The sequence below is a fragment of the Nelumbo nucifera genome, chromosome 1, assembly GCF_055504915.1.
Source record: "Nelumbo nucifera cultivar China Antique chromosome 1, China Antique-T2T, whole genome shotgun sequence".
NCBI lineage: Eukaryota > Viridiplantae > Streptophyta > Magnoliopsida > Proteales > Nelumbonaceae > Nelumbo > Nelumbo nucifera.
In genome coordinates, this window is record NC_142649.1 from 192,704,954 (window position 1) to 192,770,042 (window position 65,089).

The window sequence follows — 65,089 nt, forward strand, 5'->3', positions numbered from 1 at the left end:
CTTCTGTCAATCACTTGTGAAAAATGATGTTTCAAATTTTATGGTTCTAATGCTTTATCAGATCATCAGTAAGATATAATGTGGACCAGTCAAAATGCAATATCAATAAGATCATACGTCTAACTTAACGTTATTATTAATTACTAGGGTATTTACCCATACGAGGCATTCCTTGAAACAATGGAGAGTTGGTACTTTAATCTACATATGCTGGATATGGATGCTTGCGCCTGTTTAAAAGAGTTTGTGCCACATGTGACTGCCTAGATCTTCTTACTCTTTGGTGTTCTTATTACTAGGTGTTCACTCTGGCTTTTGATATTGCAGGACATCAGCAGAGGAGATAAAGTCGCTGAGATTAATAACTGCCATTAAAACCCCATATCTTCCTGATGGCAGATTTGACCTTGAAGCCTATGATAGATTGATGAACATTCAGATCATGAATGGTGCTGAAGGTGTGATTGTGGGTGGCACAACAGGTGAAGGTCACCTCATGAGCTGGGATGAACACATCATGCTTATTGGACACACAATTAACTGTTTTGGTGAATCGGTCAAGGTGATTGGGAACACTGGAAGTAACTCAACAAGAGAAGCAATTCATGCTACTGAACAGGGTTTTGCTGTTGGGATGCATGCAGCCCTTCACATCAATCCTTACTATGGCAAGACGTCCCTGGAGGGTTTGGTTTCTCATTTTGAGGCTGTTCTTTCCATGGGGCCTACCATTATTTACAATGTGCCATCCAGGACTGGCCAAGATATTCCTCCGGCTGTGATCCACACCATTGCACAGAGTGCTAACATGGCGGGTGTTAAGGAATGCATGGGAAACGGTAGGATAAAAGAGTACACAGATAAAGGGGTTGTGGTATGGAGTGGCAACGACGATCAGTGTCATGATGCGCGGTGGGGTTATGGTGCCACCGGGGTGATATCTGTTACTAGCAACTTGGCTCCAGGGTTGATGCGTGAGCTTATGCTTGGAGGGAAGAACACTTCATTGAATGCGAAGCTCTTGCCACTTATTGAGTGGTTATTTTGCGAGCCAAACCCCATCGCCTTGAATACAGCTCTAGCACAACTTGGGGTGGTAAGGCCAATTTTCCGGCTGCCTTATGTCCCACTCCCCCTGGCCAGGAGGGTGGAATTTGTGAATATAGTGAAGGAACTCGGACGAGAAAATATCGTGGGAGATGGTGATGTGCAGGTTCTCGATGATGATGACTTTATATTGGTAGGTCGATATTGACCGGTTGCCGAAGTTGGTTGCCTGAGTTTCCTTGTGGTGGTAATGTTAACTCTCGGGGTTAGCTTTCTTTGTGATGTACAAAAGTTAGATTAGAGGTAAAACCAGGTTTACATGGTTGGTATGATCATCGCCATAAGATGTTACCCAATGGACTGAGGACTGTTTTACAGTTTTGCCTTTTGCGTATCTAGTAGTTTGCTTGAACCATATCTATCTTCCACGCTTGAGCTTGAAGCTAATTCTGCGATTTGTAGATTGGTTTTCCACTTTTCCTGTCGATTTGGCAAGGTCTAATCAAGAGAGGAATGGAAGTGTGGACTTGAGATGAGAGGACATCCCATTAATCCACCTCATCAATTGCTATTTGCTGCATTCAGGGGAGGGGTGGGGGGTGGTCTGTAGCCGGTTATTAGCAACTTGCAACCGGTAGGCACCTCACCTCATTGCTGTGGATTCCACAATGAAACGCATGATGATTGATACCACCTCGTAGGGTGGTGGTGAACCTAGTGTGGTAAGTTGAATGTGAAGGCTTGCGTGGCCAATTTATATATATATATATATATATATATATATATATATATATAATCTGTTTATGGAATGGTTAAGGAGGGACTAGGGAGGGAAGAAATAGGTGGTTTTGTGGTTGGAGTGCCTTGAGCCCCACAATGGTGGACGTCAATATCATTCTAATTTCTGATCGAAAATGATCGTAAGAGTAGTAGTGCACATTCTCTCGTCACTAGGTGGGCATCAATTGAGCTGGAACTGATAGTGCCACTTCTCTCGGCCAATTGTGTGCAACAATGGTTTAGTCCCATTGGCCATTCCGCCGTATTTATCCTTGGTTCTGCTTTCATCTGAGAAGCTAACGAGTAATGACATTTGAAAAAAGTGGGAAACCTCCTGCAAAATCAGGTTTCTTTTCTTCTAATGTGTCCTTCAGACTTTTAAGAGAGTGATAGAGTGAGAGTATATATATATATATATATATCCCTGGGAGTGTGAATCTGAATGTCCAATAAATAATCTTCGTGAAGTAATAGGACTGGGATCTTAATTAAAGAACAAAGAGTGTGGTTCAGACATCAGACGACTTCCTTCTTCCTTGGCAGGGTATCTGATTCTGGGTTTCCAATAAATTACCTCTGAAGTGGCGACTCTGTCTCTCATAAATTATTGCACTTAATGAATGCGGAATAAGAAACACACCTTAAAAGTATTAAACTGGAGAAGCTAGAGTTTTTTAAACAAAATGTTTGCAAGGATTCAAACTGCTAATCGATCTTGTCAGTCAGTGGAAACAGTCCAAAAGATTTATTGCAAAGCACCATTCACGTCCTATCTATCAATCTATCTATCATCACGTTTAAATTTAATACAACCATTTTATCAGAAAATTTAAAAATCAGTCCCCACTTCACCCACACCAACAGCAGAGTAAATGTTTATTTTGCTTTCAGTAATTACTTAATTACGTTGTAATTGTAATACATCCTTGATTAAACCACCCCACGTTTCTCCATAGAAACAGAAAAAGCTTAATATGAGCACCACGCAAGTTTTTTATTTTTTTTTCCTTTCTCTTAAGATAATATTCACTCTTTAGTTCAAATTAATGCACAGATAGACGACTACATCTCATCCTATTCCAGAAAAAAAAAGAATGAAGTGTATTCCGAAGCCCGGAAATTTCATCTAAAGAAAATAGACATAAATAAAATTAACAAGTGAACGGATAAAAGGTTCATCCCTCCTTATTCTTTTCCACCATAAATATATCCAGGAACCGAGAAAAAAAGAGCTAGAAGGAAAAAACAGCAGCAAAGGAGAGATGAAAGGGAGAGGGAATTCTAATTTCTAACAAGTAGAGAAACAGGTGAAGCAAAAGAAAAGGGTTGTTTTTCATCTTGGTCTTCTTCACTATGATGCTTCAGAGCTGGTGCTGTAATTTGTAGTTGTGATGAAGATGGGTTGCAAGGTTATCCAGATGAGAGAATTTCTTCTGAAGCTCACACATCAACGCTCGGTTCTCTTGGTGGAGTAGGAGCGCTTTCTGTCTCAGTTTCTCGTTCTCCTCTATGATACTTCGGTTCTCCAAGTACAGCCTCAAGTTCTTTAATTCCATCTCTGTCCCCACAACTACTACTTCTTTCTTCAACCTTCTGTTCCTCCTGTTAATTATAATTCTTGATATTAACATTAACAACACTTGAGAGAGAGAGAGAGAGAGAGAGGCTAACAAACCTGGATAACCTGCGGACTCGAACCTTTGATTTTTTGGGTCGGTATCGGCGGGCTGGAGAACATGAAGGGGAAGATAGATACCATTCGGAGGCGTTGATACACATTTTTCTTTCCTTTCTTTAAAGTTCTACTTCAGAGATAAGGGTAGAAAGATAGAGGAGAGAGAGAAAGAGAGAGAAGTATGAGTGGAAATTGAGAGAAGGTAGAGAGGGAGACGTGTTTATATATACAAGAGCGAGAGAGGAGAGAGAGAGGTTGGAATGATGTTAATGTTGGTGTGTGTTTATATGGCGGAGAGAGGGGCAGAGGCTTTCCGAGTGTGAGAGAGGCAGACCAGCGTTGCGTCTCCTACGTCTCTGCAATGATGGCACGAGGGCTCATGATTACTTTCGACCAGCACCCACCTCGATTTTTGTCTCCTCTTGCCCATTTTTAACCCGACCCGTTAGGCTTTTCGGGTCTGTATTCTCACCTGCCGACTGCCGACTCAAGTGTGTCGATGGATAGGTTAAAATGGGTTCAATAATCTAACAATCAACATGACAGAGGGGTTTCATAAGTTTGCATTTCGTATTCATTGGCATTCTGCAATGAATCCATTTCGTTTCCGGGTGATGAAATTATTTGGTTCCACGTGATTGTCAAATGCCCCATTTTGTTTTGTTTCTCGTTAGTTTCTCAACGACTCCGACCAGAACCAGGCTCCCGATCCAATCTGGCATTTGATTTGATTTTGGCAAACAACAAGGCAGCTCAGCTTTGCAGAATATAATATGCTGAACTGATGAACTCACCTGGTTTTTTCGGCGTTTAGTGTACTTTTTTCCCCTGACTAAACCCGAAATTTCCTTCTTCAACGTCCAAACCCCACTCTATTCCCTCTCTCACTCACTGAATTATGGACAGGTTTTCATAGAGGTGATGCTGTATTGACACGTGTAAATAGGTTTGAAATACCCCCATTGACAGGGGAGCGCGCCTCACACCATCCTCAATTCATGCCTGGGATGCTCTGAGGTCGGTGTGAGTCGTGCTCTGTGAGGAGCAGATCCTATCGTTTCCCATGAATAATAATATCATGTACGGGAGATGTTTTCAATGCATACCGGAGCATATTTGTGCTCCATCTCCTACCCAATGGAAACCGACCCAAGTAAGAAACATCAACCACTTAAGAAAACCAAATGCAATAAGGAGAATTGGGATCACCTGCCAATAGAATATGTTCCAACACCCTTTCAACGTAATCTGACACTGCACATCTTACCATGAAACTGGGATCCATGTCAAAAGTGGGACCTCCCATATATGAGATGTGTGGTGTCAGATCATGCTGAAAGGGTGTTGCAATGTGTTTTGTTGGTAGGTGTCCCAACTCCAATAAGGACGCCGGGAGTCACTCAATCCAAGGTATAGCTCACGCTGCTCACCTTCCATCCTTCACTACTTCTCTAATGGAGATTGGCTTCTCCTTTTTCTCTCTTCTTTCTCATCTAACTTGATTGTTAAAGAATTCTTTCCAGGGACAAAACCTTGTGGATTCTGACATTACTCTATGCTTGTTGGTCGCCAGGGCCCTGACTCTAACATTCCTCCCCCTTGTTGCAGATCTTGATGGCAACAAATTGGTTTTGATTTTTAAAACAAAGAACAACTACATTACTAAATTAATTCCCCAAATGTGTTTATCCTCACCTCTTTTATAAATAGCATTTTCCCTCGAATTGGGATCTGCTACTCACAAAGGGTACTACACACCGACCTCACTGGCACTTGGAAACACCTCCCCATGAATAATAATGTATAAGCATGGAGATTGATGGGATGTCCCTGTGAGGTTGGTATGAGGCGCCGTGTGAGGAGCAGATCCCATCTCCCCCCTCCCCCACACTGATCCCAACGCACATGGTGGACTGAGCTCAAATTATCCCTGGAAACAATGCATTTTTCATGATGTGACAGTTGCTTTTGTTTCAAAAAAACAGAACTATTCACATTTACAATAAAAATTGTCAAACAACTAGGACTTGCAAAGGTTATAACCGGTTCAACTATCTAGTCTGGTCTAAAATTTTGCTTGTCAAAAGTTGAACGAGAGGGAGGGGCTGTTTGTATGGATGGTTAAAATACTTTAATCAAACTGCTTACATTTAGATCCGCATTGATTTTTTTTTTTTTTTTAAATTGGAATTTCAGTAACAATAATCCCAATAATAAATTAAAAATTTGACTTAAATAAAAGCTATCTTGTTCCAATCCAAAAAATTAAACAACTTGACTTTGACACTTGCTGTGAGTTTTAGAGTTAAATTTATTGTTGAATGAAGCCTGCAGGGCCCGGATAGTCCTTTCATAGACCCCATTGGACGCCATTATTTTTTTCGGGTTTTAACGATCCATCCCTAAAAATCTTAGTTCTACCTTAAGGGTAGAATGAATCTTGATACTGAATTTACAGGCAAAATGCGATTTATAAGGAAGCTAATAATAGACTAATTGGTGGGTCGTGGGATTAGGGAAGGAGCGTTTCCTCCGTTCTAGAAGGAAACAAAGGTGGCCTGATGGCCTGGCCAAATAATAGAGTAGTAATTGGGTGGTCAATAACATATAATGAATGCACTTTCTCCATTTTCATTTTTCCGGATGCAATTAAGGACGCCTCTCTCTCTCTCTCTCTCTCTCTCTATCTCATTACAAGTACGACGCAAAAATATGCCGGGACCCACTTGTCTATTTCTCATACGCCCAAACTATTCAACACTGGAATGATCAAAATCAAAAACCAACGCCCCAAAATTTCAAAAGTAATCATGAAGAAATTAGCCCTGTTTGTATTGCACGTGCATCTCACGTGATACCCACTTTGTCCACCCCAGACACAGACACAGAGGGGAGGGAGAGAGTCAATGTGGTTAGGTTTCTTCTTTTGTCCCTTTTCTTCATGTAATCGAGTACGAAAACCATACTCATTTATTTTGGAGAGTGAAACACCCATTTTGGCTTCATCTTCCTCTTCATCATCACTCCTCTCTCCTCCCCACAGTCTCTCTCTCTCTCTTTTCTATCAGATAGATAGGTAGAGGGAGGTATGGTGGCTGTAGTGATGATGGCATTCTGTCCATCTCCTTCATTTGAAGTTTTGAACCACCCCGGCTTGGCTGGTGGGCCACGTGGCTTGCTAGAGTGGTACCATGTGAGACCTACTGATCCTATTCCTATGCAGTGCCGATGTGTATACATTGAATTCAAATCAGCCCCTCTGTCCCTCACAACGTCCCACAACACATCCCTGCCGTCTATTGAAAACATCATTTCTGGTATAGGACGTTGTGGGGGCTGATTTGATCTCGTACATTTGCGGCATTCTTCATTATATCTACCGATCATGGTCATGGGTCAGATGACGGACGAGCGCCTACCTTGGAATGATTGTTGTTTGTATCCATTCCATCGTTCTAACTTCTAAAACTTAAAAGCAGCTCAGGTGCATATCGGACCGTCGGCTTGTCTTGTGGCCCATGCGTACGGCTTAGATCGAATGATCCCATTTGAATTGTACTGGATGATGACAGTCCATCTCGTGTTCAATGAAATTTTTGACTTGCATTGCATGGGAGGATGGATGACGCCTTCTTTTCAAATTTGACTTTTTTTCCCCTTTTCCTGTTTAATGAGATTCAACAGCAAAAGCTACTCCGACCCACAACAGTTAAATCCGGTGTTTGTTCATACTTGGATTGGATCAAACAGACGAGGACATTGATACTGCTGCAATTCATCTGTGTATGATCTCTAAGAACCGCAGGAGCAGAAGGTGATTGATTGATGGGGAGGGGGGGGGGGGTTCTGAATTTAGATTGGAGGTCTTGATTTGGGGGCCATTTTGCTATAACAGCCCCTGTCCTATCTTTCTATTCTAAACTTATCCATACCAAGAGAAGAGAATCTGAACTGGTGGACCCAAAGGGGAGAGTGGTCACAGTCCCACAGCAGCAGCAGCAGCTACTGAAAAAATGGTCCAATGCACTCAATTTCATTCTTTAATAAGAGAGGAAGTGGCTCTCTCTCTCTCTCTCTTTCTCTCAATCAACCTTCTTATTATACACTACAGTGAGGTGAGCTCCTTTTCATTTCTTTGTTTTTGTGGTCCATTAGGAGGAAGGAAGAATTGGTTGTTCGTTTTCAATCTTACCTCACATCCCAACTTTTTATTCATCTCTCATTATACTGAGTTTGAATACTGAAACCTGTGGTCAAAATGTTAATTTCTATGCTTTGGATGATGATGATGATGATGGCCATGTCTCATTGGGGGAATGGATGGAGTCCAGAGACAGTCCATCCATCCTCATCAGTCATCATACTCTTATTGAACATGGGAGCTAGGCTGAGCCATTTTTGAGCAGTGAAGAGGAAAGAGTTGGACTTGGGGAGGAGCACCACTCAATCTCAACTCAACCCTCATTTCTACTTCTCTACTATCACTCTACTATTGTCATTACTACAGATACTGTCTATCAACAGATGAATGATGAAAGTATGAAACCCACCCCATTCATGATTCACCACAGCTCTCCAAATTAAGCGTTTCTCAGCTTTCATTGGGCTTCTGTTCTTTCTATTGTTCTACCTTCTACCCATTTGAAGTAGTTCACAATTTCACATGGATCATTGATGATGATGTCTCGTGTGGTCCACGTTATCATCCATCCCCCTCTCTGCTGTGCTGTGCTGTGCTGCCACTCAACAGCACAGTGCTTTCCTGTTTACAATCGATTGCGCTTAAGATTCTTACACGTCCATCATGAGAAGTACATGCACGCATTAACAGATATGCTGCAATTAATGCACGCATGTACATGTCATGTATGATATCGTTATTCTGCCTACAATGCATTCAGCCATACGATAAGAGCTCGTCTCTGCTCTTAAGTCTTTACCCAGTCAAATTCAATCATGCTTCTTCAGCTCAAACTCAAATGGTTAACAACGCTTAAACAAGGCTAGCCTCTTCTCTTCAGTACTTCCGCATGCGCTGACTGACTTGCTCCAGCCAGCCACGCGCCCATTCCGCCCATTGGCATGAGCATGTCAGCTTGATGGGCTGGCCTGCAGGCAGGCATCAACCTTTGAACCAGACATCTATTTGTTTGATGGACGGTGCCCTTCCTCACCTACCAAATTGGCAAATTCTTCCAACCAGAATCCTGGAATTAGATTTAGATGGTTGGGTTGCGTCCATGTGAAAAATGGTGCCATCCATAAATACAGGCATTCAAACACATTGAGTGATAGTAGAAGCGTCAGCTGCCCTTATCTATCTCCTCTGCTTACCTAGTTATAACTTTTTAGAGAGCTATTAGATAAGTAAGCATGCCCAAAGGATCTCCATCTTTGTATTATACCTTCACCACCAGTTCTTCAGGGATTCATCACTTTGAGCAAGTTAGTCAGTTTGGCTATGGTTTTGAGTCTTTTCCTCCCTTCACCTCTTGAATCTCAATGGCAACATATGGAATACCCACATTCCATGAAGAACCAATTCTTTCTGTATATTTCCATTGATTTTGCAACTAGAATGACCATTTCAGGGAAATGGAAACATTATATACTTTGCCGATGGCTATCAAATACAGATAATTTACTGAAAGATGTACAAAACTAATGAAGAACCACAAAAACAAACTTGAGGCACTTCATATTTAACAACCCTTTAACAGGTCATATAGACTCTTTTAATCTAAAGACGCTACAGCTTATGATAATTAATACAGAAACTTGAAAATGTATAGTATTACAACTAGGAAGATGCCGTCGATTCCCTTGTTTGACAGACAAATTCACTGATGTTTTAGATATCTCAGATCTTCCAGCATTTACCAGCCAATACATCCAACTTTTAGTTGAAAAAATAATGTTCCTTTGTAATGTTGCCAGAAGCTGCACAGTGGTCTGTGCATACATATTTCACAACAATTATAACATGGGAAGGACATTTGTCTTCTGAATGTGCAGTGTCATTCTAAGGATTTGGGTTTCTTGTCGCGAAGAGATTCATTTCCCCTCATAGCTGAGAACACTTCTACTTTATTTCCTCTTCCTTTTTCTCTGTACTAGTACAACTTCCATAACCAATGATGTAGATTGGAATTTTCAGCCACTGACTAATAAACTTCCATTAAAACAAATGTGCCCTAATATAATGCAATCAAGAAGAGAAGATTTTACCTTGTAGACTGGCCATGGTTCTAGTAAAAAGTACTCTTACAGGTTCTCCGGCCCCTTCTGAAAAGATCTGTATATGCGAAATGCGGCAATGCACATAGTCAAGTTACCAATAACTGTCAATGCTGCTTGGATAGCCACCAGTACCTATGATTTGTTACAGTAGAACATATATGACAGAGAGAAAGAAGGTAAGAGAAAGCTGATGAAATGAACAAATGGTAACCAATTATCACACACACACACACACAAATTGTGTCTGACACCCCCTTCAACTTACAAGCACGCATTCATATATTTCTAACATATTTAAAGTCTTACAAATTGGGAATATTGTATTCAGGTTTTTCTGGATCTTCAGGAAAGGTAGGACCCATGAAAATAAAAGCCAAATTCTATACTCTGTTATTTCTTTTCATTGAATGTTTAACATATTAATCTTTTCCTTCAACATGGTCACTTGATAATTTGAGATTTCAACTAAAACAAATGGGTGTGCCAGTCAGGTCATTTAGTGAAAAAGTCTAAAACTGCCCAGGAATCTTCTACATGCTCCTATTGCCATCCTTTCTTCACAGGGACACTTTCAGCTTAAAGCTCATTGCCATGTGTTCAAATAGGTATACTTTGGATAGCTTGGATTACTTACGGGAAAAGACCAAGAAAAAGAACAGTGTAGAGGTAATGTGAACACATGGCTGATCCAGAGGATTTAGATCGGTCCCTGAATTTGTCCACATGGCTGTAATAGGTAAGGTGGTCTAGCAAGCTTGTACCATTGCATCCATGGGAAAAGGTACCCTAATTGGGTCAACTAAGGGCAGTCCCTAGCCAAATTACCTGTTTCTGCCATGAGAAGGAATCCTGTGGCAGATCAAACTGTTCATATGATAAGGTATCCTTCACCATATAGTTATACCCCAGTTCACATTAGCCTTATACAGGACCTGATATTGGATCCATCCCCAAGTAATATGAGCCATCCAAATTGTCAATATTTTAATTGTGGAAAGGAGGAGGGCTTATTCTGTGAACCTGAAAAGACCCATCTCATCCCATCCCATATACAACAAACTACAAAAACAGAGCAACAATTACTAATGTAGGTTGACTGTCAAGTTCTAAATGAGATCTTCACCCATATGATAAGAAAAATAAGTATGCTTGCCTCGAGAGATTCGGAGTTATAGAAGAAATGCCATGTACATGCACATAATGCCCCACCTAGCAGGGGTACCTAAATCAATTAAGATTTTCATTAGAAAGTTCATAAATAAAATATGAACCACATTTAGAAATATCACATTATCTTACAAGCAGAAATTCATGACTAATAATTGTAAAACCAAGAATGCTTGCAACTTGTGCTGCTACTTGCTTAAAGCATTACTGTTTCCCTACAGCAATGCCTTTAAGGAAATAGCAAACAAAAGTAGAAGAAGAGACATAAATAATTTGGACATTCAAATCGTTTGTTTTGTTCAATTCTCTGTACTAACAAGAATATTTGAAAACTAATTGATTTTCCTAATTTTGAATCATATCTCTTGACAAATGTTCTTAAGCAAATTACAACAAACCTTGATTAAGAAAGAGAAGAAAGAAAATAGTGCCTTGGACAATTTCTCTCCTTATTAAGGAAGAAAATGCAACAATTAATTGTATTTTCTTTCAAACTTTAAAGATTTTATTTTCCGGGAAAATGGTACACTCAAGGGACATGGTCATACATGCAATAATGCAAACATATATGAAACATGCATGTATTTATTATTTTCTTTGCCAGCAATCCTTTTTGTGCTGTTCAGGACAAATGAAAAGAAAAAGGAACAGCTGAACCCAAACACTTTGACATCATTGATGTTGCTAGAAAACTGAAAATGGTAGCTTCTCACAGTCCTTTTTCTTTTAAAGGATTTCAAAGGTGTTGGTTGTGTTAGGGCTGCAAATCAGGTTGCCTGAGTTGAAGAGCTTCAACTACATCAAGCTTGGATTAAGGTTTGGGTCCACACAAAATATAGCAAATGCTCAGCCCAACCGAACCCAAGTTGCACCCATAGTTGTTGTCGTCTCAAGATTGATTTGGAGGCACTTGTAGCCCTAATGTTGAGTGATGTTGAACAGAATGGAATGATTAAACTTACTTATCCTCTTCTTGGTAAGCATAAACAAGCTTATATCTGCCGGTTTCTTGCTTGGAAGTCCAGTCTCTTGAACATTTAGGCATTATTCTATGATGAAATAAGGAGAATAATTTGTGTTTACTTGGTTACATTGGCTGAAAACTTTAGCCTTGTTTGCAGACTTCTCAGTAGATGAGATGGTAAAGAACTGGAAGGAAATTGCAGAATTAGCCTCAGCTAAGAAGACATCACTCTCTTGCTGGAGTCCCCCATCTAATGGCTTTCTTAAACTAAATTTTGATGGCAGCAGTATGGGAAATCCGGGTCCATCTGGAATAGGGGGAGCAATAAGAGATGAACATGGAAATCTGTTAGCTATGTTTTTAGGACCAATTGGGGAAGGGGATCCCTTGAGGGCTGAGATTCTTGCAGCCATTGAAGGGGTTCGAAGAGCCAAGGAGATGCAATTTAGAAAGCTGATTATTGAAGGAGATTCTGAAGTGGTGGTGAACTGGTTAAAAGAAGATAACTCAAGGATATGGAAGTACAGCAATGAAAAATGAAAATTTAAGTGGCTGGTTAAGGATGCTGAATTCAGTACAAATGGGTTAAGAGAAGTGCAAACTCACTGGCAGATGATTTAGCCAGGCAAGGGGTTAATAGAAACTCTTTGTTTTGGGCTTTATTGTAATTGTATTTTCTGCTCATAGACTGTTTTAGAGAGCTAAGATTGTTCAGCCCCCTTGCTTTGTAATTCTTCAACTTAGGAAAGGCTGCAACGTAAGGTGGGGTATGTGGGTGATTTGGATTGCATGAGTGAATGTACATCCAAGCCAGAGGTTCCTCAATACGATGGACTGTCTAGATTTGCCACAAGATTCCTCTGGCAAAAATAGTTGGGCTCATCTTGGAAGCAAGTATGTCACTAACAACAATGGATGGTAATGCTGGCCCAGCATGGCAACTTTCCCCCTTCAAACGAAATTCATTGCGGAAATAGCCTCTTTTTCGCATTCACACTTTTCTTGGGATTTTGGTTTTAGAGGAGGGCTTAAAGGCTTTGGATGTCAGGACATCATTCTTCTCTTTGACTCCCTTAAACATGTTTTTCTTTTCTTTTCTTTTTAATTTTTGATAAATGGTAAAGATTTAAACATGTTTTTCTTGTGACATCCAGATCTGATTCCAGGGTCTAGGCTCTTGATTCCTTGGGTTACTTCTCTGGCTCTTTAAAGCTTAGGATGTCTCTTTTGTCTCTTCAAGGCTTCATTCTTTTCCTAGTTAAGGCTTTATGGGATGGTTCTGAACCATCAAACATTGAAGATTTTTGCTGAGAAGTCACTTTAAAGATAACCAATGAGATGGTGTTGCTCCCCTCATTTATGGGATGGTTATACACAATCAAAGATTGAAGCTTTTTGCTAATAAGTCACTTTAAAGTTAACAAATGAGAAGGTGTCTCTCTCCTCATTTATGGGAAGGTTTACATCATTGAAAAATAAATGTCTCTAGGAGAGGTGTCTTCAGGAATCATTTTGGATGCATATTTCTAAGCTATTTGGGCCTTATAGGAGAAGGAAACTTGTTGCTAGCTCAGCTGTTATTACTTTTACAGCTTCTGGAATTGGCCTACTGCCATGGTTGTTTTATAGACAGGTCATCAGGTAGAGGATGATTGTCAAATGGTGATAGGATAACTTAGATTCCATTCTCCTGTGGCACTTTACTAGAGAACTCAAGGCTCTGGAATCTAAGTTGAAAAAGCTCATTTAGATGAGTTCCTAGATCTGCCAATGACTTGGGAGATGCTCTAGCTGGGAATGGGGCTGTGTAAGCTTTTTCCCTTCTGGGGGTACTAGGCCAGGGGGGGAAGTAATAAATTTTCCCCTGTACTCTTCTTTTTTATGTTATTTGTCAGCTTTCTATTGTACACTCTTGTCTCCCTTGATCTATTTCTGGGAGATTTACCCTTGAATTTATGAACAAGATTCTTTTGATAGGTGTTAATAATGAAAACAAGAAATGCAGAATGGAAAATTGGAATTACAATTTTGGTGAAAAATGATGTTGCTGTGTAAATCCTTCCTTGTATTTTCGGGAAACCTGATCCTGTTTTAGTACATCCTTATTCATTTAAGTATCATTCCTTATGGATTAGGACAAAAAGAAATCTAAGGTATAACATTTCCTCAAGTTCAAGGGTAAAAGATAAAAGACATTAATTTGAGTAATCATCTTCCAGAAAGGTGCTCAGAACACATGCATATTTTTCATCAAATTGCTTTCTTCTCCACTTAATTATAAATTCTATAATACCGCAGACTCAACCAATACAAGCTCCCAGTCCTCACATGACCGTTTCCAATGAAAATCAGCATTTCATGTCAAGTCCAATTAAAAATTTATATTTTCCATAGGTGGAACTTCAAGCATGTACAAATTTATAAAAAAATACAGAAAATTATCATAATGGATGAAAGGAAATAGAAAAAGAAGAACGAGGAGTGATATGCTTACCATACCCCAAGAGAGCCCTTTCCAAGATTCATACCCAGATTTCTCCCCGTATTGCCAAACTAAAGCCATTGCCGTGACCCTTGAGAGAGAGAGAGAGAGAGAGAGAGCAATAACAAAGGAATATTAGCAAGGAAACAGAAAAGGAAAAGGAGGGAATCGGAAACCCCACAAAGACAAGATATCAAATTCAGATACTAATAATGCGATGCAAAAATAACGAGTGAGAAAACAATCGTTTCACCATTCGATGACGCTGGAGACATGAACAGCCCAGGTCGGCAGCGAGAGTGCGTTTGCGGGTTCATTGAGTTGCAGAGAAGAACCCAGTAAAGGGAATTCCGCAGCAGAGGCAGCTCCGCCAACTGTCAGGGCTAAACCTGTCCCGACAAGAGCTGCCACGGTGCCGTGGTTGTGAAGGATATCGTGGATAATGGGTTTCAAGGTTTGTCTACGACGAGAGATCGGCAATGGCGGAAGGTGAGTTGCAGTTGATGGGGTTGGAGCGCCAACCGTTTGTGTTGGTCTGTAAGAAGCGAAAGGCTTTGGAGAATACGAGGCTACTGTTGCCATGAGCTATAGTAGTAGACTAGCAGTACACTAGGCTTCAACTCCCCAGCTCTGAATCTGAATTTCGGTCTGCAAATCAGCAGCTTGGGATCTTGGGGACGTTTTTGATAATATAAAATTCAGATAATGTCGCATTTGTGAAAATATTCTGGCAAGAGTGTGCCACACCACATTACGTACGTTACACGTGGCAATTTCAGATAACATTTTTTTTTTCTAAAAACTTACATTACATTAAACAAACGGACGAAAACAATTCAGACGGCAAGACCAACAAATTAAACAAACACAAAGACTTAATACCAAAGGTAAAAAAACAAATACAAAGACGCAACGCAACAAAAGAAAAAAAAATAAAAGAAAGCAAAACAACAGAGAAGACTACAAAGACTAAGGGGCACCAATCCACTCACCCACTAACATCTGAGAAAATCAACAAGTTCAGAAAATAATTTTCATTAAAACCACCAGAGGCCAGCTTGTGAGCAGCTGAATTTGCTTCATGGAGAGCCCATCTGAAACGAACATATCTGCTTTCACAAAGAGTTCGAATGTCTTTTAACAAAATTATAATATCTTGATGGCGATTTACTAAATTTGAAGATAAACAGTTCACAATATGAAAAAATGTCCAGCTCAAACAAAGTACAGAATCTGGATTCTTAGTAATCACCACTTTTAGAGCTTCAACAAGAGCAGCGACTTCCCATTATAGGAGAGGAGGGCTTAACTGAACCACAACCAGCCACCAGCAAACTCCGTTTCAGTCACGAGCCTTAAAAAAACTAAACTAGTCTTATTAGGATCAGCAAAACCGTCATCTACATTGATTGTTGATACACCCCACTCCCCCACTTTGATTCATCAATTACATAGATCTCTCTCGATTCAAACTTCTATCACATAGTTATGCATATAAAAGGTGTTTTATAACTTAAACATTTACAGGTATCTCAGAGCTTTGTCAAAGTTATTGGTGAGAAGAGCTTAAATCAATTATTCTTAAGACGGACCAGAGATATCCATATACATAAAATGCCCCGTCTCTGCAAGAGTTTCAAATTTTGTTCAGCACTATTATGGCCATGTGCTTCTTTCTTAGTTTCATGAACAATCCCGAGAATAAACCCAAGCTCTCATGAGAAGCGACACTTATATGTTCGTGTAAGTAAAGTTCCACTATGTGTTCCGTTATTAGACACAATTCAAAATTTCATTAAGAGTTTAACTCAACTTCTCATCATAACAGACAACACTGTTTATATATTGATGGGAAATTTCTCAATGTCAATGCTAACAGTCACATTGTTGTAACTTGTTGTTACCCATTAAACTCAATACTGATGTTTTTTAAGTTCAGTTTGGATTATCATTATAGGTGACTAAGTAAAGGGTTTTAATCTCATCTCTTTTGTTGTCGTTCTTACCAATTCTCTAGTTAAACCTTTGGTAAGAGGATCAACTAAGTTTTTACTTGACCTCACATAATTTATAGTGATAATTCCATCTTGAATCAGTTGCCTAACAAATTCATGTCTCAGACTTATATGTCTGAACTTACCATTGTATGTACTACTATAGGTTCTCGACTAGGGGTGATCATGGGCCGGGCTGGACTTTGCACTTATGATAAGGGCTAAAGCTTAGGCCCGAGCCCAAGCTGGCCCGGAGTTCCGGGCCTATAACATAAGCCCTAGCCCACGTTTATATGAGCTCGAGCCGAGTCGGGCCTAATTCTGGGCCAATATCTTTCATATATAAAACATTATATATCTATAATATTTAACATGCATATAAACTTTTATTTTATATATTATATAATATAAATTATACATTCCATGTCATAATATTTATATATAAAATATATAATATAATATAAAATAACATGTATACATTATACACAAAATGTGTAAGTTTAAATATATGCGGGCCAGGTCGGGCTTGAAGTATTAAGCCTAAGCTCGGCCCTAAAATTTGCGGGCCTGATATGGGCCCGGGCCAGGCTTGAACACAAAACGTAGGCCCAAGCTTGGAATTTTCGGGTTGGGCTTGTGCAGGCCGGGCCGGGTTGAAATGATCACCCCTACTCTCGACAGAGTTGCCTCACTATCATAGTAAATGGAAATTGGAGGCATAGGACTAGGCCAAAGTTTTATATCCAATAATAAATTCTTAATCCATTCAACATCTTTTCCAATAATCGCTAAGGCAATGAATTCGGATTCCATGGTCGAGTGAGATATATAAGTTTGTCTCTAGGATGCCCAAGATATCGCATCCCCACCAAGGACGAAGATCCATCCAGAGGTGGCCTTGTTATCTCCATTACCGGTAATCCAACTTGCGTCAATGTACCATTCCAGTACAACTGGATAATCACAGTAAAATAAGCCAAGTTCTATGGTTCTTTTGAGGTACCCAAGAACTCTCTCAATTTCCTTCCAATGCTCTGCACTGAGATTACTTATAAACTGACTAAGTTTGCTTACTACAAATGTAATATCAGGTCTACTACAAAGCATAGCATACATTAGATTTTCTATTGCACTAGCATACTCAAGTTATGCAATTGCTCTACTAGAATTTTCTACTAGCTTTATACTATCATATAGTGTGCTATATTCTTTACATCCTAAATACTTAAATTTCTCAAGTATTCTCTCAATGTAATGTGATTGACTTAATGCATAACCCTTACTATGCCTTTTAACATTTATTTCCAAGACAGTATCTACTTTTCCTAAATCTTTCATCTTGAAGAGAGAGACTAAGTAACTTTTAATTTCATTTATGCCAACCATATTAGTACCCACAATAAGCATGTCATCAACACAAAGACATACAATTAAACCATAATTTCATTAAATTTTGAGTAAATGCATATATCAACACTATTGTGTTTAAAATAAAAAATTATAATGCAAGAATCAAATTTCTCATGCTATTGTTTGAGTGCTTGTTTTAAACCATATAGTGATTTAACTAGTTTACAAACTTTTTTTTTCATTTCCAAGAAGAACAAATCCCTGTAGTTGTTTCATATAGAATTCTTCATTTAAATCACCATTTAAGAAAGCAATTTGAACATCCATTTGACGAACAAATAAATAAATTGATGCTAATGCTATAAGTGTTCTAATAGAAGTTGTTCTAGTTACTGATGCATACGTGTCAAAGTAGTCAATCTCTTCCTTTTGATTGAATCATTTGGCTACCAATCTAGCTTTAAAAGTTTGTACAGTTCCATCAGTGTCGTATTTTCTTCTAAACACCCATTTACATTTGATTGGTTTTAATCCTGGAGGCAAGTCTATTAGTATCCATGTGTTATTTGACATTATTGAATCCATTTCATCATTTATAGTTTCCTTCCAAAATGCAACATCTCTAGAGGTTACGACCTCACTATAGGTCTTCAGATCATTTTCAATGTTTAGTACAATGGGGATCTTATTTAAAATCTTTTCTCTATTAGCCTCGACCAAGAATACAATTGATCGAGTAGAGATAAAATCTAAACCTAAGTGTTTCTTTGTTCTTTGCCTTTGATTTCTTCTATGTTCTATTGTAGTTGTTACAGTTGTGTCATTTATTCTTTCAGTCTCATTGTTGTCAATGGGTATTGAGATATGAGTTTCTCTTTCAGGTTCTCTGTCATTTTCTATAGATGCAAAACATAGTTTATTTTCAAAGAATTCAACTCTAGTTTCAATTATTATGTTGGGCTCTAAGTATAGAAGCTTATAGGCCTTGCTATGTATTGCACATCCAACAAACATACTTTCTTTTGCTCTGAGTCCTAAATTAGTTCTCTTAGGATTTGGAACACTGTAATATGTTAAGCACACCACACTTTTAGGTATGATAAGTTAGGTTTTTTTCCTATCCATAATTCATATGGACACTTGTTATTAACTCTAGAAACAATTCTGTTATATAAATGGCAGGCGGTTAGAAGTGCTTCCCCCCACATGTTTAAGGGTGTATTAGCTTTCATCAGCATATAGTTTATCATTTATGTAAATATTTTGTTTTTTCTTTCGGCCAGGCTATTCTATTGAGGGGTATAGGGAGCAGAATTCTGATGTATTATTCCAAATTCTTCACAAAAAGAATTAAACTCTTTTTTTAAATTCTCATTACCCCTATCACTTCTAAGAATTTTAATTTTCTTTTCCAATTGATTTTTAACTTTAATTTTGTATAGTTTAAACATGTCAAAGGCTTCATCCTTAGTTCTCATAAGGTAGACATAGGTGTATTTAGAAAAATCATCAATAAAAGTTATGGAGTATCTCTTTCCTCCTCTAGTTAATACACCATTGACTTTACATATGTCATAATGAATTAGTTCTAAAAGTTGAGAATTTCTCTCAACACATGGGAAATGTTTCTTGGCCATTTTAGATTTTACACATATCTCACATTTCTCATTTAATTCAAAATTATAAGCAATTAAACCAAGTTTACTCATGTTTTAATAGATTTAAAATTTAAGTGTGCTAATCTATCATGTCATAAAGAAAAAGAGTCAACAATATAAGTAGAACATTTTCCTTTATTAATACTTAATTTGAACATACCATTACAACCATATCTCTTTCCAACAAACATCCCATTCTTGGACAGGATTAGTTTGTCAAATTCAAAAACAACTTTGAATTCCCTCTTACAGACAAGATTTACAGAGACCAAGTTCTTTCTAATGTCAGGAACATGGAGAACATTCAAAAAAGTCAATGTCTTTTCGGAGGTGAAGTTCAATTCCACGCTGCCTCTTCCAACAACTTTAGCACATGTTTGGTTTTCCATCTGTACCTCCTATCTATCAATCACTTCTTCATATGTCTTGAACAACGACTTGTCCTTGCAAACATGGACTGTGGCGCCTGAAACAAACTACCATCCAAAAGGCGATTCTGCCATATTGACTTCAGTAATCATGGCCACTAGATTGTCTTTCACCATCTTTGTGGACTTGGTTTCACCTTTTCGATATTGGCAAACTCGGGCATAGTGCCCCTTCTTTCTACAAACATAGCAAGATCCTTTCTTATTGCTGCTCTTCTTGAAGTTCATGTCCTTCGTCTTTACTTGTAATGTAGGATTAGTCTTCTTCAAACCATTTTCCATAAAATTGACCTTAAAGTTCAGCATACCGACCAGGGTCTTATCCTTAGTGTCTCTAATCCGAGACTCTTCTTCAATATGAAAGTGTTGCTGAATTTGCTCTAAGGTAAGTTCTTCAGCCTTGTGTAGAAGCTTTTTCCTGTAATCCTTCCAAAAGGGTGGAATTTTAGCAATTATTGTATCCACTTGAAAAGATTCAAGAATGATGATATAAAGGGATAAAAGTTTATTGACTATCACCTGTAGTTCGTGAACTTGCTCCAGTATAGGCTTATGGTCACTCATGGTGAAGTCAAAGTATTCTGCGATAAGATACTTATTCGTATCCACTTCTTGCACCTTGTATTTGAATTCTAGAGCTTTCTAGATTTCTTTTGGAGATGTAAGTTCCTTGTAGAAGTTGTAGAGCCGATCTGATAAGGCATTTAGTATATGTCCTCGGCACAAAAGTGAATCATCTTCTCGTTTTGTTCTTTCCTTCTTTACCTTTTCTGAGTCTTTGTCAGTGAGTTTAGGAAGTGATTGCATATTTGGATCCAGGAGATAGTACAATTTTAGTGTGGTTAGAAAGAAGATCATCTTGTCTTGCCATCGACTGAAGTTTGCTCCATCAAACCGGTCTAGTCGAACAAGATCTTGGTTCATCATCTTGATCGAAGTCATACTTGCTTCCGCCTCCATTGCAAAATAACGTTCTAAAATTATTGGGAAATAGGGTCACTGAAACTTGGAGAAGAAGCTCTGAGGCGCATTTGAAGATATTGTCTTTAAAACATTATTTGCCCCCCACTCAGTTTCACTGAGTTTCTTATTGGCACTACAAGAAAATAGGTCTATAGCTACTGCAACGTAGCTACAGACATAAAAATCCGTGGCTAAAGTATGGGCTATTGCTACAGACAATAAATGTCCGTAGCTAAAAATTGCCCTTTAGCTACAGTCATTTCATTCATAGGTAGAATTCATTTTATCCGTGGCTAAAAGATCTTTATAGCCACGGACATAAAAATCCGTGGCTAAAGCATGGGCTATTGCTACAGACAATAAATGTCCGTGCTAAAAATTGCCCTTTAGCTACGGTAATTTCATCCGTGGCTAAAAGATCTTTATAGCCACGGATAACTAAATCCGTGGCTAGAAGTCATAGAAACTGAAAATTGATCTTTAGCCACGGTAATTTGTTCGTGGCTAAAAACACTTTTTTTTGTGGCTAAAAACTATTCATGGATATACACCAACGACCTTTAGTTATCCATGCTTATATAAATTATAATTGACCATTAGCTACAGTATTTGTCTGTAAGTAAAAGATATTTATAATTGTACCCATGGATTTTAATTATGAATAGCCATAAGGATAATTAATAATTCATGGATGAAAATTTTAAACATAATTAATAATTAATAAATTATTAATATTTAATTATTGATGAATTTAATAATAATTAGTGATTACTAATTAATAATAATTAAAGTAATAAATATTTAATTTTGATAGTTTTTTCCTCTTAGCCCATCACATCTAAGATGGTCAATTTTGTAATTTTACCTTCACAACCAAATAGCCAAACTAGTTGATGGAGTAGGGCTAAAGTGCTAAAATTCAAAAGTTCAGGTGTCTTTATCTTTTTGTTTTTAATTATTAAATTTATAAATGTTTTAATTTTCTTCCAAGAAGGAGGGATGAGGGAAGACGCGCAGAGAGGAGCAAAACCTTCACTCAAGAAAGAAAGACGGGAAGAGAGGGAGAAAGAGCAAGAAAGAGGAGCAGTTCGTCCTAGTTTCCCACGCTTTTTATTCAGGAATTTTTAGGTACCAAACTCTGTTGTTCTTCTCATTTGTTACTTCTACATGGATCTATGACGCAAGATCTCTCGTTAGGAAGTTTTCTGATGAGTAGCTATGCAGATTTCTGTGAATTCTAGGTCAAAATAAGTGTCCCCTATTGAAGCATTGGATGTTTCATTCATTTTCTTTCTTTCTTGTTTGGAATGGTTTTTGCATTCTTTGAAGGAGTTCTGAGTTTTTTGTTTGATTTATACTTCCTAAGAGTTCCGCTTTGAATGTATAGTAGGTAGACTTGTTCATGGGTCGGGTAGCCCGATGTCCTGGCCCACACCCTGGTCGGGCTTGGTCATGTAATTAGGCCCGCGGGCCTGACCTCGGGCCTAACACAGTAAGCCCGACTGTGTTTCGGGCCGGGCTCGGGATTTGTCAAAGAAGCCCGGCTTGACTCTACATTTTATATTTTATAAAATATATAATATGTATTTTATATATTATATAAAATATATAAATAATATAATATTTATTGAAATATATATTTATAGTTTAATATATACATTTTTTATTCTTTTCTTTATAATTTCTCTCTCTCTCTCTGTCTCTCTCTCTCTCTCTCTCTATTCAGCCGCTTTAGCAGTAGTAACAGTATGGGCTAAATTTTAAGCTCGGGCCCAGGCCCGGGCTTCGGGCTTTTTATGAGGGCCGGGCTCGGGCCTAAGTTGTAGGCCCGATGGTCGGACTGGGCTCAGGCCTTAGAAAAATCTATTAATACAGAGTGAAAGCCCGGCCCGGCCCGGCCCATGAACAGGTCTAATAATAGGTGAAAGTGGGAAAGTTTGTGGTGGTTGTGGATTTCAAACATCTTTTTCATGAAGTTGGATTTCAGGCAGGAAAGAATTTTTATTTTCAGTTGCGACCTTTTGATCTAGGGTTTGTTTTTCTGTACCGGATGTGGGTGTTGCTGATGTGGCTTTTTTCGTTTGGATTTTTTTTAGGGAAAATGCAAGTTTTAATTCTAGTAGGTGATTTATTTGTATAATTCCTATTTGATTAATTGGATTGTAAAGCTTCCTTCTCATGAGAAGCTGGAATGAATTTTTAATGACTTTTTTTCCAAAGTTTTTTCCTATGAAAAAGGATAATGTTTTCTTGTTTCTCCTTCATTTAGAAAGTTAACAAAGTTGTTACACTTACTGGTATTTAATATTGGAAAAAAGGTTTGTCTTCTACAATGCCACGAATGTATTAGAACTGACACTTTGTAGGTTTTGCAAGAAGTACATATCCTAAATCAAGTCTATCCACGAATGTTTTATTCATGGTAGATTGAATTCCTATGCCTCTTTTCAAAAGAAAAGCTTTTTCTCTAGTGGAACCACCCCGGGATTTGGAGCCTCGTGAGATAGTTTTCCCAGTTCGCTTCACACAAGAGATATTTCGTGATTGATTAGTGTACTCTTTGTATCTTCAGGGGTAATGACATGAGCTTTCATGAAAGTTATTATTTTATGCATTTGAATTGTTATATTTTCTTTTTTATCCATAAATCTTGTGACAAAGGTTTGATCTTCCAAGTCTTGTTTACCAAGGAGAAATTGACACCACCAGTATTTTGCAACCTGAGATATCAGACCATGTTCTTTATCTGAATCTTTCCTTAACCTAAATCAGAGAATATCTGAAGTGATATATATGAATCTATATCATAGGAGAGTATGGACATGTAAAGCTACTAGAAAACAAAACTTAACATATGAAGAGGCTTTGGTTTCAGAGTGTCGTGCAACCAAGAAGGTTCAACAGTTTCCTAATGAGCTAATGGCACTTGTGCATCTTATGATCCAATTCAATAAGAACTCATCATTGTGAAGAAGAGACATTTAAATTTGTTCAGCTTGAAACACTCTCTTTCTCTCTCTCTCTGCTCTTTTTTTTTCATATTTTGATAATTTTTGTTGGTTCTCATGTTCCATACCTTCAAATTTTGAGCCGTTAATTTTTGATTGGTCCTTAGTTGAGTAACATGAGTTTAACATCATTTAAAGAGATCAGAGATCCTTCTTAATATTTAGGTAAAAGGGCTTTTGGACAAAAGGATTCAGAACCTCTACTCTTCCTGGAAATGAATAAGCCCTATCTTTTAAGAATAGGAAAACCTTCCACCGATGGAAAGATGTTAATGAATTTGAAAATTAATTTTGGCTTTAATATTGAATTAATTTTGATTTGAAAGTTCATTTTAGAAAATCCTTTTTCACAATGATAAATTCTAAAGCTAGGTTTTAGAGGAAAAAGCAATAAGGTGATAAATTGCATATGATCTTTTTTCCATTTTTAGGTTTTGGTTATTGTTGTAACAATCTTTGAAACATTTTTTTTTTTTTTGGATTTTCTTGATAAACTCAGTATGCACTAATATATGATAGATTTTCTAGTTTAATGATTTCTTGAAAATACTCTTCGATGATACATTAATTCAAACTTTAGTTATAATATTTTTATTGATATCAAGAGAAATTTCTTGAAAAAAGGCAATATGAAGATTCTCGTGACTAAGGGGGCAACCTTCTAATACTTATTGTTTTACTCTTTTTTCGAAGCCTAATACTTATTGTTTTATTTGCTTCACTCTTTAAGCTTTGCTTGTATAAAGACTAGTAGTTTTTTTGAAGTACATTATTGTTGAAGATATGTATTCTTTTTTCTTCTATTAAGAGGATTACTAATGAAGGGCTGAAGGGCAATGACTAAAAGATTACTAATGTCGTTTGGTCATTCCTAGGCTCTTAAGGAAATATTTCAAGGGTTAAAGTTATGCAGGGTGGTTGGAGATCAGATGGACTTGTTGGGGCTATCAATGAAAAGGGTGAAGAGTTGGGTTCAATTTGGATTTTTGAGAAAAAAGTTGGTTTTGAAATTGGAAAGGATTAATGAGAAGTCTAAGGATCTCAAGGATTTTAGGAAGGCTGCTCTTACAGTTAGAAGATCAGAAGTCAGACTCAAGTTATTAGCTTCCACTGATTCCTTTAACTAATGCATTAGATTCAAGTAGATTTCCAAACAGTAATCTATTTACTACATGGAAATAGCTCTTGAAATTTCATTACTTCTTAAAATTTATTAAAATGTCATTATTTCTTATTCCTTTTGTGAAGATTGAAATTATCACCCGTAGCCACAAGGAAATAATAACAATTATTTAATTCCAATATATTAAAAACTACAACATGAAGCAAGAGAGCTCTAGTTGGGTACCTCCTTGGGGAACAAAGTTGTCCTTAACATTGTCTCAAAACAAAATAATATATAACTATCAAATTATTCATAAAAAAAGTATCAAATCCTAAGCCTCATTTCAAGTTTGATCTCAATCCTTGCACTTTTGATTTGTTTAACATTAGGCTTGGGATGAAGTAGGCAAGTTTATATTGCACAGTTGATTATTAAATTTTCATACATGATTTTATATCTCTAAAAGTGTGATTTTTAACTTATTTTCTATTATTTTCTTATAGGTTGAACATGATAAGGGAGATACTTCACACGTGTAGAAAGAGACAAATTTGATCAAAATTTACATACCAAGTTTCTTTTTTTATGCTTTTAGTTTCATTTATTCAAGAACCTTGAGTTTGTAATAGATTTAAATACATGGATGTATTAAAGTACCCTTGAGATGTAATTCATTTCTTCATTATATAATCTTTTATTAAAACTTTGTGTTCAAGTTTCATCTTATATTATGAATGAAATAAGTCGTGCTTGTATTCGATACAGGGAAAAAATGGCTTAAAAAAGTAATGAAAAGAAATTCAAGATCTAATTATCAATCATTATTAACAATTTTATCTACATGTAGTTAAAAACAATAGCTAGATTCATGGTTTTTTGCTACAGACTGCTTAACCCGTAGCTATAAGCTTTCACTTTTAGCCATGGATAACCTAAATTCGTTGCTACAAATTTATACTTTTTAGCTACATTCAAATTAAACTGTAGTTATAGATTCATATTTGTAGCTACAAACATTTCAAAAACCGTAGCTATAGATCCAAATTTTGTAGCTATAGATATCTTACAACTGTGGCTATAGTGTAACATTTAGCCACGGTTTATTTCACAACCGTAGCTATAAAGTCAATTTTGTAGCTGCAGATAACTTAAAAACCGTAGCTAAAAATTTGCATATAATAGGTTTGTTAAGGCTTTAGCCACAGTCATAGACCGTAGCTATAGGTTAGTTTTAGCTACAGATTCTAGCATCCGTAGCTATATCCTATAGCCACGGCGACTGTAGCTACTGTTTTTTTACTGTAGCTAGTCCGTAGCTATAGACCTATAGCTACGACTTTTTGAATTTATAGCTACGGTTTTGTCCATAGCTATAGGTCTATTTTCTTGTAGTGTGGGTTACAAGTAGATCCGTTCTCAGGACACAACAGAGCCTTGGGTGAGATTCTACAACCAACAAAGTTGAAGAGTCTTCGAAGAAACCTTCTGTGAGACAGTGGCAGACCGAACTGAGAGAAAGAAAGTGATTTTCAAAAATTGTTTTGTGTATGTGCAAATGCTTGATTTGTGCTCCTTAAATAATCTCTGAAGCATCATGAAGGTGCTGGTTCAGAAAATGCTCTTTGAACAGTCAAAATTGTGACTGTTAGAAGGTAACTTTGAATGGTGCCTCTTGATCACACCTGATCGAATCATGGTTGTTGATCTCATCAACGGTCAACCTCGCGAGCAAAGTGTGCCTCTAAAGCGCTTCATTGCGCCACATACACGCGCACACACGCGTGCGTGTGTATTACGCGGTAGCAAGCCTCCATACTCTCCTCTCTTTATCTAAGGAGTGTAAACCAACTCCTATTAAAAAACCAAAACAAAACTTGTAATTTTCTAATGTGGGACAAGTTAAAAAACTGTTTTTAGTAAGAAAAGAAACTATTTTCAAGACAAGTGTGCAAGTGTAATTTTTCATGTAATTGACCAATCAAACCCCATTGGATTTAATCTCTAATGAGATTAAAATCCAACATCCAAAAAGAAGAATGACTTATTCCTCATTCAGCCTTGGAAGAGCTTTGAATCTCTAAGTCGAGTTCAAAGGTATCTCTGCAGTCAACTTGTTAAAAGGCATAATAACAGTGAGAAAGTCAGCACCAATATATTCAAAAAAGAAGGAACTTATGCCCTTCCATATTATCCACAACAAGTTAGCCATTTTGATAGCAAGACTGGTATCACATAAACCATTAACACAAACAGAATCAAGAAACCAGGTGTTAAAAAGAGGCATTCCGGTCCATCAAATTTGATCTTAGGCCCAAACCAAATACATCCAGCTTTGCTACAAATAACAAGGGAATGAAAGATAGATTCGGCACCACCTTCACACCTAGAGAAACTAGGGGATTGAATCACCTTTATTTTAAAATGATTTTCCATAATTGAGAAAGCATTCAAACAACACTTCCATAAGAAATGATTGACTTTTGGCTTAATTGGAAGTTTCCAAATGAAATTCCACCTTTCTTGAAAGAGTGACAAAAGATCTTGATGGGGAAATGTGCAAATCAGAATTGATAGCTAAGTGATAGGCTGATTTCACTAGAAATTCCTGACAGTGTTTGGAGGCCAAACTAATTTGTCCTCCCACTTAGAGGATTCCAATCTAATGTTAAGGATTTTTTGAGCAACAACATCAAGAAACAGGGATTTTACACAACTTTCATTCCATGATCTGCCTCTTTTGTTGATTAGGGTAACCACTTTTTTGGTCTAGTGATTCCAAGGTTTGAGGCTCAAGAGGTTTATAACTTTCCAATCCTAGAACCCAAGGATCATACCAGAGATTAACCTACTACCCCTTGTTGATTTTCCCAACTACTCCACTATCTAGAATGTTCTTTCCTTCCATCACACTTTTCCATCCCTAATATTGAGACCTTTTTTAGAGGCATAAAGAAAATGGGAATTAGGATAGTATTTTACTTTCAAAAAGATATATAACCAAAGCATGGTGTGCTAGTGGATTTAGAAACCATGACATACAACAAGATGAAATTGTCAAAAGGGAAAGAAACCATGACATACAACAAGATGAAATTGTAGTTATTACAGACTTCATAAACACCTCTTTGCCCACTTGAAATAATAAAGAATCCCTCCACCCAAGTGTTTTAGAAGCCACTCTATCTAGGAACTTTCCCTCTCATAGGTAGGAAGAAATTCCACACTTTTAATTACCTTTCAAGAAGATAACATTAAATTTTAATATCCTTAAACCATCTAAAAAGGATAAATAATCAAAGTAGGTGTGATGGTGGATTTAGATTTTATATTTCACTAGTAAATATACGTGTGTTGCACATAACAATTTCAGATAACATTAATAATTTCAATATCCTTATTAAAACCATTTAAAAAAGATATATAATCAAAGCATGGTGTGCTAGTGGATTTAGATTTTATATCTTATTTTCATTATTAATAAAATCATTTCTTATTTCTTATATTTATTTTTGTTTAATATAATAAATATATAATATTAGATACGTGCACAAATTTTATTGACAAATTTTTGTGTTTTCTATTTATTTTTAAAATTTTATTATATAATTATGAAATCATGTTCTCGCTGATTTGACTAAAAAAAACAATCTCATTTTTGGGCAATTTTAACTTTTTTTTTTATTCCATTTGCATATTAAATCTAAAAATAATTATTGTTTATCACACTTATTTTTGTTTAGTTTTTATTATTTAATTATGACAACATTGGTTAACCTATTTACTCAAACGATTGGACCATTATGGTGTGTGTCAAGTAGGTTAGACTGAATTTAATCTTAACCCAGACCCAACCCTATGCATTGGACCTAAGGCTTTAGATCAAAGTCAAGCTTGATTTGTCCAACTTGGGCCCAACCTATAATGAAATTTGGTGCACTTGGGTCAGTCTTGGACTTAGCTCTTTTAATTAGCCCCATGACAAAATTTGACATAAATTGTATTTGTATAATTGCATGTACATGCATGTATGAAAATATGTGCTATATATGTATATGTATATAATCAAGACCAATTTTAGCTACTCTAAGGCTTGAGCTTGGGCCCAACCTAAAAAAAATAAAAAGACACAAACTTTTGAGCCTAGGCCTAGGCCTATGTCGAGGATTGAAAATCGAAGCAAACCTATCTAAAATTACGAGTTGGATCAATTAGGGCTCAAGTTAAGCCTACCTATATTACGAGTTGGGTCAATTTTTATTATTTATTTATTATATCATGGATTGATCCATTTGACCTAAAAGTTTGAACCACTAACCCACCATTTGAATAGGAAAATGGTTTCATTTTTGGGCCAATTTTAAATCTTGTATTTCATTTTCGTGGAATGAACATACTTTTATTTAGAATGCTTATTATTGCCCGATATGATAAATAGATAATATTAGAGATGTGCCTATTTTTTCACAAATTTTTATATTTTTTTGTAATATTTATATTTATTTTTATTGTTAAACTTTGAGAACATTGGTTAACTTGTTGGATGTGGATGGTTAAACTACTTACTTATCATTCAAATAAAAGGGTTGTTTGTTTAATTATTTTCCATGTTGGTTTTGAACAATTAAAAATATTGGATATAGATTAATTTATATAATTTACTGGTGAAAAACAAAAATACTTCCAACAAAAGTATATAAGAAGAGAGAATGAGAGCTAATACCTAAAAGAAAGGGAATTTAATAAAGTGGAAATTAATAGTACTTTAAATTATATTTTTTTACCCATATAGTTAAAGAGGGACTAAATTCATAAGTATGGATGTTTTAGTCAAGAAAAGTCCACAAAGATCATTTATTTAATGTGTCTTAAATATAAGATTTAATGAATGGAAATGAGAGTTAATATCTTAAATATAGTACTTAATGGTGAGGAATATAATGAATTTAATAAAAGTAGTAGTTCAAATTATGTTTTTACCCTCATAATAAAGGTAGAACAAATTTGAAAAATAAGGGTATTTTAGTAAAAAAATCCAGAATCAAGACCTTATTCACACTTTTAATAGTAGTATAGAACTTTCATTGTTAATATAAATACTTCTAATTCGTCATATTCATTTTTGTTTATTATGATAAATATATAATATTAGAGATATGCACAAATTTCGTAGACAAGTATTTGTGTTTTCTATATTTTTATTTCTATCTATTTTTTTAAGTTTTTATTATATAATTATGGCATCATGTGCCGGCCTATTAGACTTGAAAGAAAGCAATTTCATTTTTGGGTAATTTTAATTTTTTTTATATGATAAATAGATATATATATAATATTAGAGATATGCACAAATTTCGTAGACAAGTATTTGTGTTTTCTATATTTTTATTTCTATCTATTTTTTTAAGTTTTTATTATATAATTATGGCATCATGTGCCGGCCTATTAGACTTGAAAGAAAGCAATTTCATTTTTGGGTAATTTTAATTTTTTTTATATGATAAATAGATAATATTAGAGATGTGCCTAATTTTTTTCACAAAATTTTTATAATTTTTGTAATATCTATATTTATTTTTAAATTGTTATTATCTAACTATTGGTTAACCCCAAGGTTCAAAGTATTTATACGATATGTGTTTCGGTAGTATCATATTAGTAATTAGAAATGCCTGAAACTTTATTTTTTTAGTTTTTTTTTTCAAAATTTGGTTTTTTGGGAAGCTAAAAACATGTTTTTTTTTAATTAAAAAAAGTTGGGATTCTAAAACACCTGGAAACAGGCATTTCAGATCGTATTGTTTTCAAAAGATACGATACAATTTGCCTGATACGGGGCGTATTGTATCAATACTTTAAACCATGGCTAACCCATTTGATGCAGGTGGTTGAATTATTTACTTGCCGCTTAGACAAAAGGGTGGTTTATCTAATTATTTTTCGTGTTGGTTTTGAATATAGATTTAATTTGTAGAATTTATTGGTGAGAAACAAAAATGATTCAACTAAAGTATGTAAGGAGAGAGAATGAGAAATAATACAAGAGGAAATTTAATGAAGTGGAAATTAATAGTATTTTAAATTACATACTTTGCCCACACAATTAAAGAGAGACTAAATTTATAAATAGGGATGTTTTAGTCAAGAAAAATCCACAAAGCTCATTTATTTAATGTGCCATAAATATAAGATTTAATGAAAATAAATAGGAGTTAATACCTTAAATATAGGACTTAATGACGAAGTATACATTGAATTTAATAAAAATAGTAGTTCAAATTATGTTTTTCGCCCTCATAATATAGGCAGACCAAGTTCAAAAAATAAAGGTATTTTAATAAAAAAATTTCCATAATCTAGACCTCATTCAAACTTTTAATAGTAGCATTGATATAGGTATAGATTGGTGATATAATTACCAAAATACCCCCATAAAAAGCATAAACTTGAGTGACAAAAGTGGAATTCTATGAAAAAAGAAGTCAAAGGTGGGGGAAAAAAACAAAGCTAAGAGGGTTTACAATCTGGTCCAGAAAACCAGATTAGAAAATTATAATGATCAAACAATGTACAATTTAGGCTATATGACTTAACCCAATTAGAACGTCTATATATATATATATATAATATAATAATTCAATTTATAATATACTAGGGCTACAATGAATTGAATTGAATAGGATATAGGTAGATTCAACTTTGATTCATTTAAATTCGGATTTGAATCTCATATCGATTGGATACCTAGCGGATTCAAATGGAATTCGCATTATATATTAAATAGTATAAATAAAATAGACTAAAATGACCAAATATTATATATTATTAATAAAATAAACGAATTTTGTGAACAAAATGAATTAAAAATTACCTATATTTATTGAAAATACAACATTTAGGCCAACTTTACTCGTAGATATATGAATTTTTTGTATATATGAGCGTTTATGTTTAAATTGAACCAACTCAGATTATATTCGATCCAATTATAAATGTATTGAATTCAGATCAGCCTTAATAGAATTGAATTCGAATTGAAATTTTAAAACAAAAGGGACCAAGACCGTAAATTGAAATTTTAAAATTTTCCCAAACCAAATCACTAATTTCAATTTTGGTTCAATCCAACTTGAAGGTCTGGAACATATAATGAACCCTTAGTCCCTCAGTCGGTTTCTGGTATGGACTAAGGAGTACGAACATCATAATTTGTGAGAGGTGACGCCAAGGGAGATCATCTGCTGCTCATGTGGCAACCAAAGCAATTCCTATCATCCCAAATGTTCTCCCTTAGATTAGAGCCCGAAACTTTGTCATCCCTTGAAGCTCTGGTTTTTCCACAGAACCTAATTAAATTCCTTGAACAGCAATCACTCTGAATCATGGCTGATTACAGAAAGAAGCCTCCTTTTGATCTTCTGCATTTCTGGAAATTCTGATAGTGCCATGCCATTCCCTAGCCCAGATGGCTGTTCGAATTTCAATCCCCAATACGAGGCAACGTGAGATGTCCATCCCCCAATTTAAACCGACTTTGAATGAAAACTGGCACCATGGGACAAAGTATGAAGAACAAATCCCATCAAGCAACAAAGCATAAGGCTCTCGTTGAGTAAACCAGACTGTTGCAAAGCTTTGACTGTCATGGAGATTGGAGACGACCTTAAACAGTCCTTCTGTTGCTGTGAAATGTGAATACCAACGAGCGGAACCCAGGTCTCCGCCACCAGGGTATGGGCGAGAATGGTTAAATAATAAATATGCAGTGATTGAAGCTCTTCATCTTTTTTTTTGACTGAGAGTCTTCAAACCAACGAGTGGCCATGGTGATTCAACACAGATGGTAGTCCCACAAGGCATAAGTGGCTAAATCCTCATCATCACAACCTAATCTGGAGAATCACACTTGGAACCAGTGTATCAGATTTGGACCGGACATAAAACCATTTTGGTCGCTGGGCTTGACTCGCTCAAATAACAAAAAAAAAAATCTTCAAAATACTAAATGATTCCAAATGATCTTTTAAAGCTATTTTACAATTCAAAACAAATACAAAATATATGTCGTAACACCTATTGGCACATGAAAAAACCTCTCTAGTAGAATGCAACTTGTCAAATCAAGGAAGGAATCAATTGTTTTATTATTGCTTCATCACTCTAATTTCTTTTCTTAGCCCACAGCATGACTAGCGAAAATCCCATCAAAGACATGATAACAACCTGCAAATCACCGTAATAGCAAGTGTTGTCTAAGAGGAACTCCATAGCTTTCCAAATGCAGGAGATGGAAATGACAGTAACATGCGGAATATTTCAGCCAGCAAGGCAGCAAGTATTTTTTTACTCTTTAGTCAGCCAAACTGCCAAAGTCCACATTTTACAGGAAAGAACACAAGCCGACTTGCCTCTTTTTCTATGTTATTAATAAATGCATTATCTTTCTGTAATAGTTCCCTAGTACCATAATGCAGAGACAAAAGGCAAAACAAGTTTGAAATTTCAACCAAAATAAGATGCCTGAAAGACAGTGAAGATCCATCTAATTATGTCCAACCTTAAACTTCTACTCTTCATCACAAATTTCAATTGCCATTAGGCTATGTTTGGTTTGAAGGAATATGCAGGGAAAGGAAGGGAAAGGTAAGGAAGCCTTTACAAACCTTGTACAGGTTTCCCTGTCTTTCCCTTCCTTTCCCTACCTTTTTCCTTCAAACCAAACATAGCCTTAGTGAAAAAGCCTTCATTTTCTTGTCAATATTTGAAGTTCCTTTTTCTTCCTTTCTTTGACAAATTAAGCATACAATCGGTGGAGAAATATGCAATAAATAAGCTGGGATTCAAGTTCATACTTTGAGAAAACTTTTGAACTTAGAACACCAACTTTCTATCTTTATATGTACTAGTAAATTTGATAAAAAAATGTACTAGTAAATGTGCACCTAGTAATTTTAAATGATAGTAATAATTATCTTTCCAATTTTTCTTTTACAACCTTTGTTGTATTTTCTTGTAATTTTTGTTTTTTATCTTTTAATTTTTATTATTTAATTATAAAATCAAGGGTTGACACATTTGACTCAAAAGGTTGAACTATTGACCCACCAACAAATAGCAATAGGAAAACAATTTCGTTTTTTGGTTGGTTTTAAATTGTGTATTTTATTTCCATCATCAATAAAAAAAATTCTTTATTACACTTGTTTGCCTTCAATGTGATTATTATAAAATATTAGAGATGTGTCTAAACGTTTTCTACAAAACATGTATTTTTTGGGTTTTATTTTTAAATTTACTCAATTATGACATCAAGGGTAAACACATTTGACCTAAAAGGCTAAATTGTTGATCTACCACCAAGTAGAAAAACAATTTCACTTTTGGTTTAGTTTTAAATTTTGTATTTCGTTTCCATCATAAATAAAAGCAATTTTCTTGTTTATCACACTTATTTTTCTTTAATATGAATAATGTAAAGTATTAGAGATGTCCCGAATTTTTCTATAGTTTTTTTTTTCGATTTTTTGTAATTTTGTTTGACATGATGAATGATATTAGAGATGTGCCCAAATGTTTCATATAATATTTCTTTTTTAAATTGTTTTGTGTTTTTTTATCTTTTTGTAATTATTCTTATTTAATTATGATATCAAGGGTTGGCACATTTGACCTGAAAGGTTGAATTGCTCACCTGCCACCAAATAGAAAACAATTTCATTTTTTATTTGGTTTTTAATATTGTATTTCATTTCCATTATCAATAAAAATAATTTCATTCAATGAGAGAGAAAGGTAATGCCTTAAGCATAAAACTTTTTTTATGAATAAACTTAAACATAAGAGTTAATGAAAGTGAATTGAATGAGGTGAAAAGTAGTAGTTCAAATTACATTTATGTCCTTACAATTAGAGAGGAACCAAATTAAAAAAATATTGGATTCAATAAGAAAGATAAGAAAAAAAAAATGATGAATAAGAAAGATAAGAAATTAATACCTTATATAAGTTATATATAAGACTTAATGAGATAAAATTGAATGAGATAAAAAGTAATCGTTAAAATTACATTTTCTAACCTCACAATTAGAGAGAGACCAAATTCAAATATAAGGGTATTTTAATCATACAGAAATTTCACATTCTCATTCATACTTTTAATAGTAGTATAGGTATAGATAGATTTGTGCTTCCATGATGTCATTTATCCAATCAGTGACATATAGATTTCCATGTTCCAATCTCGAGAAACCCTTGACACTTTCAAATGCACAAGGTGGATATAATTGATCATCTAGATATTTGAACATTGTTCAAGCGATGCATGTAGAGCAAACAATTTAGCAGTTGCCAGTTGATAGTGATACATACTTGTCAAAATACTGAAAGATTTTACCCAGTTCCCATTACATTTACTACCAAAAAGGATTATCTTAAGTGATAATTTTTTGTGGGTACAGTTATGTAAAAGTTGGTGAATATTGAGATTTACAACCACAAATTCATGACTGCTTGAGCCAATCACACATCTATCCGACAACACCCATGTCTGGAAAGTTAACAATTTATGCAGAGAGGAAATTTCTTTTCAACATAAAAATCAGCTGATAGGAAAAGTAATTTGACTTACCGAGATGGCTGGGGGTACACCTACGAGGGGATCCTGGAAAAACTTGTTTGCAAGTGCAAGTGCTAGAAGACTGCTTTGCATACCTGCGAAAGAAAGAATCCGGTAGACCATTACCAAAATGCTATTTTGGATCTAACATGTTAAAGTATTAGTATAAAAAGTAAAGGGAAAATAAGTAAAACCTGTCTCAAAGGACAACGTTCTTTGCAGAGCTTTCACATCAGGAGCCCTGTGGAAGAAAAGGCCAGAAAGAACATATCCAGCAACAAATGATGATAGGTGAAATCCAATTATGAGCATTAGGATGGTCATTCCAAAGGGTGACAAAACTGCATTAATGTTTATTGCCAGCGGAGAACCAACGCAAAGAGCTGTTACAAACACTGACAGTGGAGGCAATATTGGTCTAATGGCGTCACAAATCCGGGGAAGGAACCTTTCATTCATAGAGAGGAAACAAGAAACAATGTCAGAATCAACCAAATTATGTGAAGACAGAGAGTAGTTTAGTTTATGAACTAACTAGAATTGACGAGTGCATGGGCACTAGAAACCTCAGGGAACCAACCAAATATTTATGTGCAAGGTTCCAGAATTAAAAAAAAAAAAAAAGTAATGTGAAGAACTTGAGGGAAAAAAAAAAACTCTAGGAAGGAGAAAATGCAAAACAGATGCAGTCAGCCAGTCACCTATTCAAAAGCAGGCCTGCAGCAATAGGTGCAACTACAATCTGCATTATACTGGAGACCATCCCTCTTACATCAACAGGCAACCTCTTCCCAATAAGTAACAGAGATAACATTGGTGTTACAAAAACTGCCGTTGCGGTGGATAATGATGTCATGACAATGCTTAGAGGAGCCATTGGTGGGTCAGTTAGAAAGGTTGCATAATTTGAGAGCTGTGCCCCACTAACACAAGATGTTAACATGATTCCAGCACCTACTTCAGAAATCCATAATCAGTAAGATAGCATCCTTTTCTTTTGCCACAGGGGAGGAAAACAAATGAAATAAACAGAACTTCTCACCTAGGGAAGTCGGAAGATGGAAAGCTGTTACAGAAATTGTTCCAAACAAGTATCCCAGGAGAGGCTTCATGATGAACTGACCAACATATCCAGCAAAAATAGCTGCCGGTCTATTGAATGCTTCAATGAAATCCTTTTCACTTGAGTTCACCCCAACAGCAAACATCAGAAATCCAAGAGCTGGTGCATAATATCTGGAAATGATTTATAACCAAATCAGTTTGGTTAATTTTATTTGCATATTAGTTTTACATGAATATAATACAAGAATGTTAAGTTCATTTGGGTAAAATTTAACTCCTTAGCCAATTTCCAACTTCTTTCTCTGAAATTGGTGGCTTTGGAGGCCACTGAATGATTTCATAAACCAGAAACCTTTACAAATTGGAGCTTCATGATGTTGGGTCTGACTGAATTATGTTATACAGCAATGTATCGACAGGTAATAAGATACTTCTTTCTTTCTTTTCCTGGTAGGCAAGGTGTCATTTTCAAGGTAAGCAGGAGTAAGAGTTACTTTGGTTTGATCACTACATGGTTTTTCATTGTGGTAGAACATAATACTAATGTTGTTTTCATAGAAATATCATCTTTGTATCAATTTAATCATAGAAAGGCATCAGTATATTCTGTAGGCTGTAATCGGACCGCAGGGCAGGAGTGGAAAAAGCAGTGCATATTCCACAATCCAGTATAGTGGAATGAGCAGTTCTACTAGTCATCCTATTATCCATCGAACCAACAGAAAAGCATGGCATAAAGTCTCCTACTTCTAATATTCTGTACACCTGTTTTTTGGAACCAAACAATGAATTCAGGAACGCTTTTCTATCCTAAATTTGTTTTCACCATGATCCAAACACTTGGGAAGCCAAAGGAAATTATGTTATTTATCCTCCCTAATGCCAATAACAATGTCAAAGACCAATCCATATAGTGCTAGAAGAGTCCGAGCACAGATGAATTTATTGTGGAAATATGTGGATTGGTCCATGCATGCCCCCCCCCCCCCCCATATTGCTTCTGTAGAGAGAAAAGGTGCATGACATAAAAGATAATAATAGATATTTCCATAGATGTGTCAAATAAGGTCCAATATAGATCATAAGTGCGTAACCCTGCATCTCAACATATTCACTTGTCTGAAATTCATAAAATATCGTATGTTAATTCTAGTTGCGTAGGCGACGATTTGCATCTATCAAGCACAATAAACAGGGAAAAGCGAACAAATTAGCCATGAAAATCCATTAAAAGAATTGCTGAGCAGGTGAAAACAAAACAAGAAACAATCCAATTCACAATTCGGTAAGCACCCAATTCGTGTAAAAATAGGAAAAAAAAAAACGTCTTCCATTACCTGTTTGTAAACCATGTGAAAGAAGGTGGAAATATAAGAGCCAACACTGTACTTGCAAGGACTACATGTGGCAGAATAGAGTTAGCTCCCTTTAGGATATCCAGAACGGTGCCCTTTCCTTCAATCTTCTGAACAAGTTAGCCAAACGGTACTTTACAAATATTCATGCAATAATAAGTGATACAGAATTCTTAAATTTACAGGACAGTTCAAATACAGCACCTGAATCGGCCCGGAAATATTTTCTGGCACCCGATCGAGTTCGAAAGAACTGGAGAAATTCTCTGATACACATCTCCTATGTGAAGCTTTAGAACCCCTAGCTGTTTATTTTACACTTGACAGTATTAGAGGAAAATGAAGATATGGAACAAAAGTTAACAGGGGAAGACTTACGTTTAGAACTCCAGCAGATCGAACCTGGATGGTCTACAGAATGGGAGACTGCACAAAGAACTGAAGGTGATGAAATTGCTTGAACTTATGAATGTGAACACACATATATATATATAGAGAGAGAGAGAGAGACCTGAGGACAAAGTGAAGCTTTTTTGGGGCAAAAGAAGAAGACGAAAACTTGGTGTTGGAACATTCTTTGAGAAAAAAGGTGAGAAAAGCGGCCGCCGGTTCTGCAATTGCGAGTGGAGCTGACCACTGAGAATCATTCCTTTCCCTTCGCAGTTCGCACTCAACAAATATAAAATTTGGTTAATGGCGCGATCCCGACGGCAATGGAATCAATACATCTTTCGCTTGGCTTTCGTTTACAACACTTTCTCCGATTAAAAATAGTTACATAGGTATCCTGTACTTTCACACCAACCTCACAGCACATACCCACCGTGTATTGTGAACATCTCTCATCAATATGTTCTAATTCTTTCAAATATACACTCTGAACCAATAAACCAATGTGGGTGATAAATTTACCAAAGTGCCCGTTATTTATTAATTTATTTAAGATGAATATCATAAATTTGGAAAAAAATAACCGCGACAATATAGGAATTAGGAGGGCATAATGATTATACTGAGATAAAAAAAAAAGAGAAAATCTATGATGCAGAAAAAATAATATGATATGAAAAGAATTTTGACCAATCAAAACTCACTCATGAATTTTGATAAATAACACCTTATTTGCTCCCACGTTTGTGATTTCAGTTTATTGGTCAATTATTTTTTTCATATCATAGTCCAACCCAAAAAAAATATAGATCTAAAACTTAATAATCTCTAAAAGTTATTAACTTTGGAGTAGAAGTTGCATTCATTATTTGTTTGATTATTTATCAAAATTTATGTTAATTTCAAACAAATCTCTCATTTCTCATGCTACTATTTATAGAAATGGAGACATGAAGAAAGCTTCATTAATTGTTGTTAGAAAAAGGGGGCAAGATTGCACAATCATTATACCCATTAGTTCAACACATTGCTTCAATGTGTGATTTTTCAAACATGAGAACGAAAAGGGGAAAAGAAGGGCAGCTTTGAGATTTTAAAATGTTTAGTGCAAAATAACTGATGGAATTCCCATGGTTAGGCTTGGGTATATATTTTTGAGAAGTTGAAAGCAATGTTTTTAAAATCGACCGGGCCAGATGGTCAGACTAGAAAACCCAGGAATCATTCATCTGACTTGTTCCGTTTTATTTCAAAACCGCTTTTTAGCCAAAAATCATTGATTTAGTCAGTGAATCGTTGACTTGAGCGATCAAATAGTCAACTCAGAAAATGGTTTTTTTTTGCATTTTTTTAAATTTTTTTGTTAGAACAGGTCATCTATTCAATCTGAACGATTGGTCATTCAACTCAGGAATTGGATCCATAACGGTTTCTTGTCCGATCCAATTTTAAAAACCCTGATCCAAGGTATAAAGTGTCACACTTGAAATTTCAAGCCCTTGAGTTGTAACTACCCCGTAAACACTGGGTATAATTTGTGTTAAAATATTTTATTTTCTATTATTCCCAATGAGGCAATGACTTGGTCAGGTTAACATTCCACCTTTACTCATAAAAAGAGTTCGTCACAAGCATTAATTGAAAATGGAGGTAATTACCATTAGCAGTTTTGAGAATGGAGGTAATTACCATTTTAAGTTATACTTTTATTTATTTATTTATTTATTTAGTTTTAGAGTGGATATGTACATGTTTGAAAAAAAAAAAAAGTTTTCATTTAAAAGTGAAAATAAACACTCTGTTTTTTGAGTCTGGATATCTTGTACATTTATTTCTATACATTTCCGTTTCCCTGCACAAGCTATTAAAGTGAGACACATTAACGTTATATGGTTAAAGGATTTGTGCGTGCGAATAATTTAACCAGAATGAAATTACTTCCGTTCTTTATTTCCCAAAATTTCTAAAATTTAAAATTCATTGAAACGAAAAAAGAGGGAGCCACTGATAAGTTTCAGGCGACGCTTTATGGAATGTGAGTGTGTAGAAAGCTATCATCGACAGTAGAATAGAAGTGGTAATCTGAAACCTGGGTGATAGGGTTTTTGTTGAAAGACCACGAAAGCTTGATGCCATTGAACTCATCCCTAATTTCTTTGTAATATTTTTATTACATAAATGGAATAATTGCAGAAGATATAAGATTGAATGGATAAAATAGAGAAAAACAGAGGCAGAGTGGTGTTGGGAGAAGAAGAAGAAGGAGAGAGAGATGGGTCTCCTCTCTTTCTTCCTTGTTGATGATCAAACCAAAGAGAGAAAGGAAGGGATGAGAAGTTTCCATTCCAATCACTGCCATCATTGTAGCTAGTAAACAATTCTCTCTCTCTCTCTCATTCAATGCTCTTTTCTCTTGCCCTGCTTTCCATTTTTTTCTCTTCTCCCCTTTACTAGCTCAGTAATTTGATCATGCTTTCAAGATCAAAACTGTAGTTATGTATCATAAGCTCCTAAATTATTGGCAACATCGCCTTAGGGGAAACCTTCTAAGAAAACACAGATTTATTTTCATCGCTATTTCTCTTTTGTTTTATAACTTTTATTTTAATGAACCTTTAAACAGAGCATCTTTTGATGTTAAACCATTAACCGTGTGGTGGTATTTCATGTTTCTCATGTATAAATTTTTTAATCCGCAGGATGTTGACGTGTATCACTCTGATAGGTCGTGCAGAAAAATGTGTAAGAAGACATGTGCAGGATATCCAGACTAAATTTGGGTTTACCTTTCATACATTTCCATCAAATACCCTAGGTAGGACTGTCAATGGTACCCGAAAATCCGGGACTCGATCCCATTATTTGGGATTCAGATAATGTATATATGTAATTGGATCGGATTCGGATGTTACAATCTACATCTAATTAATAATCAGACTGGATTTGGATTTGATCACATCCGATTCGATTAAAATCCAAATCCAATTATAATATAACATTTATTAATTTTAATATATAAGTTTTATATAATTATATTTAAAATTATAAAAATATATTTTATATATTATATTATATGTGAACTTATGTATATAATAAATTTAGTGAGTTATATTTATATTAATTTATTATATATAAAGGTTAAAAATAAATAAAACTTTCAATATTTCTGATATTTTAAAAAATTTGTAGTAGAGTCAGATTAAATCCGAATCCAATCCGAGTCCGTTAGGATATGGATTCAAATCCGAGTCTTTATATCCAATCGGATTCGGATGTATGCTATCAGTAATCATCGGCTGCATCCGATCCAAATCCAATCCGATAACAGCCCTAACCCTATGCACATCATTGGATCTAAAATGTGGTGTGACCATATCATATTAAATCACCCGTGAGATTTGGTGTGCCCATATAATTTTTGTGTCAAAAGTCAAATCATTTTTATGATGTTTTGCATAATGGGATTTCCTCACAACAATCGCATCCATGCATTGGAAACATCTTCATATAAGTATGTATTCATTCATGGGATTGGAAACATCTTCATACTTGTATTCATTCATGGACAGTAGATTTGTCCATGAGTCAGGCTTTAGGCTTAACATTACACTGTTTATGGTTCAAGCTTTAAGCTGGACCTATTAGAATTTTGATAAAAGCCAAATAAGCCCAGTTCGGTGTAATAGGAAGTTATTTCCAAAGATGGCTAAAATGTTATGAGATCGAAATCTAGATTCAGCCATAACATCATAACAAGAAGTAAAATCGATGGACAAAATAAAATACAAATTATTAGTTTTAATAAGTACTATTTATTATTTAATTTATGCTAAGACATATATTATATTGTCAATTAACCATTCAATTTATGATGGAACATCAATTTTGTTGATCTTATGGAACATTAAAAGCCTTTTATGCCAAGAGGGTATAGTAGAGTGAGGCCTAGGGCCATAAATATTTTGCTTATTTGGTAACACAATCATCATTGTAATAATCAGAGTTTTTTTTTTTTTGTTATGTTGGTGGTATACCCGTATCCCCCCACGGGTTGTTGTGTAGCATAACACCATACCCATTACATTCCTTCCTATTGATAAAAAAACACTTGGTAGCAACAAGATTTGACCCCACATCTCAACTACAACCAGCCTGAGGTCATACAAATTGAGCCACCATTCACCAGCAGTTGGCCAACAATCGAGGCTTATAGCAATATATAGAATTAAAAAAAAAAAAAAGAACTACACTTGGACAACCTTATATATATATATATATATATAAATGGCAATTTTATCAATAAAATTGGGGCCTTGTTTGGCCTTGCCCCAAATGGGATAAGTTTTCCCTAATCTCAAATGAGGAAGGGACAATGACATGATTTGCATACAATCCCCTAAACCCGTTTTAAACCCAATGATAAATTATTAAAATTCCCCTAAGTTTAATATTAGGGTAAATTAAAAGACCCCTTGTACTATGGGGTTTGTGACAAAGACACCCTGTACTTTGTTTTGCGACAAAGACCTCCTTCCATTAGCCTTCTGGTGAAATCCGTTGTTGCAATATTTTTTAATCCCCATACTACCCTTGTAATAACTATTCAGAGAAAAACACTATTCATCCTCTTCGACCTCACAATACACAAACAACAGCGGCGATAGTTGTTTTAGTGGTGGCGGACTTTCGAAGTCCTCCCTCTCTCTCTTCTTCCCCTTCCCATTTCTTCTTCCTGATTTCCTCTGTCTTTCGTTCCTTGCAAATGGAGAGAGAGAGTAACTATTTTATCTCGGCTATTGGTGCATCGAAACCTGGAGAATTCTGGTAGTGGGAATTTGGATGTTGTTAATCTGTTAATTATTTTATCTCGACTCCAAGGTAAGATGGACTTTCTCATGGTGTTAATAGTTCTTGACATACCATAGGATTTTACTCGATCCAATTATCAATGCAATCATAGGTAACAATGTGGACAAAAGTGCCAATGGTCCATCAACTCCAGATAACGACTTATTCAAATTCTTAACAAGATTAACGCTTTGCTCTTCTTTGGAAATTCTACTTCAAGATTTCCTGTACCTTGTAGTTTTGACTTGAATGTTTCACAAGAAGCTTCTTCAGACAGCCTGAATAAGACAAATGGGAATACACATGTTCCCTCTACCATGGATTTGCTTGTTGTTCTATCAGCTGCTTTGGCAGCAGCTACACCTAATGCTATTGCACTTCTTTCTCAAAGAAATAGCAAAAGTTGTGATGATAAAAGTAATTTGAACTCCCTTGACCAAGCAGGTGGTTTTCATTTACAGAAGAAGCCAATTTCCGGGTGCCTTTCAATTGGAGGAGAGAGAAGTAATAGTACCTCTCAATCTCCAGCAAAGACTCCAAACTAGCAGGTTCACATATCTAGACCAAGCTTACCATTTCAACTATTTAGTTCCTCTCTTGAGGGTGGCAGCCTACCTAAATTGGGATCTTCCAGGAGATACTTCTCCTCATACAGCAGTAATCCATTGGAAGAGAGGTCTCCTTCATCCTCTCCCATTGTGCAGAAACTATTTCCACTACATTTTGAAATAGAAATTTTGAAACATGAGAGAATGTCCATGAGTGGAGAGGATAATGCAACAATTGAGACCAGCACAACTCGTGGTTGGACATCACCTCTGGAACTCTTTAAAGGGCCAAATGGAAGGCTTGAGAGTGGTTCAACTCAAAACCTACAATATCAAGGAGGATACACTTCCTCATCTGGCTCAGATCATTCACCTGCAAGGAAAAAAAAACAGAGGAAATCGAGAAGAAAGGGGAGGAGAGAAAGGGGAAGGGGAAGAAGAGAGGGAGGACTTCGGAAGTCCGCCGCTACTGTTCGTGCATCGTGAGGTCGAGGAAGATGAACAATATTTTTCTCCGAATAGTTATTACAAGGGCAGTATGGAAATTAAAAAATATTGCAACACTCGATTTCAATGGAAGGAGGTCTTTGTCTCACGGTCATAGTACAGGGGGGTCTTTGTAATTTATCCTTAATATTAACTTTTAAAATATCTCTAAATTTCTCCCAAATTTCTAAAACTTCTAAGATCTCATAATCCCATTTTAAAAATACCCTCAAATTCTCAAAATCCTATTTCTAAAATATACTGAATTCTAATGTAATTTTAGGTGATTGTCTTGGTACAAGGAAAATTCAGTGATTCCCTATCCCTATCCCTAATGGAGAGAATACCTAAGGGGGTTTCTATTTGAGAAGTGGATGATTTTATTAGAGACAATTAAAACGGAGAGGTTTTTCTAATTTTAACTTCTCATATTTTTTGATAATTTTATCCAAAAAGTAACTAACACACGTGTGAGGAATGATAGGAATAGAAAGTATGTGTGAAAGACCCCTCACCTCCCCTCTTTCCTCTTTCTATTATATAATATTATAAATTCAAATATTTTAAATATGACTGAAATTAAGTAATTATCTAAATTGGAAATTGTAGATTTCATGAAATCCACTTCCAATGTTCCCAAACTATAGACAAATGATGTTTTTGGTTTCACGTTTATTAAAAAAACACTACCACATCAACACCACATAGGCGTTGGCATTTATTGCATATGAAGCAAAATGAAACAACTGTTTGGTTTCACCGTTTATCAAATAAATGGTAGAAAACTGAAACGCTTTGATTTTTGTGCATAGGGCATTTAGGGAAACATCAAATTCTTGTTCCCCCCAACGCCCCAACGTTTCTTAAAACTAAATGTTGATATGATACACTTTAATGGGTATTAATCTGAGGTAGAGAGTAAAAAACATTTAAAGTGAAGCCCAACCAAACAATAAAAACAAAAAACATTTAGTATGTATTTGGTTCCGTTTATGTTTATTGAATAAACGTTTGTACTTTATTTGCTGGTAAAAACGAGAAATGCAATAATTATAACCGCTTATGACAATTAGGTACCACCAAGCTCCACATCAGCATAATAGTGAAAAAACGCCTAGCCGTTTGTGGAAGCTTTAAAAAAATTCCACAAACAGATGGCATGCACAAAAACCAAAGTTGACTTCTTTTCATTTTCGATGCATATAGAAGAGCAAGAGAGAAAATACTGAAGTGGTGCCTATGTGGCACCGTCAATAAACGTAAACAGAACCAAACACCCTCTTAAAGTGAAAAAGTACAAATAAACGTTTAAAGTGAAAAACTACAAATAAATGTTTAAAGTGAGAAGGTACAAATAAACAGCCTATACACCCACGGAACCAAACACATACAATATCACCTAACGAAAAAACTATACAATAATGACTCAAGTTCACTGGCATAAAAATCTACTTGTCACCACTAGTGGCACTCATAGAGTTCAAACCCTTTTATTTATGGGTAAAAATCTTAAACATACTTGAGTTTTCATAAATTTACTTAAACATTCCCTTTGATGTTCAAATAGACTAAAACATACCTTGTGGCTATTAAAAATACTTTTTTACCTTTAATTATACTTTAAATTTTCAAAAAGAACAAAAAATACCCAGATATTGTTCGTCTCCCAAATATCACCGTTCAAATACAGAGAGCTAGATTGCCTCATCTTCCCCATTCTCTCCCTCCCCCCTCCATCTTTCTTTCTTTCCCTTCCTCCACCCCTTCAACCCTTCACCGCTGAACATAACAAAAGTGGCAATGAAAATAAAAACAACTCATTGCTACACCTCTTTTCTCTCTCTGCCCCTCTCTTCTTCCCCTTCCCTCTTCTTGCTTCTCTTTTGTCTGTTCCTTCAATCTGCAACCCGCCACCATCACTGAACTGCATTTCTATTGCTACCCTCAACCACGGTCCCCTATTTTAATCCCCCCCCCCCCACTATGCTATTCATTCACCGGCCCCTATCTTTATCTGAAAACTGTTGCAAATGCAGTTGCATAAAGTCAGAAACAGAGCAAGAAATATTGTTCTAGAAGAGTCTAGTATTTTCAAACGGTAAAATTGGAATTTTAGGCTATTAAAACAGGTAAATGAAATGGGAGAAGAAATGAGGATATGTTTAAGTCCACTGGGGGCAGCCCACAAGGTATATTTAAGTCTATTTACAAAATTCAGGGTATGTTTAAGTCGACTTATGAAAACTCAGGGTATATTTAAGTCTTTTACCCTTTATTTATTTAGGGATTGATAAACCATATACATGACATTAAAGCTACCAAACATCATAATATACCTATATTGAAAGGTTGCAATCTGAACTTCGAAGGGGCTTTTCTTGGATCTTACCAGATTGTCAAGGAGTGCAAGGACATATCTTTGGTTTTCAGCCTGCTGCTATACATCATTTTACAGTTAAGCACCAATAACCCCTATTAAGTACTAACTTCTCATTAATTTTTTCCCTTCAAAACAATTGGATATAAAATCAAAAGCACAAGTGAGAAGGTATTCCAGAAGCTTTATCCAATCAGTGTCAATTGCTTCCTGAGCCCACCAGGAATTCAACAAGGTAAATAGTCCAGGTAGGTCAGAGCTGAGAAATGAAGACAGATTTCCGATGACATTGGTCTTAGCCAGCAAGTGGATTTGCATGGATGGTTACACGGTTCAACCTGATCTCGGCAAGAGGTCGATCCCCAGGTCCAGTTTGAGTCTACATAAACCCACAATAGTCAGTATCTTCTAATTTTTTTCTCATAATAAAATTAGTGAAAAAAAGTTCTCTTCTAATCAGAAGATTTAAGCCTATTGTGACTATACTTTTGCAATTGCATGAACATTATCTTTTTAGGCTTGGGATAAGACATAACAAGCAATGACATTTTATGTATCTAAACATAAATCACTTACTTTTTCCATTAGATCGAGGACTTCAAACCCATGAATTACTCTTCCAAACACAGTGTACAATCCGTTCAGATGTGGCTGCTTCGCATAGGTGATGAAAAACTGACTTCCATTGGTGTTGGGTCCACTATTAGCCATTGAAAGTATTCCTCTTGCATTATGCTATAGAGAACAAAATAATAACCAATTAGAATACCCAAAAAAAGACCCTGTTAAGGCTATACAATACAAATATTAACAGGGTAGCAATCAAGATACCTGGAGGAACACAAAAGAATGTGGTCTGTGCTACATATCCAAATTGGCCAAAAAACACACAGTATGCAGTCAAACAGATGCATCAAGAAAGCGGAGGATGCCTTGTATTATACTTGCGATACAGGATAACATACCATCTTAGGTGGCAAAACCAATATAGAGTTCTCACTGGATGCAAGGAGACATCTAGGCCCCAGGCTAACATTTCTTTAATACATTATTAGAGGCTAACATAAAGCCAGTGCAATGGCCTAGGTCTTTTTATTTATTTATTATTCTTTGGGGGTGTAAAAAATGGCAAAGGTCAAGCAGAGTTGGATAACTGTGGAATAGAAATGGTGATTGTAATTGCAAGTAGTTCATGGTATTGAGAAAACTTTTGATCCTTACCTTGAGAGACTCCCGTATCTCATCATTGAACTTTTTTCCCCAAATACTGGTCCCACCTTTGCCAGTGCCTGTTGGATCCCCACCTTGGATCATAAAACCTTTAATATTTCGGTGGAATATAGTACCATCATAGTAACCACTAGCACAGAGAGCCAAGAAATTCTGCATCCAAAAATCAAGCACAAATAAGAACTAACACATTGTAACCATCCAGCTAGTGTTTTAAAGTGCAAGGGGCTTTTTGTGCCAAAGGCAAAGCGCATGCCTTTTTAAAGCAAGACAAATTTTTTTAAAAAAAATGTAAAACAAATTAAAAAATGCAAACTTAAATTTTATAAGAACTAAATGTTTTAAGAAAGCCTATTAGCTCAAATTAAAATACATAAACATAACATATAAAATATATTCAAAGTGAAAATGTAGAAAAAATCAAACATAACATAAAACATATTCAAGCACTCAATAATTCAAGCATGTGAAACTTTCAATCTGTTTACTTCTCTCCCAATTGCATAACAATTTTTTTTAAAAAAAATGTAAAACAAATTAAAAATAATATGTTAAAGAATGCAAACTTAAATTTTATAAGAACTAAATGTTTTAAGAAAGCCTATTAGCTCAAATTAAAATACATAAACATAACATATAAAATATATTCAAAGTGAAAATGTAGAAAAAATCAAACATATTCAAGCACTCAATAATTCAAGCATGTGAAACTTTCAATCTGTTTAGTTCTCTCCCAATTGCATCACTTCAGGTAGTTAATGTGATGTTAAACATCTTGCATTCCTCTTTCTACAAGATCATCCATCTGCCTCTATACCTAGTCCCTTGAGGGAATCCCAGGCATGTTTATGTGAAGCTCCTAAATTTTTAGTCTATATATAAAGAGTCTGGTTTTGTTATTTTAGTTGCATTTTATTATATTTTTAGATTAGAAATCAAATAGTTTGATGAAGAATGTTTTGTATCAAGAAGGATGAGAGGACAACACTTGCAAAAAGGGAGCGTGAGACAACCGCATAAGGACAGTCTGTAGGTTTCTGAAAGTTGAGGTTCAGACATTGAAGAGGATATGTTGTGGAAAGGCTTACATAGGATCAGGTGAAAAGGAGAATGTCTTGGGAAAAGTCCCTCTCCGGGAGACCAAATCCCTTATTTATAGGGAGCTGACCATGTGAGATCGAGCAGTTCTCTTAACATTCCAGAATGTTGTAAAGGGAGTTAGTTAAGCCGCAGATCCATAGGGGATGACTTAGTTAAAATAAAGAAATGACAACTGACATCATTCTAGTGATTACAGATGAAATTTCTCACAAACATTTCTAGTGTAACAACGAATACCCAAGAGACCAATGAAATCATACAATTCAACTCAACTCAATGTTCTCTATCAAGAGTCATACTTTCTGTAAATGAAATCATAAATAAATAAAAAAAAAACAATTACAATAATACCAGGATAACGTCACATGATAGAGGACATTATACCTTGTGGTAGACCTGAAGATAATATAGGGAAACTAAAGTTAACCATGGAAGCAGAAACATACTGGAAGATCTTTTACTTGGACAGAATGCATACAACCTGAAAGCAATGCTTTGATCATGAGAAGAACATGAACGTCAACCATCTAAGTGTGAATCTCTACAGTTGGTTCACACAGTTAAGAACCTTGATGAAAACACATGCATAACAATTAGCATACCATAATAGATGTCTAAAGAACACCTAAATCAGTCGATGACCAATTAGGTCAGCAACTTGGGATGACAAAGATATCTCTTATGGCCTGATCTATTAGGATTTAGGAGAGCTGGGCTCTGACCAATGAAACTGTTCAAGATCCAATACAACCTAAACCAATGTTCTGGAAACTGGACAGGACCAAACAGAACCCTTCAGACAGTCTCTAAGCCCCAAATTGGTTAGGTATTGGTTTCAGTTTGCAGTTGACTTGGTCAAACATATTTTATGTTCTAACCTACTTGAAACTGTCTGAAAATCAATATTCTGGATGCCAATAATGGTTTAGATTCATGTAATATTGTATTTCGACAGCTAGAACCATCAGACCTGCTCTACAAGTTAATACCATAGTTACCTAAATTGCTAGTAAGCCTAGTGAGTTGCAAACTGGTTAGCCACCTACCAGTTTGTATGCTGGTTTGGTTGGGATTAAAACAGGTGGCAATTAGTAAGAAGACTCCTAACAAGAACAAATAAGACTGTGGCAGGGTTGCTAAGCATTTTACGTTTTACGTTTACGTTTTATATCAAATATAAAAATGTTACTATGTAATAGGTAGATAAATTCGTTTTGCAGCTCTTTCTAAGCACCAAATACCTGTATCTGATATAAGCAGTCCATAGCAATCGTTGATACAGCAAGCATACAACAAAGAATTGTAAAGTTCCGCCAATGGTTAAGTAAAATGTCTACAAAGGCAACACCAAGACCGTGTCTTTTCTCAAAATAAATAAATAAATAAATAAGGTGAAGCTACAACCCCTGGGGTGAGAAGAACCAATCCCAAATACCAGAGTAGATTCATCGGGTGTTTGTATTTGAAATATCCCATCTAATACTAGGACCTGACATTAATGTAAGTTATTTATGTTGATTGTTCAAGGTTCAAGCCAAACAACTACTTGGTGGTTTGCGTAAACCATTAGTTTGTTTGACATTCAGAATTACTACTTGTTTGCTTGTCTAGTTGGTAATGGCCATAAAGCGATGATATTACAGCCCTAAATTCCAAACTAAACTCGCTCACTAACACACCCAAAAAAAGTACAAGAAAGAAGAATAGGTATTTGCAAAGATAAGACGATGAATTCGAGATTTCTAATCTAATCTAGCTCGTACTTCATTTATCCATCGAGCCATAATTAAGAAACAGTTTCATATCACCGAAATTATCAGATGAAGTTCCAAAAAGAGCTTAAGCTCGAACCTCGGCTGTTTTGGGAGCCTCGTCGCACGAGATCTCGCACTTTAGGTCGCCGAGATTTGTATGCAACGTAACTGACTGCAAGCACAAACAAATGAATTTGAAATTATCAGAAAATAAACAAACGAATTTGAGAAGCAAGGATCAGAACTTTTAAAAGAAAAGGGAACGAGTGACTGCTAGAGCTGTTCGACAAAATAACGCAATGAACACGAACCATTTTGCGCTTTGTCCGAGTGGAGGGCAGAAAATCCGCTTGAACTTGGACGGCCCAAACACGGTTGGTTGTAACAGGGGTTCGAGAAGATATATAAGCGTTTTAATGACTGATGAGTCGAGCCAGGGTGCGGTGCGGTGTGGTGCGGTCAACGTGAACTTAGTCCAAGAACAAATTCAGTTTGTGGGTCTGATAACTGATAAGTTTATTTAATATTGGTGTAGGTCCGGAACTTAGGCCGAGTTAGGAAAGAGTACAAATGCAAATATGTAAAATAATGCAAAATATAAGGTTTTGCACTCTACATATTTGCATTTATACTCCTTCTAAACTGAGCCTTAAGGTCAAGTTTGGGAGTGCTTATTCAAAAAAAAAAGATTATGTTTGATGAATAGATGATTTGAGAAATAAGTTCTTTTCTTTTTTCATTTTCCAAATTAGCGGTTGCAGGAATTGATTTCACGTCAATACCGGAGAGAACTAGTTAACATACCAATGGGCCACCCTCATTGGTTTTTTTAGTCAAATAAGTATGCATTGCTATTTGGCAATCTCTTTCCTAAATCATTTATACTTATTTTAAGTATTTATTGGGGTGAGGATGTTTAGTAAGCTATTTGTCTAATAAGTACTTGATTTTGTGAAAATAACATTTTTAGCCCTATTTCACAAATCCATATAAATATGGATCTACATGTAACGCATGTGGAATGCCACGTGGCCCCACATGGTATAATAATAATAATAATAATAATAATAATAATAATAATAATAATAATAATAATAATAATAATAATGATGATGATGATGATGATGATGATGATGATGATGATGACGACCAGTGGTGGAACTAAGAATTTTCTTTAGGGGGGGATTAAACAAGAAAATGAGATAGGGAGAAGAAGAAATAGGGTTTCGAGAAAATGGTTTGGATTTATTATAGATTTTTTATCGAGAAAAAGTAAGTTTTTTTATTAAATTTTGGGAATTGGAGAGCCTCAGAGAGAGATCCTTTACAATTTTAGTTCAAAATTTAGGGGAGGGGAGAGGGGGGGAATTATGTTTCTAACCCAACCTCCACTAGGTAACCATGGTTTTAACAAAAAGCATGGGGGGCTAGGAACCCCACCAATATACTTGGCTCCGCCCTTAATGATAACAACAATAATAATAAATAATAAATACTAGCATTAAAATAATAATATAATAATAAATAATGAAAAACAATATAAATAAGTAATAAATGCTATTTCAAAATAATATAGAATACGTCTAAAGAGTAAATTTTATTAGAGATGCAAACAAATCGGATTTGATTTGAATTAGGGTATATTTGAAATCGATTCGAAGATCCAATCAGATCTTATAAATACTGATTCAAATTCGATTATAATCAAGACGTCGGATATTTGAATCTGATATGATCTAATTTAATTTTAAAAAATAATAATTAGCTAATAAAAGGAAAAGAAAACATAAAAATTTAAATAAAGAAAAATAAAAAATACAAGTATTATTTCAACTATTTTCATCATATATATACAAGTTTTTTTAAAATAAATAATATAAAAAGTTTAAAAAAATGCAATATAAATAACATATATATACATATATTATAAATAAATAAGTAAATAAAAGACATTTATATTGGATTGAGACAGGGGGATCCATATCTGAATTCGGTTATCCGATACAGATCATGATAGGACTAGAATCGGATCAGATCATGATCCGATCCATTTGCACCCCTAAATTTTATGTACTTTTAAAAAGTACTTTCAAGAAGAAGAAGAAGAATATAATAAATTATAATGATAATAATAATAATAATAACAACAAGCATCTAACAATGCATTATTATTTGAATAATATCCCTAAAAAATCTAAAAAAAAGTTATAGTTTTATGTTTTGTTCACTAGAATATACAAAAAAATAATATCGCTAAAAATGACCCAAGTAGTTCGATTAGGAAGACATACCTCTTGTCGCTAGGGGTGAGCATTCAGTTTATTCAGTTAAAAACTGAACCGAATTATAGGAAAACCGAAATACCAAAACCAAAATTTTTGGTTCGGTTTTTCAGTTATTTTAGTTAAAACTGAATTTCAATAACATATACCATATTAAATATATTACATATATATATTATAACATAATATATAATTTTATTATATTATATATTACATGTTATATAGCAAAGCTCAGTTAATTCGGTTTTTTTAGTTAATTGAATTTCTAATTCTAAAAACCAAAACCGAAATAAATAAACCAAATTAACCGAAAACCAAAATAATTGAACCGAAAATAAATGAAACCAAAATTTTAAGTTTGTTTTTTTTTTGTTTTAAGTTTTAATCAAATAATGCTCACCCCTACTTATCTTTGGTGAGTTTTCGATCGATTTGTTGCTCAAAAACCATATCTATGAAAAGAAAACACCCAGATCTGGTTTCTAGCATTAAAAAAACCCAAAATACAGAGAAAGAGGGAGTGTAGATGCAAGTGAAACAAATAAAAACTGAAAACAATGCACCTATTGATAGTTCTTAGTCGTTTTCTCAGTCATCGGTTGCCTCCTTTGTTACACCCACCGCTACAATAACCTCCCTGCGCAAATGGAGAAGACAAGAGGGTTTTCTCCATTCATGAGTGCAATATGGGGGTTTTGAAATTTTTTAAGGGACAAACTCATCTCAAAAAAATAGGAATAAGCACTTATTTGCCAAACAGGACCAATTACTTATTTTCCACTTATTGTGTGATCCTACCACTTATTTTAAATATTTATTTGAATAAGCACTTATTTTATGTGAAATCAAACAATACCCAAGTACTTAAAAATAATTGCTCATTCTAAATAATCGCTCATTAGCATTTGGTGAAAAAGCACTTATTTCAAATAGGGGTGATAGGATAGGAAGGAAATAAGCACTTGAACTGAATTTTGGGCTTCTCAACTAAGCACTTATTCTCAAAATGAGCACTTATTTTCCAAATGTCATTAAGTGCTTATTGGTATGGTCCCCACCCAAAATAAGTGTTTATTCTAATAAATGTATAAGCATTTGGTGAAAAGGCACTCATGGAAGGCTAAGATAGGCCAAAGAGGAAACAAGTGATTATTAAATAAACACTTGAAAATAAGCCTGAATTTTGGGTTCTCAAATAAGCGTTTATTCTTGGAATAAGCACTTGTTTTAGGCTTATTTCTCAAATGCCAATAAGTGCTTATTGGTATAGTTTCGACCCAACATAAGTGCTAATTCAAATAAATGCTTATTTTTAAGCACTCCCAAACTTGGCCTAAATTAGTTTGGCATCAACTAGATGTTCTTCCATAAATGGGTTGTGTTGGTTAGGATTGAGTCCCTATTAGGTATTACTTAAAATAAGCATTTATTCATGTTAGACAGTTTATGTATGCCCTTAGCTTCAATCTAATTTGATGTACTTTTGTTATTTAGTGGAAATAAATAAAGTGCATGTTTGATTCATGTTGTTTGGTTTAACTCTGTGTAAAACCCTAAAACTGGACATTTGTAGAGACTCATGTTAGTTTTAAATGTTCACAGCCGTTGGATAAGTCTGGGGAGATTTATCCTGTCAAGGCTGATGCTGGTGTGACACCAAGTGTTGGGGTGGCCTGTCTCAGCCATCAGGGTAAGACCCGAGGCACATGCAGTATGGGATTACTTGAATCCTTGAACCGGACCAGATTTCCAGTCTTGCCCTGGACCTTGGAGATAGATGGGCAAAACTGGAAAGTTGCGCCTGACCCCTAGACTCGATTATGACACTTCACTAGGTGCTGGATCAGGCTGCCTTTGATATGCCAATCAGTGAGATCCTTAGTGGGGATCAAAACCTGGGTATGTTGGGACAGTTTGAGAATTCATCTGAGTGGGTGGTCATAGTGACAGAATCAGCCACTTTGTCGGACAAAGGGTAATGATCGGGAATGCACTCTCTCTGATGGAAACCAAACTGCCGGCAGTTGATTTCAATCGTTGGAATTTTGTTTTGCAAAATTAATATATTTACATATATATGTACGGTTTCAAAATGTTTGCAAATGGTTTTAATTCCTGGGATCCATGTGAGAGGAGAGTGTGGCACTGTTCCTTGCAGCCGAGGGAGAGGTCCTCTCTTGTCGGGCAGTGCTTGATCATTAAGGGCTGAGAGGTTAAGTGTAAGACCATTTAGGATAATACCTGATGGATCTTGCACATGCCCACAGTCCCTGGGTTTTTATAAGATGGCTTGGCCCAGGGACCACTTAATGTAAGTGTTGGGCCCATAGGGTCCATACGATGGACTCAAGGGGTTCATTGAGTTTTTCAGTGAATTCGGCTGGGCCTTGTATTAAAGGCTAGGCCGAACCCATGTGGCTGGTGTGTAGATCAATGCTTGGGTCCCACGCCATACAAAGAAGCCCAACTGGGCAGCAGATTGGAAGCTAATTAAACACTAAACACTTAATGGGCCAAAAGCCCATTTCGAGGTGGGCTGATATGATCACCCATCCAGGGGGCGAATTTTAGATTGAAGTTAGTAAAAGGATTGGGCTCTTAGCTCTATCCACTCTTAGAGACCAAATTCAAATCAGATTTGAATCTGGTAACCTCCTGATAAGATCAGGAGTAAGCTAACTCTATCTGGGAAAGGGATTAAGATCATCCCCTATCCAAATACTGATTTGGATTGGGATAACTCCTAAGGAGGAGATTTCTTAATCAAGAAGAAGAAAGGAGGAGATTTTCGAACCAACTAAGAGGGAGAAATATCAGATTTCGAACCAAGCAAGATTGCAAGAAGGGTTCCTGCGATTTGAGATTAGATCTCATACTCTCCAGAAAAGAAAAACAGTTCAGCCTTTTTCGTTTCTAGAGATCTCCTCCTGCCGCCACCATCTGCAATATTGCAAGATTCGATCTTTGCAGAAAAGAAAGTCAAGAAACTAGTTCTTGACATCAGTCTTGCAAGAAAGACTGAAAGAATTCAGTGTTTAGTACATCCAGGGGATTCTTGTGAAGGATCCAGTGTGTAGGACGCACCCTGCTAGTTCTGTTCCATCCACAGCTGTGTCATCTTCAGCAGGGATAGATCTTGGAGCATTCTTTGGGCGTGAACACCAACTTTGGGAGATACTGCTTCTCCGGATCAGGTATAATCCTCCCATTTATCTTTTGGTACAGATCTGGTTTGATTAGGGTTCAAGTAGATCCTTGAATATTGTATTCTAAATTTAGGGAATATGATTCCCAGTTGGGAGAAGGTAGGAAATTTTTGAAATTCGCCCACCCATTCCGCAACCTTTATGGCGTCCATTAGATGGATTCTACCATTCTTTCAATTCAAATAAGTATTGTTCCCAAAAGATTCAAAATACCTACATTGCCCCTCTATATCTATCGTATTCTCCATTTCTACGAACCAGAGGTGACAATTGAAAAACCTAGGCAGAGGCTTGAGCAACCAAAGAGGACTCCATAATTAATGTAAGTGAAATCGCCATTTCTTTTTTATTTCTCACCATTTTTAGGCTACAATTCTGTTATGGTGGGTTTTAACCTATTTTCCCCATTTTCTCTCAAATCTGACGACAATTGGTGGTGAATTCTAAGTTCTTTTTTTATCTCTTATTATTCCTAGCAATTTTCTTGATGAAAGTGTTAAAATCCAATTCATGCAAATAAAAATGGTGGTCAATTTGCTAATATTTGCTTACAAATTTAGCTTATATATTTTATTAATCACAAGGAAAACATTATGTATTATTGTCTATTGTTATTGCTATTACTATTACGTACTATCTATATAAATATATTAACCTGAAATGTGTAGAAAGGAAAGCTTGAGAACTCAAGAAATAGAATCTAATAGTAACTTTTGCCCTTTTTTTCCTTTGAAATTACAAGAATGCCACATAAAGGCAAATCCCCTTATGTGGTTGACTTGTAATTGCCCCTGTGTTATTCGAAAATTACATGAGTACCACATATAAGACAAACTTTCTAACTTGTAATTGCATTTATTGTATTTGAAAATTATAAGACTACCACATATACGAAAAACCTTCTAACTTATAATTGCCTTTATTGTATTCGAAAATTACAAGACTACCACATATAAGACAAAACTTCCAATTCAATTGACTCTAAGCCATTCAAAAATGGGCCCGGATATAGTAAGCACGTTAGGTAAGCACAATGAATGAGCACGTAATAGCGGTATGACACATGTCCTAGTTAATGTGCCTTTCATCCAAACTTTTTTGTTCTGTTAGACAAAAATTATCTATTATTTTATTATCTTTGTCAAAATAATTAAAAATAAAAACAATGAAAAAGGAAAACCTAAACGTGTTGTGAGTTGGGACTCATTTACGTTTTCTTTTTTCATTGTTTTTTATTTTTAATTATTTTGACAAAGATAATAAAATAATGGATAATTTCTGCCTAACAGAGCAAAAAAAGTATGGATGAAAGGCACATGAATTAGGACATGTGTCACACAGCTATTACGTGCTCACTCATTGTGCTTACCTAACGTGCCTACTACATCCGGACCCTTCAAAAATTACAGGAGTACCACATATAAGACAAATTTACTCTCTTTACAACAAAGCCTCTGTGATATTCAAAAATTACAGCAATACCATATATAATTATTTATGATTATCTCTCTTAATTCTCTCTCTCCTCCTATTCTTTATCTCAAGTTTTATTTATTCATTTATTTATTTTTATTATTATCTAAGCATTTATTTATTTAATAAAATTAAATAAATTATTTTAAATGAATAGAATAAAAGAGATTTGACATTGAGAGAAATATTTTAATAGACATTTATTTATTTATTTATTATTATCTAAGCATTTATTTAGTTAATAAAAGTAAATAAATTATTTATAAATTAGTAAAATAAAGGAGATTTGACATTGACAAAAAGATTATAATAGAGATTTATTTATTTATTTAGAAATAATTTACTAACAAATTATTCTCTCCCATTGAGCCCAATATTTAGGTAGGGTTGTCAATGGGTCAGGTCCAGCCCGATAGACCCAATGGACCCGAACCGATTGGGTCGGTTCTAGTTCCAGGAATTGGAACCAATGGGTCAATTTCAGGTCTTAATATAGGGTCTCAATTACTATCAGTTTAGAATATATATAATGTATAATATATTAAATAAATTATATATATACTATATATATAATATATATAGAATATTTAATATATATTATACATAAATATTTATTTTTTATTTATTATAATCTGGTCCATTGGGTTAGACCTGATTGTCTCGAGAATCGATTGGTTTGGTTCTGGTCCAAAAATTACAAACCCTATTGGGTCCGGGTCTAGATCCAGGTCCTCAACATTTCATGTTGGGCCGACTCTGGTTCCAACTAGTTCCGGCCTAGATCCGGCCCGTTGACAGTCCTATATCAATCAAACATATTCAAGGGAGCCATGGCTTCCCTACGTCCCCTTGGCTCCACCCCTAGGTTGGAATTAAACCTATTCACAGGTCACGTCGGGATGTGACCTTTGCCTTTATATCAACCGAACATATTCAAGTCCAAGTTTGAGCATGATTGGACCATCGGGCCTAGATCTTGAGCCCAAGCCTGACCCCTATATAAAGCCCAAAGCTCGACTAAGAAAATTGAGAAAAAAAGATTTGTATTCTTTATTTAACAACAAAAATGATTTATTTATATTAAATTGACTTCAACATTGAAAATTTAATTAATTAATTATTGTTTTATTTTATTAAATTATATATATTATTATCCATAATTTTTATTTATTTAATTCAACATGAGCCCATAATTTAGGGTTGTCAATGGGTCGGGTTTGGTTCTAGATAACTTGGACTAGTCATGCCCCAATAATAAATGAATTATTACATTTTTATATTATTACAATAAATAATTGAATTATTTATTTTACAAAATTAAGTAAATTATTATCCATAGATTTTCTATTTATTTAGTTTACTAAATTATTCAATTAGTTAATAATTTATTTTACTAACAAATTATTTCTCTTTCTCCCTGAGCCTAATAATTTAGGGCTATCAATAGGTTAGGTTTGCATTGGGTAGGGGCGGAGCTAGTAATTTTTTATGAGGGGGCTTAAATCTAAGTGGATTGGGGAAGGGGTAATTTAGGGCTATCAATAACCAATTGGTTAGGTCTGGGTTGGGTAGGAGCAAAGCTAGGAATTTTTTATGAGGGGTGCCAAAATCTAAGTAGATTGGGGGGGTAGGGGAATAAATATGGATGGCCATTAGGGGGGGGGGCAACCATTGGAGTGGGGAGTGGGAAAATATACATGAAGAGTGGGGATTTGTTGGGCCATAGGGGGCCATGGCTCCTTGGGGTTCCCTGTCTCTGCCCTGGGGTCGGAATTAAACTTATTCACAGGCCACACGAGGCTTTGCCTTTATATCAATAAAACATATTCAGCCCAAGCCTGAGCATGACTGGACCATCGGGCCTAGATCTTAAGCCCAAGCTTGACCCGCATATAAAGCCCAAAGCCCAGCCAGGAAATTGAGAAAAAAAGTTTTGTATTCTTTATTTAACAAAAAAATTGATTTATTTATATTAAAGTGACTTCAAAATTGGAAATTTTATTTATTTATTTTATTAATTTAAACATACTATTATCCATAAATTTCTACTTTTTTAAATAAATAAATTTTCCTAAAAACTATTAATAAAAAATTTTACCTTTTGTAAATTCATTTTTTCCTATACAATAATTTAGCTTTTGCTTGCAGGGGCCCCTCTAATAGTTACAAAGAAATTATTTTTTCAGTTATTAATAGTATTTTCTTATATAAAATAAATTATTTAATAATGCCATGTGGGTCTATATGTATTGTGAGGGTTAGAATTGTCATTCTCATTGAAATGGTATATATATACACATTTGCTAATTTAGGGTTATAAATGTTATTTCTAGAAAAATAAATACTTATTTGTTAAGTGGCTCACCAAACACTGTATCCCAAATAAATACTTAAAATAAGTAAAAGTGGCTTGGAAAAGGACCCTAAACACTAATAAGAACTTAATTAAATAAGTACTTAAAAAATAACTATTTATTTCTCAAATCACTTCTTGCTCAAACAGTTTTAATATGTGCAGCTGTGGGTGATCATTGCTATGCCCTCGTGGGCTTAGGTCTAGTTTTTGTGTCGAATCTGGTCTAGCCTATGTTCGCAGACGAGCCAAGCGTGGTCCAAAAACTTCCAAGTCTAAAAGGTCCATTGTGCTTAAAAAGCTTGGGAGATTGGAGCCTTGACAGTGAAGATTCAGGACTGGGCCTATATTTCAGGGTTCAGTCCCAGTGTGTGAGTCAGGCCATGTGTATTGTCATTGGCTAGAGGAGTATGTTTAGGGGCGTTTTGGTTAATATAGATAGAATTTGATTAGAAAAATGTCGCAGAGGAACTCCCGCAACCAATCACATCGTTTCAGGCACTGTGTTTTGCCGTTGAAAGCTTCAGCAATAAATCCACACTCAAGATTGATTCATCTTTTTCTCAATTCCTTTGACTTTTATCAACTTCAAATTGATTTCAGCAATAAATCCAAACCATCAATCCACTGAGTTGGTTGTAAGGCATCCCTTATATCCAGGAAGTGCAAGTTCAAATCATAAAAATCAGCTAATTATCACTAATCTCACTAATCCACTAAGTCTAACATATAAATAATGGATAAAGGCAGAGTTTCGTCTTGGTATGATAACTGATTGGACCTGGGTCCTTCAATAGATGAAGTTGAAGATGATGCCGATTTTGCTTTAAACAAGGTTATTAATCAGGATGGGTAATGGAACTTTGCTGCACATAATGATGTCCCATCATTGCTAATATTATCAATGGTGTTAAAGATTTCAATTGGTTTGGAATTGTAATATGAATCGGCAAATTCTCTCTCACCTCCCCTTGGGAGCTAACGAGAAATCAAGACCCCTTAATTGATTGGGATGGTTTTGTTTGGAGGAAAGGGTTATCCACCAAAATTTCAATGTTTATGTGGAGATTCATGGTGTTGTTCTGACTGATAATCTCGTTATAAAAAGAGGTGTTAACATGGTCTCGAAATGCCGTTGTTGTAGATAAGGTTTTCGAATGGCTGTTGATTTGGACGGTCGGACTGTTTGGCCAAGGAATCGTTCAAGCAACCGGTTCTGTTTTACCCCAAATCTAGTCTTTGACCAAAAATTGTTGAAAAAGTCAACAACTTGTTGATCCGGGCGGTCAATCCGTCGACCCGTTCAATAGCTTTTGATCATTTTTTGTTTTTTAATTTATTTGTCAGAACGGGCTGTTTGTTCGAACCAAACGGTTAAACTGTTGACTCAGAAACCGATGGCCAGAACGATTTCATTTTCAGGTCATTTTATAAAGCGCAGGTTGTAGAAGCCATAGATCCGAAACCTTCAATCACTTATTTGCAGCTGGAATAATGGCTCAAAAGATTTGGATCAATTTCTCTAAGTTACTTAACATCCATATTAATTCATCGGAACATATTGTTGGTCAGTTAAAAATTGGTGGAGACTGTGCAAATGATTCTCAAGTTGATCATATTGTTGCTATCACCCTTTCAATCATAGAAATTTTATGGATCATTTGGATGTAAAAGAGTTTTTAAAGGCAAAGGTTCCCTCTCTAGTGTTTGGATTGTTAAAAGTGAAAAAAATGGCATGTTGATATTAGCAATATTGGTTTTCTTTTATGTCTCCATATCATAGAATAATTGATATAGAACCAGAAAGCAATAATGAAGTCTTGTTGAAATCATTAATGCTATGTTTGGTTTGAAGGAAAAGGTAGGGAAAAGAAAGAAAAGGTAAGGAAATTTTTACAAACCTTTATAAAGTTCCCTACTTTTCCTTCAAACTAAACATGGCCTAAAGGAACCATTTATCACTCATGGTTGATTACCTATACTCATATAAATATTAGAAGTTGTCTTAGTAATATGGAGTTTGTGATCAATCATTCCTTATGAGAAGGTAATAGATGGGTTGATCTCTTGGGGCAAGGTTATAACCTATACTCATATCAATCATTCCTTAAAATTCTTCACATACTCATATCAATCATTCCTTAACATCCTGGTTCTGTGTTGTCTAATTTCTTTTGAAGATTGTTTGTAATTCTATTTAGGAGGGTTTCGAGTAGGTAAACTAAGTTTGGGGTAAGGTGGGTTACGTCCTCCCCTGTTTCTGAAATCTCTCATGAGCTTGATTAATAAATTTTAAGGTAGTGGCCCCTTCACCTAGAGTAACGTTTAGGGTTAAAAAAAAGTCTAGTATATGACATTTGATGGTGAATGATTTGGATATTCCTAGTTGGAGGTTAGTTAGGATGTTGGTCTGCTTTGTTGGTCAATCAAACTGCAAGAAAGCAAATTCAGAGGACCCGGGGTGGCTTATCTAGTGTGGATGCTCCGATTCTTAAGTTAATAACTATGTGCGAGCTAAAGGCTTGTGAGCTAGAAGGCTAGTGAGCAAATAATCGCACATACCTTATAATGTTGGGGTTGGTGCCCTTATATAGGCGAGCTGCCATAGGTCTTACGAAACACCTCCTAAATCCCCATCCCACGCCACTAAGAATTTGTTCCGCGCTTGGAGGTGGACTTCGTGTGGCTGATAAGGCTTATCGAGTCCGTCCAATCCGGGCGGGGTAAGGATAAGGCTTGCGGATATGTGGCGTGATTCCAGAGATGTCAGAGACAGCTAGTTGGCTAACTTCTAAAAATTGACTACGTGTCACCTCGGCAGGTCGGGCCATCACGAACTGCTCGTACTTCAGTTTTGGCCGAAGTGCTTGAAGTACCCAAGCTGACCTAGCTCACTGAGGTGGCAAGAAATGCTGAATTGTCATCGGTGTTATCAGGTCAATCCTCATGTCCGAGTGTTGACAGGTCGAACTAAATTACCCACTCACATGAAGGCGTTTTATGTATTCGGGTTGGATTATGTGCTTGGCATGCATCTATACCCCAGCCCCACCCTGCATTGGCACCCATCTTACACACCACTCCATATGATGAGCCTTTTCTCTAAAGCACAACCTTTCTAATTGTATGCTTCTTCAAATGGAACAAATAAGGGAAAATGATGTTTGATTTGAAAGAGTGATATCAGGAAAATGGTTTTAGGACCAGCAAAAAACAAGTCACGCCATGTTTATGTTGGCACTTGGCAATTGTCATGTTATTCTTGGCTACATAATAAGTGGAGTTCACACGTTGGATATGTTCACAGCAAAAAACTGTTTCAACATACTTTTATTCACACATTTATGAGACTGGGACACATCATAAAATTGGAATTTATCGTATGTACGATTTGCGAACACAGATCATGTTGAAACGCATTGAAACGATTTTTTTTGTTGTTGTAGCAAACACATTAGAAATATCTTGGTATTTTATTGGATTATTTTTTAACTAAAAAACTAAAAGAAGTTAATTATTTTTTAACTTATACATAATAATAAATTTATTATTATAAATTATATATAGAATATAATAATCAACTTTGAATTTTTTAATCAAATGGAATATGAATAAAATATTATTCAATTGTGCAAACGGATTATCCAAACCAAAAAATAATCGGATCCGATACCTATGTCATGTACAATTAAGCATTTTTTTTTTCCAATTCACATCTGTGCCCCACAAGGGGGCACCCCACAACGTCCCACAACACATCCCCGCTGTGTATTAGGAATATCTCCCGATGATAATACTAAAAATGATGATGTCATCATCGGAAGATGTTCCCAATACACGACGGGAATGTGCTGTGGGACGTTGTAGGGTGCAGATATGAATTCCTTTCTTCCACTTTGCTCTCTCATTTACCTGGGCTTCTGGTTTGCCATAAAAAAAACAAAAGCCCAACAATCTTAAATTCTAATTCAGCACATATGTTATTCACGGAAAAGAAATCCAACCCAAATGGGAGAAAGGATTGGCTAGAGATAAAAATCATGCATGCTGGGCTGGGTTATCTATCGTGATTGAATATGCTAGTATTTATTGTGAGCTTCATCTGTATTAAACACGAGCGTATTTATTCCTGATAGAAATAACTCAACCCAGTGTGCATGATTTTGTCTCCAACTCATCTGGAGATTCTGGACTGTCCAAATAGTGGCTGGGACGTAAACATTCATTGGTGACAGTTTTATCTACGTTGCATTCTTGGTTATTGGGCCATACCTTGGTATATTTGAAATGATAGGTTTTTAAATTCATCATAACTTTGATAATTTCATTATGGTGTTTTTTTTAATGATACTACACAATGGGGATAATCCATATCGGTACCCATTACCCCCATTTTCTTATAAAAAAAGACCTTATCAATTAAACCATTGGGATTTGAAATATATTTTTTAATACATATTAAATAAATATTTATTCAATATATATCCAATGTGTGAAATATACTCTAAAATACAAGATTTTGGTATACTCCAAAATTTGTGATATATCATAATATCTAATAATTAAAAAAAAAAACATGTCTATCATGATGCATGCAAAAATCCAAACGAAATAGGTGTATATCCTGTTATGTAACACCACTTAATTGAATGATTAACTTTGGTGGTGTTTGGTATGGCTTCTGTTTATTTGATAAATAGTGTTATGTCATCGTCAAATCAACAATTATTCTATCATGTCGATTCGTACATATAGGTATTGATAAAAGTTGGTTTTAATTTATATGCATGTCAATTGTTTGGGAAGTTTCATTTTAACGCTTTTCCCAACAGTTAAGTGCCTATTCACTGTTTTGCTAATGTGACGCCTAGTTGTCAATAAATGATTTATCAAGTACTTTTTCTCAATTTTGAAGATAAATCAAGCACAAATGTTTATTTAATAAACAGAAGCTATGCCAAACACATACCTATTTTAACCTGTGGAAACCATCATTCTACCTAGAATTCAAAATTTTCATCATACACAAATCATCAAATCCACCACCCAATTCAAATCCTTCACTAGTTAAAAATGTTAAAAAATTTTCCATTTAAAATAAGATCAACCAACTAACTACGGTGGCATTTTTATATGGTCTTTTGGGCT

General features: G+C 35.4%; 4 protein-coding genes across 11 annotated transcripts in view; 1 reads left to right on the forward strand and 3 right to left on the reverse strand.

Moving 5' to 3' along the window:
- The window catches only part of LOC104611865 (4-hydroxy-tetrahydrodipicolinate synthase, chloroplastic-like), a 9,241-nt gene extending 7,779 nt beyond the window's left edge, over nucleotides 1–1,462 (forward strand). For all 3 annotated transcript variants that reach the window (XM_010279113.3, XM_088895718.1, XM_088895717.1), the window contains one exon: nucleotides 328–1,462. In XM_010279113.3, coding sequence (XP_010277415.1) covers nucleotides 328–1,255 — 928 coding nt within the window. In that variant the 3' untranslated portion in view covers nucleotides 1,256–1,462. The remainder of the gene's footprint in view (nucleotides 1–327) is intronic.
- Nucleotides 1,463–9,167: 7,705 nt separating this feature from the next.
- Nucleotides 9,168–15,055, reverse strand: LOC104611867 (YCF49-like protein). Of its 2 annotated transcripts, XM_010279118.3 has the most exons (5): nucleotides 14,609–15,053; nucleotides 14,368–14,446; nucleotides 10,896–10,964; nucleotides 9,731–9,874; nucleotides 9,168–9,624 (listed from the first exon to the last, which is right to left on the reverse strand). In XM_010279118.3, the coding sequence occupies exons 1-4, from the start codon at nucleotides 14,935–14,937 to the stop codon at nucleotides 9,767–9,769; spliced, it is 585 nt and encodes a 194-aa protein (XP_010277420.1). In that variant the 5' UTR covers nucleotides 14,938–15,053; the 3' UTR covers nucleotides 9,168–9,624; nucleotides 9,731–9,766. The 2 variants fall into 2 exon arrangements, with proteins under 2 accessions (XP_010277420.1, XP_088751845.1); XM_088895719.1 differs by lacking the exons at nucleotides 9,168–9,624; nucleotides 10,896–10,964 and having other exon boundaries at nucleotides 9,738–9,874; nucleotides 14,609–15,055.
- Nucleotides 15,056–31,837: 16,782 nt separating this feature from the next.
- Nucleotides 31,838–38,737, reverse strand: LOC104611868 (Sodium Bile acid symporter family). 4 transcript variants are annotated; one of them, XM_088895720.1, is made up of 9 exons: nucleotides 38,405–38,687; nucleotides 38,272–38,319; nucleotides 38,098–38,198; nucleotides 37,876–38,000; nucleotides 36,516–36,709; nucleotides 36,175–36,427; nucleotides 35,668–35,921; nucleotides 35,486–35,568; nucleotides 31,838–32,750 (listed from the first exon to the last, which is right to left on the reverse strand). In XM_088895720.1, exons 1-9 carry the CDS (start codon nucleotides 38,538–38,540, stop codon nucleotides 32,739–32,741), a joined length of 1,206 nt encoding a protein of 401 aa, XP_088751846.1. In that variant the 5' UTR covers nucleotides 38,541–38,687; the 3' UTR covers nucleotides 31,838–32,738. The 4 variants fall into 4 exon arrangements, with proteins under 4 accessions (XP_088751846.1, XP_010277424.1, XP_010277422.1 ...); XM_010279122.3 differs by having other exon boundaries at nucleotides 37,876–38,003; XM_010279120.3 differs by lacking the exon at nucleotides 31,838–32,750 and adding an exon at nucleotides 32,851–33,081 and having other exon boundaries at nucleotides 37,876–38,003; nucleotides 38,405–38,737.
- A 7,769-nt stretch (nucleotides 38,738–46,506) lies between these two features.
- Nucleotides 46,507–51,085, reverse strand: LOC104611869 (Cyclophilin-like peptidyl-prolyl cis-trans isomerase family protein). Of its 2 annotated transcripts, XM_088895721.1 has the most exons (6): nucleotides 50,939–50,995; nucleotides 50,725–50,799; nucleotides 49,258–49,354; nucleotides 47,764–47,925; nucleotides 47,119–47,277; nucleotides 46,507–46,921 (listed from the first exon to the last, which is right to left on the reverse strand). In XM_088895721.1, exons 3-6 carry the CDS (start codon nucleotides 49,315–49,317, stop codon nucleotides 46,838–46,840), a joined length of 465 nt encoding a protein of 154 aa, XP_088751847.1. In that variant the 5' UTR covers nucleotides 49,318–49,354; nucleotides 50,725–50,799; nucleotides 50,939–50,995; the 3' UTR covers nucleotides 46,507–46,837. The 2 variants fall into 2 exon arrangements, with proteins under 2 accessions (XP_088751847.1, XP_010277425.1); XM_010279123.3 differs by lacking the exon at nucleotides 49,258–49,354 and having other exon boundaries at nucleotides 50,939–51,085.
- Between the last annotated feature and the right edge of the window lie 14,004 nt (nucleotides 51,086–65,089).

Coding starts and splice junctions, on each gene's coding strand:
- LOC104611867 (XM_010279118.3), bottom strand. CDS start 14,937: ATGGCAACAGTAGCCTCGTATTCTCCAAAGCCTTTCGCTTCTTACAGA. Junction 14,447..14,608: donor GTCTCCAGCGTCATCGAATG/GTGAAACGATTG, acceptor CTCTCTCTCAAG/GGTCACGGCAATGGCTTTAG. Junction 10,965..14,367: donor AAGGGCTCTCTTGGGGTATG/GTAAGCATATCA, acceptor TAATTGATTTAG/GTACCCCTGCTAGGTGGGGC.
- LOC104611868 (XM_010279120.3), bottom strand. CDS start 38,540: ATGATTCTCAGTGGTCAGCTCCACTCGCAATTGCAGAACCGGCGGCCG. Junction 38,004..38,097: donor ATATTTCCGGGCCGATTCAG/GTGCTGTATTTG, acceptor TAACTTGTTCAG/AAGATTGAAGGAAAGGGCAC. Junction 36,428..36,515: donor CCATCTTCCGACTTCCCTAG/GTGAGAAGTTCT, acceptor TTTCTGAAGTAG/GTGCTGGAATCATGTTAACA.
- LOC104611869 (XM_010279123.3), bottom strand. Junction 47,278..47,763: donor AGATACGGGAGTCTCTCAAG/GTAAGGATCAAA, acceptor TGTTCTCTATAG/CATAATGCAAGAGGAATACT. Junction 46,922..47,118: donor TCCTCGATCTAATGGAAAAA/GTAAGTGATTTA, acceptor GGGTTTATGTAG/ACTCAAACTGGACCTGGGGA.